Consider the following 52142-nt stretch of genomic DNA (forward strand, 5'->3'; position numbering starts at 1 on the left):
AAGAATGTGGGTTCGATCCCTACCTAGGGCCATGCTGCTGGGATTTTGCATGTTCTCCCAGTGCCTGCATGGGGTTCCTCCGGAAATATTTTATGACATTAATACTTTATTATAATGTAACTTTTTCAGACTTTATTATGCCTTACTATACTATGTCATTATTATGACAATTTATGCCTAACTATACTATGACGTTTTTATGCCTTAGTATAGTATGCTGTTTTTCTGTGTGAGTGTACTATGGCGTTTTAGATGTTTTAATGCCTTACAATGCTATGACATTATCATGACATTTTATGCATTATACTGTGATGTTTAGTGACATTTTTTGCTTTACTATTTTTTGCTTTACTCCTTTTTGCTTTACTTACTATGACGTTCTCATGTCTTACTGTACAATGACGTTTTTTGATATTTTTATGCGTTACTATACTATGACATGTCATGCATTACTATAGTATGATGATTTTATGCCTTACCAAACTTAATGTATTACTGTAACACCATGTTTTCCTGCATTACTAAAATATGACATTTTATGGCTTAGGATACAATTATAGATCTATGCTATACTATACTATGACGTTTTTTCGCATTTTTGTGTATTACAATACTATTTCATTTGATGCCTTACCATACTATGACGTTTTTATGACCTTCTATGCCTTAATATACTACGACGTTTTTTCACAGTTTTATGCCATACTATACTATGACGGTTTTTGGCATTTTATATGCCTTAAAATACAATTTCAATTGATACCTTACCATACTATGATGTTTTTATGTCCTTCTATGCCTTAATGTACTATGATGTTTTTTTGACTTTTTATGCCATACTATACTCTGACGATTTTTGGCATTTTTATGCCCTAATATACTGTGATGTTTTTTGGCATTTTTGTGCCTTACAGTACCATTTCATTCGATGCCTTACCATACTATGACGTTTTTAAAACCATTTATGCCTTAATATATTATGATGTTTTTTGGCATTTTTGTGCCATACAATACTATGACGCTTTTTGGCATTTTGTATGCCTTATAATACTATTTTACTTGATTCCTTAACATACTATGACGTTTTTATGACTTTTTATGCCATACTATACTATGATGTTTTTTGGCATTTTTGTGCCTTGCTATACTATGTTGTTTCATTCCTTGCCATACTATGATGTTTTTATGTCCTTTTATGCCTTAATATACTATGACGTTTTTATGACCTTTTATGCCTTAATATACTGTAATGATTTTTTGACTTTTTATACCATACCATACTATGACGTTTTTTGGCATTTTTATGCTATACTTTTCCATTACGTTTTTTTTGCATTTTTATGCCTTACAACACTATTTGAATTGATTCCTTACCATACTATGACGCTTTTTCACATTTTTATGCTATACTATACTATAACGTTTTTTGGCATTTTTGTGCCTTACAATACTATTTCATTCAATGCCTTACCATACTATGACGTTTTTATGAACTTTTATGCCTTAATATATTATGATGTTTTTTTGACTTTTTATGCCATGCTATACTATGACAATTTTTGGCAATTTTATGCTATACTATACTATGATGTTTTTTAGTATTTTTGTGCCTTACAATACTGTGACGCTTTTTGGCATTTTATGCCTTGCTATACTACGTTGTTTCATTCCTTACCATACTATGATGTTTTTATGTCCTTTTATGCCTTAATATACTATGACCTTTTTTTGACTTTTTATGCCATACAATACTATGACGTTTTTTGGCATTTTATATGCCTTACAATACAATTTCAATTGATGCCTTACCATACTATGATGTTTTTATGACGTTTTATTCCTTAATATACTATGATGTTTTTTTGACGTTTTATGTCATACTATACTATGATGTTTTTTGGCATTTTTGTGCCTTACATTACTATTTCATTCGATGCCTTACCATAATATGACGTTTTTATGTCCTTCTATGCCTTAATATACTATGATGTTTTTTTGACTTTTTATGCCATACTATACTATGACGATTTTTGGCATTTTTATGCCCTAATATACTGTGATGTTTTTTGGCATTTTTGTGCCTTACAATACTATTTCATTCGATGCCTCACCATACTACGACGTTTTTATGACCTTTTATGCCTTAATATATTATGATGTTTTTTTGACTTTTTATGCCATACTATACCATGACGATTTTTGGCATTTTTATGCTATACTATACTATGACGCTTTTTGGCATTTTGTATGCCTTATAATACTATTTTACTTGATGCCTTACAATACTATGACGATTTTATGACCTTTTATGCCTTGCTATACTACGTTGTTTCACCATACTATCATGTTTTTATGTCCTTTTATGCCTTAATATATTATGACGTTTTTTTTACTTTTTATGCCATACTATACTATGACGTTTGTTGGCATTTTTATGCCTTACAACAGTATTTCAATTGATGCCTTACCATACTATGACGTTTTTATGTCCTTCTAGGCCTTAATATACCATGATGTTTTTTGGCATTTTTGTGTCTTACAATACTATTTCATTCGATGCTTTACCATACTATGACGTTTTTATGACCTTTTTGCATTAATATACTATGATGGTTTTTTTTACTTTTTATGCCATACTATAATATGACGTTTTTTGGCATTTTATGCCTTAATATACTGTAATGATTTTTTGACTTTTTATACCATACCTTACTATGACGTTTTTTGGCATTTTTATGCTATACTTTTCCATGACGTTTTTTGGAATTTTTATGCCTTACAACACTATTTGAATTGATCTCTTACCATACTATGATGTTTTTTCACATTTTTATGCTATACCATACTATGACGCTTTTTGGCATTTTTGTGACTTACAATACTATTTCCTTTGATGCCTTACCATACTATGACGTTTTTATGATATTTTATGTCTTAATATGCTATGACGTTTTTTGACATTTTTATACCATACTATACTATGACGTTTTTTGGCATTTTATATGCCTTACGATACAATTTTAATTGATGCTTTACCATACTATGACGTTTTTATGACCTTTTATGCCTTAATATATTGTAATGACTTTTTGACATTTTATGTCACACTATACTGTGACATTTCATTGGCATTTTTATGCCTTGATATACTATGTTGTTTCATTCCTTACCATACTTTGATGTTTTTATGTCCTTTTATGCCTTAATATACTGTGATGTTTTTTGGCATTTTATATACCTTAAAATACAATTTCAATTGATGCCTCACCATACTATGATGTTTTTTGGCATTTTATATGCCTTACAATGCAATTTCAATTGATGCCATACCACACTATGACGTTTTTATGTCCTTTTATGCCTTAATATACTATGATGTTTTTTTGACTTTTTATGCCATACTATACTGTGACCTTTTTTCGGCATTTTTATGCCTTGCTATATTATGTTGTTTCATTCCTTACCATAGCCTACTATTTTTTTAATTATTTTTGAGCCTTACAATACTATTTCATTCGATGCCTTACCATACTATGATGATTTTTGCCATTTTTATGCTATACTATATGTCTATTCTTATGCCTTAATATACTATGAGGTGTTCTGATGTTTTCATTATTTACTATACTATGACGTTTTTGATGTTTTTTTGCCTTACCATATTATGACGTTTTTAGACGTTTTCATGTCTTATTATACTATGATGATTTTTATGCCTTAATATACTTTATGTGTTATGTCTCTAAACCGTGACGTTTTATACTATGACATTTTTAAGCCTTAGTATAATAAGCATGAATTTATAGGGTTGCTTGGTAGTGCAGTGGTTAGAGCTGTTGCTTCACACTGAGAGGGATATGGGTTTGTCTCTAACTCCAGTTTTCTGTTAAAAATGTAAATCAGAGCAGATGCGATGAAAATTGGAAAAAGTCTCAAGAGGTCAAAACTCCAGCAACACTTAAATGCACATATAAAGACCAACTTTGTTGTGAGACCAGTGCATTTCAGCTTGTTGCCTCCGTCAGAATCATCATACCAAACAATACAGTTGTTCTTTACAAGTTATCAGTCTTGCAAATGTTTCCTTCAGCACCACAGAGGACATCATGCAACTGTTTCCACAAGCCTAGTTGTTCGCTGCAATACCAGTAAACTAAGCTTTACAATGTACACACAATCAGTTCATCTTTCACAGACCTAACAGGAGTCTACCAGACCCATAATTCATGTTTAGTGCAGCCTTGTCCAGTGAGATCGTAAGATCTGTCAGAAACATCATTCTGTCATTTTTGTCAGATGGCCATCACATCTCTCAGCTACTTTTAGATGCAGCCCTGAAAAACATAAGAATTTTTCAAGTCCAGCTGAACCATTAACATACTCTAACTGCTTTTCTTCTGCACTGATGCATCTCTTCACAGTTCTCTAGTTCCCTAAAACAAAAATACTAAAAATATTGTCATTATTCAAATACTCAGCTCATCTTCAGGACTGTGTGGTTGGTGTTTGATCAGATTTCGTTGGCAGTGGTTGGTAACTAACAATCCCACAACTTTCATCTGATTTTATTTTAATGATAAACTTGATTGGTACATGGAAACATGTGATATCACTTCTCTTGAACTGAGGCCTGCCTGCTTCAAACCAGTGCAATGGAAAAAATCAGATAGACATCTTTGATGTAAAATAACCACAGAACTTACAGAAAATTGTGTGTTCACACATGACCTCATCACTCATAATAAGACATTTTCTGGGCTCTTTTATTCTTTCATATGTAAGCTGCTTTATTTATATTAAGCACCAGGAAATGTATATTAAGATGTGTTCTTTAGATCATTTAGACCTGTGTTGCTACTGGAAAACATTTTATGTACTAGGCGTTAATAAAATACACAGCTGTTCTGTTAAATAAGGAATTGTGTAACAGTGTTGTTCATTAAAAAGCTGTTTGCTGGAAATTATGATCAGCAGCTCCTCCAAAGAGACTAATAAAGCCACAACGATTATAAACTTTAAGGTGTCAGCTCGCTATTGCTGCTGCTGCTGCTGGGAAACCAAATGCAGAGTGTTTATCTCAGATGCAGATTATGAAGATCAAACATCACTTTGCATTTATTTCAGTGTTCAGATGCTGCAGTTGTTGAGGGTGTGAAGATTTGCTTAATCATCCATGTCACCATCCTCTCGTTGGCCACGTGTGCTGAACTTGAAGACATCTCAGAGGCTTTCGTTTGTCACTTCTGACCCGAACTCCTCTTTCTGTCACACCTGTCACCTCCTGAGGCAGGTGTCCGGTCTATAGTGTGGTGCTTGCTTACTTCACTGCATCTCACATCTTCTCTGTCTTAGTTAAAGGCAAATATTGACAAGACAAACATAGAGATAATCACATGCGTATGATGCCGTCTTTTTTTAACCATGCAGTCAGTTGTACTCTCTTATCTTTATGGTGGATTTCCGGCACATTTGTCAGCCACATCCTGTGCCTTGACAGCCCACGCAAGCTTGTATCCCTCTATCAGACACAACAGACACACGACTCCAAGACCGGCCACCCACGCTTTATGACGCCACAACCTTTCCTTTTTTTAACAATTTTTCTGCTTCAAACATCATCAAACACATCATTTCTTGCACGAGAATAAAATTAGTGGCTTTTGTATGGTGTCTTTTTTTCCTTTATGAAAAGGAAGTGTAAAAAAAAAAAAAAAGTGCTCAAACATCCAACCACTTCCTTATTTTTAAACCAACAAGAACATCTGCACCGATCCATTCATTTGACCAGCGGCAGTAACGGCCCATCAGAGTGACGCACGCGACACTTGAGAAATAGCGCTCTGGTCTGAACTGTTTCACCACAGAGGCTAGACTGAGTCCTCCAGGCCCCTCTGTTTCCCCTTTTCAAAGCTCATATCTCAAAACTGACAGGCGGGAAACAGGACTGGACCAACGGGCACTTCTCTTCCCCTAGTTGTGTCCTACTACTGCAAATTGAGTGATTAAAACAAAAATCCACTCATTCCATTATCTTTTAATGATTTTTAATTTGACGCTATAATCAGTATGAAGTCACATGTAAAGAAGCACGACAGGTTGGTTTGCTGTGAATAAAAAACAATGGCAGCACTATATGAATGCAGTTTTGTTTTTCAATTAGCTGTCTTGAGTGAGGAGTTTATCATTTTCTTCTTTCAGTGCCCTGTGTGATGTGGTTCATTATGTCCTTTTGGAGCATGCAAACTCCTTCAAACCCACTGCTGCACAGATAAAACAAATTCACCACTGAGTCCTTGAATCAACAGTGGTGTTTTTAGCACCAGGATGAGATCCAAACATTAGCAACAGCATTATTGACTATAGCCACCCCCCTCTTTCCTAACCTCCCACTGGGTTAATTGCTGAGCAACCAACTGCACCCTCCTTGTTTGGGCCGTCTGTCTGTTAAATGGCCCTTTCTTGTATTGTTTTTAGTGCACCGTCATCTTGACTAATTATCACCTCGTTATGCGTTCAGCCCATTCGATCTACACCCATGTTTCAAGCATCAGCAAGCTTGCATAACAATCCCTCATGTTAGCGTCCCTTTTCAGTCCACCCCCTTCTCACAACAGTCAGAAGAGAGCATGAAGAAGAGGACCCCGGCTCGAACACATGGCCGCATACCATCCCTCACCATCAACACTCTTGACGCATCTGTGAATGAGCGGCAGGGGACAAAAGGGATCAGCGCTGCAGAGCCAACAGAGAGAGTGACCACCATGACCTCATGGGTCAGCTGGGAGCCAGGAATGAAAAGACTCCAAGCAACCCCCGCCCAACACACATGCATGCACGCACACACACACACACACACCCAGTGAGCTCTTGGACAACTGAAGCCGCCATGGGAATATGGGAGCGTGGAAGAGGAGGAATCAGCAGTGGTGTGCAGGAGCTGAAAGAAAGCGGTTGTGTTTGGAATTTTGGGTCATGCCTTTCTCCGCACATTCCTCACTATTCTCCCAACAATAAAGTGTGTCAGAGCCGATACAACAGCCTCCATTCTGGAGACTTCACACTTCAAAAACCCTCAAAGCATCTGAAACCGCACGGTAACCTCCAAAACTTGGGTGATAACGTTCTTAAATAGGAGGAAAAGTTGAAGGCTTACTAAATTTAACAGCACCACGTGGAAAAGGTCATATAGCCACTGGAGGGAAATTACAAACAGATTTGTGTGTACAATCAAGGTCTGAGTGCTAATTTAAGTTTGGGAGCAATAATTCCCACTGACGGTTGTGGCTTGTTGAACAAAACAGCTTTTCTTGCAAGTTCTGCACAAAATAATTGCTCCGTGTTTTATTTTTAGAGACCGTGACTTAGGCAGAAAAATAAGAACTGGATCAATTTGAATGATCTAAAGCAGATATCAAACTTACAAAATGTTGCTTTGCACAAACACAGTCATGATCATGGTCATTTATTCAGCTGTCAAAATAAAAGTCTTGCATGCAGTAAAAACTGAAAAATGCTTCATTCTGTACATAAACCAAACACGTTAAAATAAATAAATAACTTAAAGAGGAAAACAAATGAAAACAAAGTTATGTACAGCTGTGAAACACTGAAGGCTACTGAATGTAGCCAAATGTTCATTGGTCTACCTATTCAAAGAAGGAGAGGTGCAACTGTAGAGCTTTTACACTTTGGTCTCGATTTCTTCACTCTTCCGGACTGCTTGCTCTGTTTTCTTTGGCAGTTTAGTTTGACAGTCACTGATGCTTTAAGTCTTTGGATCTGTTTAGGTGAACAGCTCACAGTTTGCTCTCCTCCTCCTCCAACGGACGATTCAGACCCGGGATGAATTTGAGGAGGCGCCTGCGGAAGCTCTTCGGTTTGGGCTTCCTCTGCAGCGAGTTGAATCCTCCCTGCTTCTCGCCAGAGGCAGAAGACGACGACGACGACCCCCTCATGTAGCTGCGCGTGCTGGCGCTGCGGGTCAGATGCGTCTTGGCCGTTGTGAAGAGCTCGCTGGCCGGTCGGAGACGTTGTTGCCTGTGCGGCGGCTGCTGCTGCTGCTGCTGCTGCTGCTGGTCTTTCTTTTTGTCTGCACTGCCGCAGTCTGAGTCCACGCTGCCGTCTGCTTGGTACAGGCAGGTCTGGTAGAGAGGGTCGTCCTCGGTGGCTGTGCTGAGAAAGCTGGCGCTGCTGCTGGTGCTACCGGTGCCACGCAAGGCTCTCTGAGCGGCGGGGCTGGGGGCGCCAAGGCTGCCGTACACACCTGCCGACTCCAGGGACTCGTACACTGCAGCATCACTCATTACTATACCTGCAGAGAAGAAGGGCAGAGTCAGGACAGTGGGTTATCACTGAACACACAGACAGGAAACTGTTATAACTGTTGCTGAGAAAGGGGCATTTATTGGTTTCAGAATATGTATTTTATGACTGTATAATGTTGTGAATGCTAACTGCCTCCTGCAAAAGTAAAAAAACAAACGTATGTTTTAAACCTTGGTTTTTTTTGTGTTTCATACATCTACGGACAAAAGAAGGGTTGACATGGAGTGGATTGTTCTGGGGAAAGTAAAACTGAATTGAACTGATATACAAGATAACCTACCATGAACAAGCCTCTGTTCTTGCACCATCAACGACCGATATTCATCCCACTTCTCATGAAGAGTTTGCTAAAAAAGAAGGAATGACATTTGTTAAGTGATTATGACAAGAAAACCACAACTGTACAGCGTAGAGTAGACAAAACAACTTAGTCAAAATGAAAAACAATGCTATAAAGATAAGCCATATTCATTAAAAAAATTCCAAATTACTTTATTGCACCAAAGGGGAATATCCTCAAAGATCATGACGGTATGTGTGAAACATTGACAAATAACAGGAGTTATAGGTTCCGACTAAGAGGAAGATAACAAATGAGAGGGTACTCCCAGATACCACAAGCTGACACTCAGACTAACATGAATATGAATGAATCAGTGGTGACGGAGGTAGTCCTTTTTCAGTCAGTGTTCATAGTCCACAACTATAACGTATTTAGTGAGGAATCAACATCTAGCAACATTTTCATCCCATGCGTGTCCAATGCAGCAGCAGGTTAATCTTTAAAATGTTGGATTAGTATCTCAGAGAGCGGCTGTGTTGCAGTGGATTACAGTAGGGACAGCTGCTGTAATCTTGGGGGAAAAGCTCGCTCACTTGAGCCACTTCACTGGCAGCTTTTTTAACAGCCATGAGGGAAGAATGTCTGCAGCGATCATTGAGCCTGCCCGGGAAACTGCTGATGCAACAGGTGGTGGTGGCTGCTGGGCAGACAGGTGTGGAGGGAGGAGGGGAGGTGGCGTCTATATCTAGCATGTTAACATAATGTGTGCCTGTGTGTGTGTGTGTGTGTGTGTGTGTGTTTGTGTGTGTGGCTGCCGGACACAAAACCAGTCCTACCCACTGCTCACAAACAGTTAAAAAATGGCTGCAGCAACACTCAAACACTCAAAGAGAGAAACCCACCTTCAGATACTGCAGTCGGGCCTCCAGCTCCGCTTTCCGGATCGAGTCACTGTAAACCGTCTCCAGCCTGTAAGTGAAAAACCAGAAGGCAACAGAGTTAATAAGTGTAACAGGAAGCACTTATAAAAACTACACACACAAAAAAAAAAGAAGACAACTCCACCATATAAAAGGCTCTTTTCATAAGACAGTGGTGGGAATGGGTGTGGTGAAACAGTTTAATAGTGGGAGGGGGGCATATACAATTTCCACTCAGACACTTCAGTGCTGCAAATCTTTTGAATCACATGAGTAGGGGGCTGCCGGCTTGTAGAGCTCGTTTTCACTCTAACACTTTATATGGACTCGAGTTGTAACTATAATTTGAATATGTCAGTCTATAAAGTCATTGCCGACACTGCAGCTCTTGATGCGGTCCATCTCACTTCTTTTGCAGCAGCTCTCAAAGTTCAGAGACCGGGGACCGCGCTAACTGTCCTTTTAATCTTTTACAGGCAGGGAAGGGGGGTGAGGAAGAGAGTGTGGTTCACATTAAACATCCACTCAGCAAACTGACAGATATCCGATCGTAAAAAAAAAAGACAATTGATGATGATGATAATTTTTTCTCTTTTAATGAAATGTTACAAAGTTGTGAGAAAAGCTGAAGGTGCTTTGTCCGACCAGTTAACGATAGTTGTCATTATTGATTAATCTGCTGATTATTTTTTAGACTAATAAATTAATCGCTTGGTCTATAAAAATAGTTAAAAATACTTGTCACAATTTCATCAAGCCTGAGGTGATTCCTGCAAATTTGTCTTCTGTCCAAACTATAATCTAAAACCCAAAGATTTGGTTGATATGATATACTCAGAAACTGCAGATTCTCATCACTTAAATGCTGAAGCCAAGAAAATGTTTGTAATTTTGGTTCAAAAAAGACATAACCCAAAATAGTCAACAATTGTTTTTATGTTCACTGACTAATCGTTGCAGCTCTGCAAATGACAGTGATGTCAATTTAAAGAAAAGCAGCGAATCCTTTTCCATTTCAGAAGATGGAACCACCAAAAGCTTTTAAGCTTTTACACTAAACCAGTGAAAAACCTTTCCTGTCATGCTCTCCTCACCATGTCTACTAATTTAACTTTTATTGACCATTAACAATATTGGGGAAACTTGTAAATCTTTGCCTCGTGTTACTCAGGAGTTACGACTTTGCCCAAACTTCCAGAGATTTAAGGAACAAAAGACTTTTGTGAACACTGACAATGAACTGGAGAAGAAAACACATTTTAATATGTCTCCACTGTAATTTACATGTCATGTCTCCCTCTGAATACAGTTTTCTAACATGGGTACTTGTAGCTTTATAAGCACCAGAACACTCTGAGTTGCTCTGTGTTCCCACATTAATCTGAATCTTGCTATGACCCCCCCGAAGTCTGAGAACCACTGAGCTGAACAATTAATCAACTATTAAAACTGCCATCAATTTTCTGCCAAATCAACTAATTTTTTCAGCACTAGCAGAAAACATAAAAATGTTACATTTCAAAACATGTTGCTGTTGTTTTCTGGGAGAGTGTGTACCTGATTGTGTTACCGCAGGCCCTGATGAGCTGAACGATCTCTTTGTGACGAAATCCCTCCACGGGTGCCTCGTTCACACTTGCGATGGTGTCCCCTGCACACACACACACACACACACACACACACACACACACAGAAACACAACATGTGTGTTAACCAGCAGCCGTCTGGTCAGGATCCACTTCAATCCTCTTGTGGCTTCAATTACGACAAACTGCAGCAAACTGAAGCTTGTTTGATTCTAAATGAAACCTTGACACATGTGCAACACAAATGTGGAAGGCCATGCGTGTGCAGTCGTGGCATACGGCTCATCACTGAACTGCAGTCACCTCATGTGAATAGTTTTTTTTCAACACGTTAAAGCCATACAGCAGGGGTGAAACTAACGATTATCTTTATTACCAATTATTTCATCAATTAATTGCTTATAGGTCCCATATTGTATAAAATGAGATTTCCGTTTCTTGATTATAAAGCCGGTCTAGGTTCTATATTAATACTGTGAAAGTATCAAAGAGCTCAGTCCACAGAGAGATGCACACGTTCATTTTCTTTCGATCGACTAATCGTTGCTGTTACCATGCAGTAGTTGTTTGTTTACCACTTCCACAGATGCAGAACGGTGTGACAGTGTGAAGTGTTAGTTATTAGTTGTGGTGTGGGCTCTCATGCGTGTGACAGTGGCCTTTGTGAGGTTTCGGCACAAAGCCCATTGTCCTCTTTCAAAAACGACGCCTGATCTGCCTCAAACGATGAGGTCATTGTGTTCACAGCAAGACACGGGGAACAATAGAGCCAGAGCAAGCACGCGAGGAATGTAGGAAGTGAAACTGAAGTGACATACGCAGGCTGGATGAAGGAAGGAGGGAGGCAAAGACATCTTTTCTGACACACTGACTGAGACATGAAGTTCAAAGCGGCCGGCTTGTGACTGAGCGGTCACGAGTTTGAAAACCAGAGACAATTTATAGGACCCAAGCTGTAGACCGCTGCAGTGCAGAGAGAGCTGCTTCTCGTTATCTCACTGTCAAAAATATTTTCCTCATCTTCTATTCTCTGGTAAAGACATAAGTGTACATGCTGCTTCTATCTCTCAGGACTGTTTAAACAGAGACAAAAAAAAGGAAGCGAGACATGTTTGCCAAATAAAAATAACACACCCTTTCAAACGGGTTTTTGAGAGGTTGTCTTTGCTTCACTCTATCTTGCACACTGGTGAGAGGAGCTGGCAAGCATGCGTTGGCTGAAATAGCCGTTCACTAAGTTGTTTGTTGACTGAGAAATGAGTAGGCACACACTTCCCTAAACAGGCGGCTGAAACTCATGGGTGATTTTTGCTGACGTACGGTACACAAGTGTCAGCTGGGAAACACAAAAAAAGGACAAGCTGAACCAAAAGCTCCTGTCACGCTCACTTCCCCTCAGGTCTATTTCAAGTATTTTCCAGGTTATTTCAGGCTTGGATACAAATTTAAAAAAAAAAGGAGAAATACAAACAGAAACTCACCAACTTTAAGTCCTGCCTCCTGAGCCGGGCTGTCGCCGTGCACCTTGCAAACAAATGTACACATCTCCACCGAGTTTTGGTCCTGATGGTGGAGGCCGTAAGTCTGAAAGAAACAGCAGATGAAACACTGAGCTAAAGAAAATGAAAATGCTTAACAAATACTTCCTTTCCTTTTGTATTCTTGACGTGTAGGAATTTGTCTTACAAAATTGCGATTGTCAGCAGTTGTGAAATAATGCAACACTGATAAACCACTGATTGACACGCTGAGGAAGCCATGACAGACGGTGCAGGAAACCAGATCATATCACCGAACATGCCGTGACGTGGCACAAGCATGCAAAGTACCTTTCTCTTGTCTGATCAAACACAAAACGCTGGTAGACACAAAACACAAAACTGAAATCAGCCACAATTACAAAGCTGCTGCTCTCACACACCTCATGGAGAACCAGCAGTTCACCTTAATAAATGCTGAAAACTGTTGTAGCTATTTGTAGTCTTTCAGAAATGCATCTGTGCCTTTGAACGCTCCAGTGGTGGAAAGTAATGTAGTGAGAGAGTAGTGTTTTGTACTTAAACACAATATTCAAGTGTTTGTACTTTACCTGAGTATGTTTGTTTTATGCTTCATTATACTTGTACTGCTCTGCATTTCAGAGGGAAGTACTCTTGACTCCATTAAAGTTGATCAATTTCTTAATCAATCGATTAATAATTTGGTTTATTAAACTTTTATGTAGTGAATATTCTTAAAATGTTTTGTTTTGTGTGACCAACCATCCAAAACACAAGGATATTCTGTTTAAAATGATATAAAACAGACAAAAGCAGCAAATGCTCAGCTGAAACTAGAGAACAGTTGGCATTTCAGCCAAAAATTATAACTAATCAATTATCAAACTAGTTCATGATTCACTTTCTATTGAGCAACCAGCTCTATTATAAAGGGACATTAAGTATCCTTAGGTGCTTTAACACTGACTAACACTTTGAATGAAGGACCTTTGTTATTTTCATACTGTTAATACTTGCTACTTTCTACTGATGTCAGTGATCTGTGTACTTCCTCCACCACTGGAAGGCTTCAATATTTTGTTGTCTTAGAAACAGTGTTTGTTACTTCCACATGTATTTGCATGATCTTCCCTGTTTCAGTCACCGCAGCCTCTGTGCAAAAGGTACAGACAGACTTCCCCTTGTCACACCATTATCAGTCAGGCAACATGCTGCTGCTGAAGGAGTCTGACACTCAGCAAACAGGTCGAGAGACAGACAAAACGACAAGTGTCTTGTAAAATTTATCAGGCTTTCCATCTGTAACAGTCAAGCGCTTCTATTAAAACGTGAATCCAACTTGGATGAATTTGTCTTATGGAAATTTGCAATGATTCAGATCTGCCTGTGTCTGAAGCTGCTGCTGGTTCAAAGTGAGCTTCCTGCTCAGCAGCCTGAAAGATAAACATAAAAACCATGCAAATATCATTGAAAGGCAAATATCACATTTACATGCCGGCTCCCCAGCTCAACGTCAGTTTTAACCTAACAGACTCAAAACTCTTCTTCTCAAAAGTCTTTTTTCTGTTGACCATCAAACCGGCCCTCATGATCTCACTTCCTTCTGGCCACAGGCAGACAGGAAGGGCGGAAACCTCCAATGAAACCATAAATAGAACAATATTTCTTCTCCAGTATTTCACTTCCATAAACTTTAACTGACCACCGAAGCATTAAATATCCTCATTATTGCAAACATTTAATCACTGCCTTGAAAACTATTTGAAGAATGAGGCCCGTATGACAGAGACGACTTTGTGAGGCAACGCTTCAGGGAGACATGAGCAGGACGAAAGAGATCAGAGAGATACTGAGGTCAAATGTGTGAATCCTCTGCCTGCTGAGCGGGACGAGTGTAAAGCAGGTATTACATGGGAAGCGTGTGAGTAAACCACACAGCTTAAAATACAGACGCTGGGAGAAAAAACAAAAATCTCCTCCTCTCTCGAGTCATGGGACTAACATCACCGAGTTATTTGACTGATGCGTGACCTTTCACCCCGCCGGCGTAGGCAAATGCTTGGATTAAGAGATTTACAGGACAATATGTTCATCCTTCAGTCACTCAAGTTTGATCTGTTGACAGAGGTGTGGCCGATCAGGGAAATCCTGTTAAATGGCAGCCCAGAACCCCCCCCCCCAACATCCCGCTGTTAGTCTTTTACCTGGATCTCGAAGCCGAACGCCTCTTCTTCTTTTTTCTCCAGAACCACCACTTTCCTGAGAAAAAAAGGATATATATTTTTTTTAATTTCAGTTGATTCAACCTGTTTCTGTAAATCCTGCAATCCTGCAGATACAACGTGTTTTATATCCACATATTTCCTCTTAGTGTCAGAGTCTTCCAGTAAAATTAATGTGAGCCATGTGATTAAACTCTGTGGAGGTTTTCCATAAGAAAAACTTTCAGATGCTACAACAATTAGTTGATTAATCAAATGGTCAATCAACAGAAAAGTATTTTGATAATTTATCAAGGGCTGCAACATTTTTTTTCTTTATCTATCAATCTGCCGATTATTTATGTTCCTGATTCATTTAGTCTATAAAATGTCAGCAAATAGCGGCAAATGTCAACCGCAAGGTTCAAAGTGTCTTCAAATGCCTTGTTTTGTCCGACCAACAGACTGAAAACTTTAAATATTTAGTTTAACAACGTAGAAGAAAAGCAAGTATTTAAATCTGAGAGGCTGGACTCACTTTCTGAGTAATTATTGCAGGTCTAAATCGATTCATCGTTTAATTCATTTTTCAAGCAAAATTGGTAAAAATGTGATGCTTGTAGCTTGTCAAATGTGAGAATTTGCTGCTTTTCTCTGTCTCACATTATAATAACTTGAATTTTGAGGGCGCTGGTTGGACACAACAACACATCTAAAGAGCTCTACCACATCATGACGGGCCTTTTTCACAGTTTTCTGATGTTTTATAGACATTTTACTTCTGTCATAACAGAAATAAAGCTAAAAAATATGTAATTTTACAGTCTATCCATCAGAACTTCTGTTAATGTCATTTAAAGACTCCAAGGATCATTTATAAAGGCAGCATTGTTGTCCATAAAATCCAAAATGCAAGACCAATATTTGAGATAGTAAACAAGATGTTTGTATCCAACTCTGGATTCCTCTCTTCCGTGCAGGTCCTTATCTAAATTGCATAACAAGATATTTCTGCGAGCAGCACAGGACCTCTTCTGTGTCCAGCAGCATCTGGACGTCACAGACATTGTACAGTACAAGGGTCTGTCCGACTGAGACCTCGGCACAAGATCTCTCATGTAGAGGCAGCAACATACATCAATATTCATGACAAACCTCAAGAATATCGTACATAACAATGTCTGGCATCATTAAAGGACACTGTTTGAATGGGGGCCTTTCACTCTGAGAGGAAGCTGCTCACTTGTAATCACTTTAGTGTAAATAAAAAAAAAAAAAAAAAGGAGGATGAAGTTCAAGGACAAATGTCAGTGACTGATGGGGAAGATTGTACCTTTGTGGTTCTGGTGACTGTGTTAGGGGTTTCCACTTCTGCAGCCCACCACCCTGCAAGGAGAAAACGAAACAAGACGTGGAGCGTGTCAGGCACCTGTGTGAGGTTGATACACGATTACTCAGAAGGGTAAACCCCAGCATTTCCTGGACACACCTACTGTACACAACAGTGAGGCCAGTCCATCGAGTCTTGAAGCTGCACACGTGTGCCGTGCCATGTGTTTATATTTTTTAGCTACTGGGGTGCTGGTATAGAAACATTGGCACTGAAACCAGAAATACATGTCTGGCTGCTCTTTGTTTACATGTAGAGATCACTACATCACTTAATTTTAACTTCAATTCCAAACGAAATCAGTTCCCTTCAGGCACTCAAACTGTTGACCTATTTCTTATTTAAAATCATTTAGAACGGTTTCTAGCGCATTGAAGAAACAAATAAGACATATTTTATTCATTCCCCCTGCGAGGTCTCAATATTTTCAACAACTGCGGTTTGACCTGACAGTGGCAAAGACTTCAGCCACAATAAGTGCATTGAGTGAAAACCCCAGTCAACAGCAGGTCAGGACCCTGCCCTACCTAACTGTATAAATAAGGAAGGTATCTGTCCAGAAGGCTCCACTAAATCACTTACAATCAATCCACCTCTGTTCCAACTCAATCATTTTCAAATGCTGCTCCTATGAAAGGCTGCTTTGTGCTGCAGCCTCTCTGGGTAGTAAAATGTTGCTTTCTTTATGTCCCTACACTTACAGAATTGTCCCGTGCCTGTCTCAATGAGTGCATTTATTCCCAAATAACCGTGGAGACCGACGGGGGTGGCTCGAGCAGGATCTCCATCCCTGCGTGTGCACAATGCACTGTTGTAGCGCCTCACTTTCAGCTACTGAACACTTGTAGTACGTGGGTTTGTGGATAACTGTGCCTCTCTTTACAGTACTACACATGTGTGTTTTAAACTATAGTTTCCAACTGGGACGTCCACTTCTGCCAGAAACACTAAAGGAAATAAAGCCACATATTTCAAATAAGCTTGTTTTTGAGAAACACACTAACAAGGACAATGTGTTGATATATCCACTAGACATTCAAACATTTAGGAAAGTATTACACAACATCGACTGGTGTCTGGTGTCACTCTTGACCATCAGGAAGGAGGCTGTCAGTCCCGGAAACTGTTCTTCACTTATTGCTTAACTAATCCAGGCTAACATGTTCTTACTGTTTTAGAATCATCATTTAGACAAAAAGATTGATTTGATTATCTTAATGTATATAGTGCGCTCTTATTTTGAAATAAAAACATTTGAACAATTGTTCTATTTGGCCATTTGTCAGCAAAGTGAGCTCAGTAGTTAATTGATTTAAATAACTTACCTATGATTTATTAACAAACTCCAAATCTCCACTTATGACAGAAGTACATTTCATAAATTTTAAAATTCATATGAGAAATTTCCTCTCATAAAGTTTAAGTGACGACCGTATGAATGTTGGTCTTTGGACATTGATCTTTTAAAGTCATAGAAATTTGATTGAGTCTCTCTCTTGTTGCTTATACCTCATGTCGTGTATTTAATTTCACAATAAACTGTGACATTAAAATGTGATCAGTTTTACACCAAAAGCTTGTCACATTTCCTCTGTTACATACACGTTCTCGTCTGAAATCAATTCTAACAACATATTTCATCATCCTTCTGAGGAAAGGAGCCATGTGTGTCTGGAAATGGGTTCATGTTTGGCCTTAAGGATCTGTTGCCCAAGTCAAATCATCATCACATTAATCTGAATAACTCCACATATGAAGGACTGGACCCTGGTGTATCTGACACAGCGTAAATCAGAATCAGCGTCTGGGTGGTCCACACTTGCCCCATTATGGGCTACCACTGTTGGGCTCTCAGTGAGATGCCCTCTGTTGATAAACTTCGAACAGTTTTCAACAGCTTCCCAAACATTTTCAGATTAATTCACTGAAAAGACCACACATCTGATCGGACTACATCCCAAAAAGAAACCACAAAGAACTTAATCTAGGAAGATCCTTGCTCGATGAACAGTTCATGGGCTCTCTGGACATTCTTACTAACTCTCTCCTCCTTTTAAAGCGTGTAATAACCATAAAAGTGCTTTATTTGTTTACTCTTGCTGAGCTGGTCCCTGGATAGCATTTAGGGCAAGTATGCACAGTCCAGAACCAGAAGTGCTTGAGATGGGACTGGACATGATTTGATTGGCAAACAAGTCAATGAAATTATTCTGCCTCTGAAGTTGATAAACGACATTAAAACAGGTCAAAGTGCCCAGTATGAACCTGTAGGACCTAGAAAGTGAAACATAATATAACTACTAAAGTGATTTAACACGAAATATTGTTAGCTTCAGTCTGCAGAACCCGATGAATGAGGACACAGGTAAGAACTACATCGAACTGTTGCCTCCTACAGATAAATTCAATTCATGAACTGATGTGTTAAAAAGTGTTAAAATTGACTTTTTACCTTTTTGAAGTTCCGGGGCAGCGTCCCACCAGAGTAAGCCAGAGTCTTGTAGTTGTAAACCTCCGAGGAGTTGGTCGGTAAGTCCATGGTCCTGCAGCTGTCTGACTTTGACGAAGGGAAATAAACGTCGTTGTCTTGAGATGCGGGTCCAGTCTCTGGCCCGCTGGAGTTCACTTTCTTAAGCCTCCTGAAAGTCATGTTGACTTCACATGCGCGACTAAAGAGTTGTTGAAAATAAAATTAAAAGAAAAAAAAAAACAATAACAAACTGTCTGGTTGTCCTCCGGAGAGTGAAACCAGCGGGGCAGGATGCTGACCGAGCTGTGAGCCTCAACGTGGAGCCACCTCCAATTTCACTTTAGTGTTTCTTGTGAATAAACCGGAGGCGGGGACTTCGTTGTGAAGGACACAGATGAGTGCCAATAGTGACGCTGACGTGCATCCTCCCTGCTGCCTTCAGGTGCACCTCGGGCATTTTGGTTGTCGTAGATGCAGCAATACAGTAGTGGTTTTATTTCAGAAATTACCAGTTGAATCAAAGGGAGTCCCCCTCCACTCAAAAACTAGTCTTTGCTTTTTGTAGCTCCACTTGGAAGTTTCACTTTCAATGCGCAGAATGATGTGTGTGCCGAGTTTGACACTAGACTAGTTCATCTGCTCAACTTTTACTAGTGTGATGTAGAAATTTGAAACATCCTGGACATGCACACTGAAATGGACCTTTAGTGAAGTAAGAGACAGCTTGTGTCGAGCATTTAAACTTTGGAAATGAAAAACATTAGCACTTTCATAGATTCTGTTTTTTTCAATGAGTGAGAAGAAGTTAGATGAGTTATTATTGAACTTTTTTTGTTCAACAGTCTTATTAGATAAATTATCATAAAAAGCTGAGTATTTTTTAAGTCTTCAAACATGTCCTGATGTAACCTCACTGAAACTGAGCTGTCCTGTGGCACACATGGGACATAGCACTTTAAAATTGATGGCTTACTTCATATGGAAACAGTTGTGTAGATAACTCTGAGCAGCAGCTGTTGGCAAAGTTTCCAAACATATGTGATCAAGGCAGTTGTCATGATTTGTCGAAACAGCTTTTGATTGCAGTATCTGTGGCTGGCAGACCAACCATTAACTTAAAAGTTTAAAGTATTATTATAACTCAGAAATACTTGACAGGACAAGATTTGAGACGTATCTTAGAAAAAATGGACACAGATCTACTCTTTGACAACAAAGAGATGAAGTTTTAAAATGACAAATAAGGTCTAAAAGAGTGGCATAGAAGACAATTATTTTCAGTGAGACCTGATCATATCGCAGCCATCTGTGGCCACACACTAAAAAGTGGATGACTCCCCCTTGTGGTAAAAAAACAAACATCTACCACGAGTGAAGCATTAGATGTGTCGGCAAATACTGTGGATCTAAGTGTATAAAAAAAAAGACCATAACAACTTCTGAAGCCCAGACGATTTATTAAATCTTTACACAGTGTGTTATTTCAGGCATATTACATTAACATCCTTCAGATATACTGACATGATATGACTGATATAGCATTTAAATAAGGACTGTATATGTTAAAACAGGTTTGAACCAGTAATTTCAAATCTAAGTCATTATAATTTATAAGTTAGAAGTGAACAAATCTAAGCTTTCTGCACTAAACTAGTACAGCAGAGAGGCTTTCTGTCCTCACACACACACACACACACACACACACGCACACACACACACACACACACACACACACACACACCCCACACCCCACCCAGCGGATCAACATGCAGCCCTTTTGGCAATGATTGTCCTGTTACTGTTCCCCAAAACACTTTCAAGTATCTTCTGAAATGTGTGAAAAAAAAAAAAAAGTAAATCACTGAAATGTAATCTCATCTATCCTTCTCTCTCAGTGCCAAATTGATAATAAAACATATATCTGGCTTTCACAGCATCTTTACAGCCACAAGAAAACAGCAATACTACATGGTCTATGGCCAAAGTGCACGTCTACACAGTGGTCTGTACATCTTCTACCTAAGCCTTAACCATAAAGAACAGATTGTAAAGGCACATGAAGCTGAATATTTTTTTTAAAACATGATATTCACTTTACCTTAACCTTACTTTAAGTTCCTACAGAGCAGCATTTCCACTGACTGTGAAGCATTGAGACAGCGGCAGCGAGACAGTCTTGTATTGATAAAAACACTGAGTAAATTTGGTTAAATTCATTTTGCCATGATGCAAACATATCTTACCATAGTTTGTATTCATACAGCCATGCTTTGGTTATAGGTTACACAGATGCAGAACCTTTGAAGCAGTTACCCTTACTGTTATGATGCAATTATTCTACAACATACACATTCAAACTAATTTTATGTAAAAAAAAAGTGTCAGACCTTTATTTACAATGAACAGGGTGATGTAGTCAGTTGGTTTTATTTGTAGTTGAAAAAACCAGTTGATTTGGCCTGAGGAGCCATCAACATACTGGCTTGATTCTTGTGTGTGATGTGAATCTGTAAAGGAAATATAAAATTCGAATGTCCAGTAAATTACATAATAATCAAATCAAAACATTGCCACTAACTATATTGCTAATGGGAAAATTAGCTTTAATATTTAATGTGTGGTCTGCAGTAAAGCAGCCACAGTGTTTGATTCTGTGTGTGTGTGTGTGTGTGTGTGTGTGTGTGTGTGTGTGTGTGTGTGTTTGCAATATTTACCGTGCAGGGAGGCTGCATCCACGGCTCTCCATCTATCTGCATCGGTAATGCTTTCTTCGTCCTGAGGGTAAAGTAGAGAGGGTTCAACAAAATGCATCAGGTAACAAAATCAATGACTGTCCTGTGTCATTAAAATACCAAAAGGAAACCCAGCATACATAATTATTGTTATGTTAAGATCCAGCTAAGGATCGATCACCCTCAGCTGGTGATCAAAGTCAACTACAAGCCATTGTCATGACCGAGAGCCCGAAGCTTGACAAGTCTGAACATGTCCGTGTGGCTGTTTCTCACCTGATGGTGATCTGTGACGTCTTGGCGAGCCTCACGGCACTCTTGAGGCCCGTGTATATCTGTCCCATCTCCATGGCTCCTTCAAGGCCGACCACCTCTAATCGACGGTCACTGAGATCTGACAAGAACACATGGACACACTGAACATCCAGTGCTCAGAGGAAGAACATTGTTCAGTCTGAGAGAGAACCATATATCAGTCAACATACTGTCAGAATCAAATAAAGTGACACTTATAAATACATTACGTACAAACATCACTAAATACATTTATGCTTATACTGAAAATACAGGTGTAACAAGTCAAAGAGGCGATGATCAACATTTTTTATATTAACAATGGATCACTTGTATGTGAATGTTGTTTCCAGAAGCAGCAGGCAGCTGTTCTCAGTAAAAAGGCCCTGATAAACCCGCTGCCCACTACCTGCTCAGCACCAAACACCAGGCAGACGCAGAGACAGGCCGGTGAACATGGCGGAGCATTTAGCAGCTAAAGAACCAGATATTTCCCTCAGTTGGAAGAGGGCAAAATCAGACTGAAAAGCAGAGTGAATACTGGACTTACATTCACCAGGTGGACACAAACACGACTCCAGGTGAATGATAATGTTGCTCTGTGTCTGCCAGATGTGTAATTAGGAAAATGTTTGCTAATAAGTTGCCATGTAAACTTAAAAGATCCTTCCCTCAAGTGTCCAGAAAAATCAACGACTGCAGATATAAATACCACAACAACATGAAAACACAATCAAATCAGAGCAATGGAAGCCAGTTTCATTTAATGCCTTTAAAGTTTTGTGTCAGTTGCCTTCTTACTGTAAAGCTACATTCATTTTTTAGCCACAGAATACACAACATGGACATATTGTCACCTTATAAAGTTGTTTAGGCAAACAGTTGCCTGTGTACCGATCCAGCAGACACAGAACAGCAATGGCCTTTACATGTGCTCCTGTTTGTGTCCACTTGACTAATGTTACCCCAGTGTTACCCTCCTTTTAGCTCTGCCTGGGTGGTGGACAGGTCACACGGGCAGTGGGTTTATCACGGCTTCTCTACTAAAAATACTTGCCGTCTGCAGCTGGAAATGGGGTTGATGAGCCTGGAGTCTGCAGGCTGTAAAGCCAAAACAATGAGCTGAGAGAAGTTAAAAGGCTTCATGTAGATGAGGGAAGTGATGGAGTTTGGGTTCATTACTATGTGCAGCCTCTTGCACACATCACATAGTCAACTGATTAATTGTTGACATAAAAACTGGAATTACTGCATCACCTTTGTTTGCTTCCGCCAACCAGTCAAGTTTAAAACTGCAGTTCAGATCCACGTCTGTCCAGACTCATATAATATATGTATTGACAAGTGTGGTGAAGGAATTTAATGAAATGTATTAAGTGTATTTGCAGAACAGTGAAGTTGACCTTTGACCTTTTCAATATTAAATGTCATCAATTCAACATTTTATCCTTTTGGATATTTGAGTGACATTATGTCATAATTACTTATGAATTATGGCCTAAAATGTGTTTTGTGACCTTTGACCACTAAAATCTCATTTGTTCCAAACTTAAAGAAATTCCTTCAAGGCTGAGATATTGCATTCACAAGAATGGGACGGACGACCGGATGGACAAACAGACGACCCGATGTCTCCATCATAGTGGCACAAAAATACTGACTGCTGCAGTTTAAAGCCAGACTTCTGATAATCTCCTTAACTCTCTGGTTTAAAATCATTATTCTGTGGAGTGGACATCAAAGACAAAATACCTTGGGAAGTCACTTTCAGGATTTCTGGGTCGACAATCACTTCTGGCTCTTCCTGACTCGTCACTCCCTTTGTGTCCCCTTTTTTGGTCTCCCCCCAAAGGTTGGAGCCACCGTGCATGCTGGGAATGTTAAGTACAGCAACTCCCTCTAGAGACAGGATGCTGAGATCCAGTGGAGTACCACAGCACTGAAGGGGGTGCAGCAAAGTGAAGCATCAGTGCACGGTCTGTTTGTGGGAGAAGTTCTTTCAATGCACACTTGCAATGCTGCTAACACTGGTGCTGTGCTCTCACCTCGATTGTTAGGCTTTCGTTCAGTTTCTTGCAGGAAGCAGAGATGGTTTCTGAAGTTGCAAATTCAAAATACCACAGCTTGTTCTTCATTCTGCAGACATATAGAAGAGTGCCTTTCAGGTTTAAGTGAAATTTTACTTTCACACAACGTTTTCTCCTTTCAGCGCACACAGCTCTTTAGAAGAAGGAGGAGGAGGAGGAGGAGGAGGAGACACTTGCCACCACAGACCACCACCTGCTGTTGCCACCTGCATTCAGTTTTTTTTCAGCTTTTAAAAAAAAAAAGTTGTTGTAAGAAGGAAAAAAAAAATACAGCTTTTTTTCCTAAAGCCGAAGACATAAGATGAAATAGTACGCCCCAGCTCTGCAACTGTTATACTGTGTAATACTATATGCAGGACATATTTAATTGTTTGTTTGCTGTTCATGCCCTAGAAACTGAAAATGGTTAATGGCAGTTAATGGCATACCTGCTGTTGAATTTCTGGGGATGTTTCTCCCTCATTGTGTGAAACCGGTGTGCAATGGAGGCATCCTGTCAACATGACACAACAAAGCAATTATCTAAACACAAAACTGAAACATAAATATTTCCCCTTTGTGTGATATATTTATAATGAGAGACTCACAACTCCAATAGAGAAGTAGTTGTTGATGATTTCATATGGCACTGGGTCTCCCTTCTCCTGATTCTCATCAGTGATGACCTGCACACTCCAGCGGTCCATCAGCACCTGAGAGCTCCCCTCAATGTCCTTAAGAATACGACTCAAATCCTCGCCATCATATCCTGTTGAGTGGAAACAAACAAAGAGGACCAACATGACTGCGAACCTTTGTGTGCACAAACAAAAAAAAACAAAAAGCAAATTGGAGAACTTCTGCTTTGATGAAGCACAATTAAGCAAACAAACCCACACAGCAACAGAACATATGCAGCAGACCATTTCATTATTTTCATAATCAAGTAACATTTTCTCACCTCCTCCCCATCGAAGACATCGCGCAAGGTCATTTCCTGTTCCCAGAGGAAGCACAGCAACAGGTGGCCGTTCCAGCAGATTGGCTTTGTCTGATTGCAAGAAGAGGGAAAAGGGAAGGAGAAGTGCATCACAATGATTTTCACCAGAAGCTCGCATACGCCTTTCATAGAGTTTGACGCAAACAGTCTCACCTATTGCGTCCAGAATCCAACCAACTGTGCCATCTCCCCCGCACACCAAGATCCTGTAGTCCTGCAGATTTCTGAAGAAACTCAGTCTGAAAGAAAGAAAGGTGATGACAAATATAACAGCAGAGCATGACACAGAGACATATTTAGGACAAAGTGGTTTGAAACAATCTGATACTTTTAAAATAAAATTCATAGAAATTAATTTCACTTCCATTTCACTTTGACAATAAACTGTTGCACTGATGACTCACCCTGGTCCCGGTCCACCATTTGAAAGGTTGTATACCTGCCGTGGATTCAGTAAATACTGAAATTTACGCAGGACTCTGAAATACATAAAACCAGGCTAAACACTGGGCATGTATCAGACATGTATTTCTCCATGAATGTATTTTTTTGGACTCACCTTTCTCCCTGCTTGCCCCCACTTTTAGGGTTTACGAACACTAGAAGAGGATGAGTCTTTGACACGGGGCTGATCTGTTGTATGGAAATGAGGTATTACATAGGATAAAATGTTTACATACTGAGTTTATTGTATAATATTGTATATTGAGTATATTTTTCCTTAACCAAGGAATCTGGCCAACTAAGATGTCAGTTTATAAATATTAAGTATTGATAAAAACCCTCACAAGGCAGAATAATACCTGAAGCACTTGTCCATCAGGAGTAGTATTAAGCTCGCTGTCATCTGTTGAACCCGAGCAGCCATTCTTTACATTGTTTGTTCTCTCCTTTAGGGAGGAAGACAAAAGTATAGATTGAATAAACAAGAGGATATGTAATGTCTTTCTCGCCTTTTGAGAACAAAGAAAATCTCTACACACTGTACCTGTCAAAATGCCACACAGGTGAGAAGGGTTTACCAACAACAAGAGACAGCCCTGGGCTGATGTTATGTTATTGCGTAGGTGTCACAGGCACTGTTTGTACTGTACATGTTCTTGAGAGGAGCCCGAGGATAATTCTGTACCTTTATAACAGGATATATTGCCCATGGAGGCAGGATATGGTCTCGGAGCGGCCCACAGGTACACTCTGTCGGCTCTTGGTCTGCACAGTCATCGTGACACTGTAAAACACAAACAGTCACACATTACATAAACTGCCAGCACAACAGTGATGATGGACAGAATCTGAATTTATCCTTTAACAAGATTCTTGCATTTCTGTTGCATTGAATGAGATGAGAGACAGGAGGAATAAAGGCCCACAAGACTGGATTTGAACCCAAAGCATCATGGGTACACGGCCTACAATCAGGCAATTGAACCAGATTGGGTCATGACCAAAAAGCACAGTCTCACATTAAGAAGTTCCTCACCATCGTGTGACACCACACACAGTGTTTGCCCGTTAAGCCTTGGAAGCTCTTGATCTTCTTCTGGCATTTATCACATTTCCTCGAGTCACAGTTCCCACTCACCCAGTCGTGCGCTGGAACCTGAAATGTGGGATGAATATTTTAACATCCACAGAAGAGCACATTCACACACAGGATAAAGTCCAATGTAGTCAGTGTCACTGTAAATTTAGCGAGTATCACTGTAAATGTTGTCATGGAGACAAAAGCATACCCCTGTTTCTTTCTTTGACTTCACATACGTTCTGGTGCAGGGGGCGGGGTTCTTGTTAGCGCAGCGCCCGTGGACTGTGTATTTGCAGCCTGCAAAAGAAGATACATAACCCAGCTGTCATATGATGTTTATATAAACACGGCGCCCTGTCAAATGTAAAGCTGAGGGGTATTCATCTGAAAAAAGATCCTGTAATTCTCAGTATTGACCATACTGACACTACACTTCCAGTGATAAATGTCACTGCAGTGTCGCCCTCTGCTGGAGAGTTCTCAGGGTACTCACAGGTGCAGCACAGCCCTTGCTTCCTCAGGCCCAGCAGCATGCTCTGACACACGTTGCAGTAAACAGGCTTGTTGAAATGTTTCATCCTCCAAAGGTGCTGCCCATCCTTCTGGGTCATCTGGTTGTTGAAGGAGCAATTTGAAGATGGCAATGCAAGAAAGAGCAGACGACATGCTTGAAGATCTGTGTTATTGTGCAAACTCATTTGCATTTTGAGAAAACTAAACAAAAAAAGAGAACAAAAGAAACTTACGTCTGTTTCCTTTGTTGAAATTTGGATCAAACTATGCAAACCCTTTCATAAACGTACTGTGGTAAAAGCTTGCACATTACAGTTGTTTTTCACACCAACTCGTGACTAACCTTGCCTTAATGAGACTACTGATTATTCAGTATGTAGTGGTTCTCTATACCATGACATACTGTGCAGCACTGTGGATATTCAAATCAACCCTGACTATAATCTCAAGTTCTCAACACAAGATTATGAGGTTGCTTTCAATCTGTTTACAGAGCAACCATCGCTCTTATCCAGATTACACACTGAAATGCTTTTTGTGTGACATGATGAATCGGCCTATCACTTACTGCATGAGGCATAGCGGGCAGCCCGTGAAGCAGCACACAGCAACTGTGAGGGGGCTGAATTCATGCACCCCAGGCTTCAAATGTCCATTGGTGGCTAGAAATAGCCTGAGGGGAAGTCCCTCGCATTGTTGTAGAGGCCAAACCCAGTAACAGAGTCCAGTTCATGGTTTTATCCTGCCACTGTGAACTGCAGTCCAACAGTAAGTGGCATTTATATTCTTGGCAACACATTCAGCAACACCCATAACACAAAACTGATCTATCCTCGATTTAATTAAACCATTTTTATGTGCACGCCCAATATTGAAATGATACATTTATTTTGTTCAAATATGGTGCATCAGCCAAAGATTGCCATTTTATGCAAGCACTGTGAAATGTGGGCACCGATTGTGCCGAGTAAATGGAAAACACTAAAGCACTCTGATGGCGCAGAGCTTGCATGAGAAGAGATGACATTACCACACCCTGTAACACTGAGTCGGCAAAAAGGCCCTTATAGACAGGGAGGAGGTAGAGGACAGAGGAGAGGCACGCAAGGCCAGGGTTTCATAAGAGCAGTGAATATAGGTTTTACCACTTTGTGAGACACCTGCTGTCAAAATGAAATACATCTGAGCTCGGCTTTTGGAGCCAACGCTTAATGAAAAGAGAAACATGCTGCTATAAAAGCACCTTGAGACCCAACAAGACCAGCAAGGGAACGTTGTTCATGCCTCCCTCCACCCACTCCTCCAGAGACACTGTGCCGCTGCTGTCAGCATCAATTGCTGTCATCATGTCCTTCAGAACCTGATGAAATGATATTTGGTTGTTATTATCCAGTCAGCACACATATTTTCTATTACTTGAAAAGGCCATATGTTTTCTGAAACTGCTCTTGCATGGGAATTTATGAATTTTACAGGTGCGATGACGCAACCCTGGCAAATGAGTAACAAGTGGTGCCCTATAGATAACATCATAAAGGATATCTTGTGCAAGCAAATGTGCATTTACTATATTCTCAAAGCTGAAAGTACAGTTCCGGGACGTTTATATTTCAGAGTCGAGACTGTGGGACTTACCGGCCTCAACTCTGACACATCCCAGCCAAGGTATTCTGCAGCATGCATCATCTGAGCAATGATCCTATCCACTTCCTGTTTAAAATGTAAAAAAAACACTTGTTCTAGAAATGCGGTTGGTATGATAGGTTCATTTACAATCACACCTTAAGAAGATTTTCTCAGTAACTTACAGAGCTGTCGAGGACTCCATTGCCATCTCTGTCATAGAGTTTGAAAGCAACTAAAGAGAGAGGGGAAATGAAAGTGGAAGTGCTGGACCGAGTCATCACTCAAATTATTTTGGGCAGAAAAGAAATAACCAACTCACACTCCAGCTTGTCCCTGGGCTGGCCATCCTCTAGCAGAGAGAAGTAACATGAAACGTCCTTCAGAAAGACCTCCTCTACAGGAGAGAGCGAGAAGAGGGGGGCTCTAGTCACCATATCTGCACATCCAGTACCACACAGGCATGCAGTGATAAATGAATGTATGCCAAACCATGGTGTAAATCGATATGGACCTGCTACAAATGACGGTGGAGACAGTGAGTTGTGTTAACACATGGTGTATAATCTTACTGGCACTGTCTTCCTGGGTGGGTTCAGAGTTTTGGAAGGAACGGAAGAGTCGCTGGCAGAGGGCCAAAGGGAAGTCCTCCACTTCTAAATAAGTCTTCAGGAACAGACGAAAGCCTTCTTCATTGATGCACTGGGAAAAAAAATGAATGGGAGAGGCATTTTTGTTTACGGCGGTACTGTGACTTCTACAATGAAATTGAGTGTCTTGGTGTATCTGTTGTGCATGTTAACTTCTGCATTTTTAAAAAATCACCTCTTCTCACATGGTATCTTCCGTGTGAAAAATCTTGTATCTGATATGTGTCTTTTTCTTAGAAAAACACACTTCTTGTTATGAGCTTGATCATCTAAGTGTATCACGCTGGTGTTGAACGGCTTTCAAAAGCCCTAGATATATCTCAGAACCATTTATCCGTCATTTAGAGGTAAAAATATGTCACCAAAAATGGAGAGTTTTCACAGTTTTCATGTGACAATAACATTTAACAAAAAACAAACTAGTGATTCAAGATTTCTCACGTGATAATATGCTACAGGGCTAACAAGCAGTAGTCCCTTGGTAATGCTGAACCACAAACCCATTTCTTGTTGACATAATTCCATTTCCCTGGTTGATACGCTGCAAAGCTGCCCCAGTAATAAATAATGTCACTGCAAGGCAGCCAGACCACAAATAGAAATGAACGAAAAAGGACCAAGAAAACGGAAAGAAACCAGCATCATTATTGCACACACAGCAATATTTACAACAGATAATAAGGCATTGTGTTGTGTCACTCATAAGCTATTTTATGACAGTATTTGTGTTTTCTTCCATTATAAAAATCAACATTTCCTTCCAATTATCTAACTAAACTGTATGTAGCCAATCCATCAGAAATGACTGCATGTACTTCCAAACGAGTCTGCAGTGTCAGCCACTGATGTACAGTATTGTAAAGACCTTTTTTTTCAATCACATCTGAGCTCACAATGCAGCCAGCACTCAGTTCGGCAGGGCCTTGCTGCGTGGGCAAAACTAAGGAGGTAATTTACATTTGCAACCCAGCTTGAATGTGCTGAAGATATTTTTCATGGACAGCTTAATCATCATGATCAATGGGTTTGAATCTAATTAATCAGCGTAGGACAATTAATAACTGCCCAATATACATAAATCACATGCTCATTTCTCACTGAACTGCTCCACTGAGAGCGATAATTAAGTTCAGTTATGTGCCTCATAGCTGGCATCACTATGAGCGAGTTTTGGAGGAGCGGACCTGATGTTGGACACCAGGACACATCGTCCCCTTACCTCTCCATGTCTGTGCCGGGCCAGACTGCCATCTGCATCGAATTCCCTCAGCACGTCTTTCACCTTCAAGCTGCAGTCTGGAAGCAAAAGGCACACAGGTCACACAGGGATACACATGTACTCCTAGTATATGTGGGTAGTTCTCAAACATTGATTTTTCATACATTATATATTGTATTCGACAGTTTTCAGTCCACATTTGTGAAATATCATGTACACATATGATTGAATAATGAATATAGATTCATCTGAAGAACAACAAAACATGTGCATGCCTTCTTTACAAAAATGCAGAAGGTGACAGACTGTTACCTCTTCTAGATGCGAAAAACCATGAGCGAGTATAAATGAGTGTGTGTGTGGGTGGAAGTTGGGGGGGTGGGGGTGGGGGGGGGTGCTGCTGCTGAGAAAGCTGCCTGCCCGCCCGCTTGCTTGTCTGTACTCACATTCAATGTACTGCTGTAGCTGGATAAAGTCGACAGGGTTCAGTTCCTTCACCTCTGGGTTTGTGGGGGTGGACATGGTGCCTGCTTCTGCACTAACTGCCTGCCTGTGCACAGGCGAGAGGAACAGTGAGACACAGAGGCAGAGAAAACAGAAGGTGGGTGCACAGTAGCCTGCTTCTTTGTAAAACATAAAAGCATGGCTGCAAGCAAAAGATAGCATCTTCCATTTCACACTGTACTAATCCATGATCGCAGACAGGGAGATTCACACTCAACATCCCAACACTGAGTGTGAAGCAAGGATGTGTACACTGTACTGTTTTCTTTTTGATGAACACAATGAAATATTAAAGTATGTTTATATGACCAACCATTTTTATATGTCATTGTGGTCCATGTTCATAAACCCACAGACTTTTCTAAACAAGCATGCAGATGTCACTTTTTCCTTCTACGATGCACTGAAATGCAGCGTCATTGCCAAACATGAACAACTTTGTCAAGTCTACTTTATCACTACTGTGTTTATTTTAAATCTCACACCGTCATTATAATGTGACTACCCGCTTAAAACTGGGCCAAAAGTCTGGTAGCAATTATATCAGGCTACAGGTACCCATGATACTTCAACTCTAGGGATTCTCTGCACCCAAAATCTCTTTCCATACGCTCAGTGGCCCATATAAGATTGATAAAATACCAGATGTGAGGAGTGTTTGGTTCAGTTTAGCAGGAGAGTACAATGAAGCGTTAAAATGCAGCGATAAACAATAATATCTTGTGGAGAGGTCGAAAAACCAAATTGGCTTCTCAGGGGACATCCCCTTCAAACAAAAGGAAGAGACATAAATGTCGTTCAAGGCTGAAAGTGAGCCTGAAGCTTGGAGCTTATCGCAGTAAAAATTTGTTATGCATGTTGCTCTGAAGTCAGAAGCATGGCATTTGGATGAACATTTGGTTGGTTTGTTGTGAATGGTTTCATCAGAAGCAAAGATGCAGTTATGACATAATGGAAGGAGATTCCCTAATGACAGGAAAACAAACAGATAAATGTAGAGTTCATTAATCAATGAAGGAAAGAGGACAAACTAGTTAATAGAGGGGAGAAAATTGCCTCACATCCTGTTTGATGTTGCTTTCGCAGATGCATGCCAATCAAATGGTGCAATAAGAGATATAGACATAGATCAATACAGAATTTGTAGAGAGTCTAATGCAGCTGATAATCAATATGTCTTGCAATTACGTTATAAATGTGATCTTTCCGGGTAAGTCTTTCATAATAAGCATCAAGAAATGGCACACATGCTTTAATGTTCCAGTAATGCATTCCTTTCACGGTAAGAGGCACATTTAAGAGCTACTAATTGTGTTAAACCAAGATCCTAAGATCTTAAAGATAAATTAACAAATTTTTCAATTTACAAATACAATTAATTACGAGTTAATAAGTGAAAATATGCTCTACTTAATACTCGCAAGGGTATAGATAGAATTCTAATAGAATAGAATAGAATAGAAAGTCTTTGTTGTCGTTGTACATAATAAACAACTAAATTAAGAGTGCTACTCCTGATCAGTGCAAACAGAAAACAAGTTAAGACAGACAAAGGGCATATTGCACTTAAAACATATTGTTGCTACAGTAGCTTATGGTGGCTAATGAGAGCTAACACTAGGCAGATATTACTGAGAAACTGACATGACTCTTCTCTACTTGTTACACTTCTACCTTTTACACTGTGTTTCACCATTTACCATTATCTTATAATCAGTTCAACCAAAATCTCACTTTGCATGATTTATACTTTGGGCTTCACTGCAACATGTTTTGCAATCCAAGCTGTAGAGTTTCAGATTTTATTCAATGTATTAATCTTAAAACTTGTCTGAGCTGTGTAATCCATCACAGTCCATCACAGTGCATTAGGTTTTGTCTAAACTATATCACCATTATCAGGTATTGCAGAGGAGACTTTCTAAATCAATCTGCACTTTACTTGCATTACCATGAAATGTTGATGGACCTGTGAAAACAATAAATACACTCTTTACACTACTCTGTTGGAGTGCATGAGTCGAGAAAGTGTAAATAGTCTGCTAAGTGATTTTAATACCATATTCATATGAATGACAACAGAAGGCTGTAATGGAAAGGAAGAAAGTAAGATTCAGAAGCTCTACAGCATGCTTTGGAAAATGGTGAGTAGTCATGATGTGCACTTCAGGAACTAAAACTTGGAAAAACATGGTCCTTAAAGGCCAGTCTGCTGGCTTAGAACCAAGTACCCAGGAGTAATTCCGGTAATTCCCCTCTAAACAATGTGATTGTTACTGAAGGAATTAAAAGGGGAAAGAGTTTAAAATAGAAAAAGAAAAACATAGTGAACATGGTGTAACAGCCTTTAAGAGTTAAATGCACATTCTGATATTTATATTTTATATCAATACCATTCTATCATCAAATACACAAATACAAAAGTAAAGCAGATTAAAAACAGTGTGGTGGTTTTCAGTCCAGGCTGATGAATGTTGATGTGTTGTTCACACTGTTGTCCCCAGGTGTTATCACACATTAAAGTGCAGCCAGCGAAGGTATCAGTGACGGCTGCCCGCACTGAACAGAAAATCTGAGCACTTAAAGGACAAAGAACGTACTGAGAAAAATAAATGAAATAATCTGAAAAAAACCACCCACTCTTAACATGTGATTTGGATCCATTTGCTCTCTTTAGACTGTGAAAGGTTCACACTGTCCTCACTTAATTCCCTCAAAAGGTCAGCAGCGTTGCCTAGCAGTTGTGTTTATGCTGCCGATCAGGTGGGCTAGGTCTGTATCGACAGCGAAGTGACACATGAAGGAATCGTGAAAAGCCATCTGTCACTGATGTCACCTGATTACAGGCCTAAAACTGTTTATTCTAAAAATATGCTCCTGACTCCATCCTCAAACACTGTCTTCTAAATAAACTAAAAATAGGCCTCTGAGGTTTATTTGCACATAAAACACACCTCTTATTTTACATAACTCATGGGCGTTATTTTTCCTTTCCCATTTTTATCCTTTCCAGAGGAACGCGATGTCACAAGCAGCGTCTTTTGTCTCCTTACCAACCAAGTACCATCATCATTATTGTCTGGTTCAACAAGATCTGGAGCCTATCTGAGTAATCTGATTCCTCACTTCCTGATTAGATAATGATTTGCATACACAATGCAGAGTTGGAATCAGGACCAGTCAGAACATGAAGGAAGAGGCATTCCCTGCACTTAGAGGAAAAGAGATGAATAGTGTAATATATGGTGAGCCAGTTGTCTCCACTCTCTAACATGGGATGGAGTTTTGAAAAGCAATCTAAATGAGCCTACTGAAGCAAGTATAAATTTTTCAGCAGGTTTCAGGAATGTTTGTGGCTTGTTAAAACTTAATACAAACCATGTGACTAACTGTTTCTGGCCTACCTCTCAATAAGGTTACACAGCTGGGCTTAAGTTAAATGGTAGATGCTTTATTAGGGAACTGTTGATGTTTCTCTCTAGAAACATTTATGTGGTACAGTCTCTGTTGTGTAGACATGAGAGAGATTTAAATGTGCACCAGCAAGAGTCACATAACCATAATTCATTTCCATTTACTTTGGTTCGCACTACTGACAGGCAGTCTGAAGTATTATTCTGTTTGAAGAAAATGTCGCTCCATATAATCAGTACAGAATAAATGATGCAGCACATGTTTGGGGCAGAAATGCAGAAAATCTGCAGCCTTCTGACTCATCGCCACTACTGGTTCTTCGAAAAGAAGTAAAGGACAATTTACATGTTAAAGTGGTTTTTCAAGTAGAAACAGCTTGTGAAAGCAACATCTACTCCCCCATAAACCTCTGAAAAACCATCTGTCTAGAGCCTGACACTTGCTTTTACTTCTGACCACTCATCTGAAAAACGCCAAATCAACTGCTTTATAAAAATTCACACAGTGAAATAATTGGAGGATTAGAGTGGGCAGTTCAGTTGGCATTCACACATGCCATGCATTTAATTATGAACCCATAATGTCTCGATATAAAACTGTCAACAACCATAAAACACTCTTTTCACAAGAATCATTTCAAGGTATACTTGGGGATGACCTTTTTCCATGGAGGCTAGTGTTTGTGCAAGCTGTCATAACACCCACGCCTTGTGTCAAGGAAATCTGCTGTTTTGCAACACTTGCAGGGTGCAAGCCATTGACTCCGTCATTATGTGGTTGGAAAACACTGCGTAGGTTCTTTCAATAGAGGCTGAAGTCTACATCTAATGTTGGGCATTTGTTTTCCTCCTGAAACTACAACAATTCTCTTCACTGACGAGTGTGCAGATTGCATCAGGTTAACAGAAGGGGGAGGACGGACATGCTTGGTTGCTGTGGAAAGTGTTTCCCTCCATCAGCTGCTCTCCGTCAGAGCGCTGCCACGGGTGACTAACAGGTAGGAGGAGGCAGAGAGGGAGGCAGCCAGCTCAGGGACGGGGGAGCCCAGTCAGTAGCTGTGAGTCTTCCCCCTGCAGCTCCACCTCCTCCCACGCCATGAGCCTCGTTTGGCCTTCAAAACCAAAGGCCACACTCTAAATCGCATTCTACATGCAGATGCTACTGTGACTCATTGCATGAACAGGGGAATACTCCCTTACTATAAATGGACTGTTTGCTCAAGGGGTCACTTTACGGTCCGAGCAAAAAGTTACTTACTTAGTGAAACTACTAGAGCAAAAAAAGCCACTTTTTCACATTTATGTATCCTAGAGCTACAGCCTGTAACCACTACTTCCCCTGGTTGTTTTATCTTCACTTTAGTAGTTCAGTATAGTATCAGGGTAGTATTGGCAGATATACTGAAGTTGCAACTCTATTGTTGAAAGCACCCAGGCAGGAATATGTTTTTTATTTTTAAATGATGTTACACATAGCATGGTCCAGAATCAGGGGATTTTTCTTTGGGTAGATCAAATGCATCTGGTGAGTATAAGATTCATCCACTGAATAAAGCTGTTGTGTAATGATGCAAATGCAGGGTCAAAAGTAATGACATGGTCACATTTGAGCATGCTGTTAAAATGGGGCTTCCCCTTGACTACTAATGTAAGGTAATATTTGAAGAATTGAATGGTATGCACAGTAAACCAGGCTCCGGTCAGTAGTAACACTCCGGAGAAACTGAACACAATAAACAGAGATTGTAAATCAGGCAAAAAAAACTGAAAAAAACAAAAGACATTCACCACAGTATGAATCATAGATTTCTTGGAAAATGTAGGCGAGGCTTTGCTCACTCCCCAGCATCAAAGTGTGGACTGCCCATCACTCTGAGTTCAGACTTGAATGTGACTTATATAATAGCTTTTTGGTGTGGAGGCAGCCTTGTAGAACACCATGCTGTGTTAAAAAAAAAAAAAAAAACCTCAAACCTGCCTGGACTTGTAAGGGTGCATGCTGTCATAAAACAGCCACACTGCTTTTATGGTGTAAGTGTTTGCATGTATCAGGGAGTCTCGCCTGGTTCACCCACATCTATCCACAACTGAAAATGAAACATTAAATGTCACATTTTTCAATGATTCGCTCTGAAACACAATCATATAGTATTGTCCACTGTCAGGTCAGTAATTCAGGGACCCAGAGTCTTCAGAATGAACTAAAATACATACTATCATTTTTGCTTTGTGAATTGTTATGTTAAATATGAATGAATGAGGCAAATTCTAATCACTTCTATGATGTGATAAGAAAGTACTGACTTCTGACAGTTCACCTAAAAAAGCCAAATGGGTTAAAATCATAGTCTTTAATACAGGATTTAGACAGACCAGTGATGATGTAATGAAGGAAGTGATGGCTAAATGAGAAGTGAAATAGCCTGTAAACAAAAGGCATTAATACCATTTCTCAAATTCTAGTTCATTTACAGCCTCTAGCCTGATGTAAACATTAACAATGGGACAATTGACCTGGCTGCAGTATTGATTGTCCGTGCCTGAAAACTCCCTTGCAGCTAGAAACAAATGTTATACCACTGAGACTCCAACTTGAAATGACCTGGTAGAAATGAACACATAGCTCGGCCAGGAAGTGGATCAAAAGCTGAGAGTTCAGGCAAAAAAAAAGAGACCTATGTTAAGTGTCAAGACTTTCCTGTATGGTTTGTTTTTCCAGTTAGCATGACGGCTGAAAGTCGTACTCACCACCACTTCCAGTTAAATTGACAGCAAAACTGGAGCTTCGAGTAAACAATGATCACACATCTGTGACAGTGCCCAGCAATTCCCACCATCATCTACCTCACACCATAGAGGATATTGCTGTCCCAGACAACAACAACAACAAAAACACGCAGAAAACCCTCTGTGGTGTCTTGAGGTTTCACTGAGCCCACCGGTATAGCACCATATCCCGCAACACACACAATCTCAGGTGGGAGTTACTCAGATAAGATCCTATCAAACGGAGGCCAATAACATTACAAAACAGTTTGCTCATGGTACTAGTGATGTATTAAGTTGTACCATGTGTTGGGAAGTTTAAGTAACACATATAGTGGAGACCACTACACTTAAGTATCTTGAGACACTACACCCCAAATAGTTAAAATACCCCTGAATGCTCACTAGTCTGTACTGTTGACAGATGAAAAGCTCATTTCTCTAAATAGCCCAGACTGAGAGAAGGTGTCCCCCTGAAGCTGGCAACTTAAGCAGTCTGACATTAACAACCGTCAGACACTGCAAAGGCAACTGATTGATGCATGTTTGTGAGGGTTCAAAAGAAGGCAGAGGACCGCATTGAAATGCAATAGATCTACCCAGTCAGTTGGTTGTTGTTCGGCTGTTGTGAATAGCTCTGTTATTAACACACGACTATCTGCAGCACTTTCGCTTTTCTAAAAAAAAAAATACAAAACTGGCTGAAAGCCGCCAGTTACCAGATGCATTTCCTTGGATTATAATGCAATTTCTTGACAGCAGCGCAAACACAACGTGCTACAATCACCCCCCCTCCCTGTATTTGACTGCCGTATGTGTGCAGCTGAAAGCCGTTCAGAGCTGCACTGAAACTTCAATCAATACGCCGAGCCACGGACCTATTACTGTTTGTTTTTGAGAGTCGTTTACCTTTCTGTCGCCGCTCGCGTTGTTGGTCTTTGTTGATATCGTCGTGGTGCAGCACAACAACCGGTCAAAAATCCTGCTTTCAGATGCGAAGCAAAGTGGCCGTTAACTTTAAATGGAGGCAGGAGGTCGGCGGAGTGGAAGCGGTGAACTAGTGCAGAGCAGAGACTGAGTGAGCGGATCCCTCCTGTCAAGCACCGCCTCAGCTGCTCTGCGCCCTCTGCAAACCAATACACACCCCGTCACGCCGGTGTACATCCATCTGCAAGTTGTAAAGCATTGCTCATTAAAATTATGCAACTGTAGCCTCTTGTTGTGCAATTATCATTCTGCTCTCTTAGAGGAAATCAATGCAATATACATCACGGACTTCATTTTTTCATAACAATGCTTTTAACAATTGTAGCATTGTCATTGTTTATATGGATCTCTGGTGCAAGTAGCAACCACATTTTTTTAGTGAAGCAAAAGCATTAACACAAATAGTCTGTTACCAGTAAAACCCACAAAATTAAATTCTTAAATTAAAATTTTATTTGAATAAAAAAAGAAGTATTAGCTTTAAAAATATATATACTTACCATTAAACATACCAACCTTATGCAGAATGGTTCATTTCAGAATAATATGTATTATATTATTGGGTTTACTGATGCATTCATATGTACATCATTTTAATGTTGCAGCTCGTAAAGGTGGGGCTCATTTTAACTACTTTATACAATGATGGTTAATTTCCCCCAGGGAATAGTTTTATCTTGTCATAAGCTATAATACCACACCATGTTTTATTTGTTGATTAGATTTTGTATTATTAATAATAATATACAAAGTAATTAGCAATTAAACTATCAAATAAATGTCTTGGAGTAAAAAGTACAATATTTACCTATGAACTGTAGTGTAGTAGAATAAAATGGAAGTACTCAAGTTAAGTACAAGTACTTCAAAACAGTTCTAGGTTCTAGTTCTTTTAAGTACATCTTGTGAATTATACTTAGATATTTTACATAATTAACAGTTTTAATGCAGGACTTTCACTTGTAACTGTATTTTTACTGTGTTATTGTAACTTTTACTTCTACTTCAGGATGTGAGTGACACAGCATACAGGCATCAAGTATTTGTATTGTACATTTTAAATCAGTAGAAATGTTTTTGGGTAAATTTACATTTCAAATATATTCCTAAACATGTAAACATGTTTGACAGCATGGGGACAGGGACTGCTGTATGACTTGTACCAACCAACCACATCACATAATGAGTGAAGACAATAACAGAGCCACAGCATTTGGTAGAGCACATGATTTCACATTCCACTGACCACAATGGTGAGGGATTAGTCTCCACAATGAGGACGAGGCTGGCAAAAGAGGATAACAGACATGGAAAACATGTGGGTGTCTGGGTTACACAGTGAAAAGGAGTGAGTCAGGTCAGAGCAGTCAGACCTTCCTCCCTGTGCACTTTGTGGTTAAACTCTCATCTTATTTTTTTCTTTTTTCTCATCCCACATCTCATTGCACTAATCATTTTATTTTGACTTAAGTCTTTGCATAAAGTATTCCACTGATGTGCCCTTTAGAGATGAAGCTCCTTATAGATCTCTGATGACATGGTGTGGTAGAATAAGGAACTGCATTTTTTTGTAATAAATTTAAAATCAAGTTATCCCAATGAGAAAATGCATTCTTTTGGGATTAAGTTTGATATTTTATTACTTTCTTGTCTGTACAATACAGTACATAACAGACACAAAACAAATAAAAACATTAATAGGGAAAATAATAAAGGGCACAATCCAAACTTTTCTGTTTACTGCACTTGTGTGGGCTTTTTTACCAGAAGTTTGGAGTCTTGTTTGTCTTACTACAGCAAAAAGTGACTAATGGTGAAACATTTTACCTCTCAAAAGCCATAAGAGTGACTTCACAAATATTCTTACAATCTCCAAGCTGTGGTTCTTAGTGAAATCTTAGTGAAATGTCAGTGAATAGATGTTTGCTAACTGTGAAGAATGAGAAGACCAATGTTTATACTTCAGAATCACCTAATACGTAAAGTGAACCATTATGATTATGATTTGTCAAATAAAACTCATTGTACATAGGTATATCCTAAATGTTAAACTTTCAATTTAACAGTTCAACTGGACCCAACATACAGACTATATTTACAACTGAGGCAACAAAGAAATCACAAAATCAATTTTTCTTCCTGCAATGAACTTCAAATGCACCGAAAAAGGCAGATTTCCATACATCAAATGGTAACATCTTCAAGCATGTTTGTGTAAAAGGCAACACAATAAATAAAACAAATGGCACAGAAGGTTTGGACAATCTAAACTGAGAAGCACAATGTCTTGTGAAATATTCACACGAACCTAAATACTAAAAAGCAAGCACGCAAAAAAAAATCTTCCAAGTCAACGTCCCTGCAGACAGTAACACAGGCTGACTAAACAGAACTGAGATAAACAAAAATCACAATCTAATTACAGTAATTGGAATAAGAGAATGACATTTATAATTCAATATAGTATTTGTATTTACAAGCATTTTTACAACTGAGGACATTAAATGGGGGTTCAAGCTTATTACTATATTAGGACATGGAGCAGAACAATCAGATCATATAATGCACTAAATATAAACCTTGTAAACATCACATCTCACCTTTTATCTTAGATATCAGTCAGATTAAGTTTCTATTTGCCAGGTTCATAATGTTTTGTCCTTACTTTAAGGCATAGGTATGAAGCTTAGGAGTCAGCCTCTTATAAGATTTTATTTTAAATAAGCCAGATTTATTCAGAAGGTTTCGCTCTACCGAGGAAAAACCTACTCGTCACAGCAAACCCCCAAGCAAAACGTCCCCACTTGTCTCTGGATCAGCTCAGCTAGCTGTACAGTTATAAGATCTCCTCCACACCGTGAGCAAAGATCATAACCAGGCCGGGCTCCAGGATCATATCCTCCCCCATATGCTGATTCTCACAGGCCATCACCACCACTGCCTGCTTGCCAGGGATACGCTTGGCAACGTAGTTCTCATAGTAGCGCCTGTTCATCTGCCGTACCTCGAGAGTGGCCAGTCCCTGCGGCCAGTTACGCTCGTGGGCGTTCTCGATCAGGTCGTTCACAATTGAGAGAGGACAGCCGCTGTCAATGAGGGAGCGTTTGATGACTGCCTGGAGCACAGCATCGGGAGTGGAGATCATGCCACCCCAGCGTGTCACCCTGGCAGGCTGCATGGAGTTCACCCACCTGACAATAGCATAAGGAATGAAAACCACATGAAAATTAGGGACTGAGCTGCAGTTCCCTGACAAAGTTGATTATAGAATACCAACTGGGGGTGAAGAAGAAATTTCACTTACTCCAAGATTTCATTGTATTCAATGCTCTCTTCGAGGTTTTGCAGGTTAGGGTTAGCACTGCGGATTGCTCTCATGTAGGCTTTCAGCAGCTGAATGTCTCGTTTCTGGGAATTAAAAGCACCATCTTCAGTGACTGATCTCACAAGATCTCCTAAAGCTAAACAGGAGTTTATGACTCATCAATCTGGCAGCTACCTTGAAAAGCTACACAAAACACAGTAACATATTTCTATCACTTTCTTTGAGTCCGGTATTCTCCTGACTCACTTTTATTGGATTTCTAACAAATGCTTATCCCTTTTTTTTTCAGCTGGGCAGATTCCAATTTGGCTAATATGAATATATATTGTAATAGCAGTACTTAATAGGGCTAAGAAATAATTATGCACAATTCTTCTTCTTCTCCTTTGTAAAATGATCATGGCTAAACTTTCATATCAAGGTATTGAGGTTTGGTCTCATGTCTGAATGACAACACACACAGCATTAGACCTTAAAAGTAGTAGTCTTAGAAATATGTTCATCACAGAAACAATGAAGTACACAGTACCAAAAACAACCAAATACACAAATGCAATAGAACATATCCAGAGACATGAATCCATATCATCTTGTACCATAGACGTACCACATTCAAATTTAACTGTTCAGGCAAACATTCTAAAAATCAGTACCCAAATGTTTTGAACACTTTATAACCCTGGATCACAAACAGCATTTTAGTGACTGAGTTATAATGCATTACAGCAATAGTCAGTAGAAAACTCAGTCATTATAAAGTGGTTGTTATGGAAACCTGAAACCTGAAACCTGAAAACCTGTTTCACAGACATTTGTAAACAATAGTTTTCAGGACTAGGTCCATAAAGTACTTTGCGGTTAATACGTCAATGAGCATGAAAATGTTCTTACTTGTTCCCCCAACTGGTGTTTATGCTCTGCCACAGTTTTCTCCAGCTCTGAAATCTTCGTCTGTTGCTGCTGGACGACACTCCGCAAATGTTTGATGCAGTTATGGTTGGGGAGCTCATCTTTGGGCATCTCAAGCCTGCAAGAGTGGGAAAGATAGAAGAATAGGAAAGGAAATAGAGGATTCAATCCCACATGATACAGAGAACAGGTCACACATTTTTGCAGCTAATTATAATATTTTACAGCACAAACTTTTGATTTCATTATTCATATCATTCATTTTCTTAGTTCCCAAGTTCTGTTACTGAGGACAGAACTTAGGAATTGTTCAAATGGGTGGGGTTCATAATCAGTGGATCCAAAAGTAACAATGCGGTGTAAATTTTATGCCAAAGGGAAGCCACTCACCCACATCCCTCCTCACAGTTGACAGGCCTTTTGGGGTTGTGCTCACAGTCTTTGAGGTGTGACTGCAGCTGGTCCAGCCGCAGTGTGGCTGTGCAGCCAAAGCTTGCATTGTCACAGCTGATCTGGAGTTTGGACAGCATGTTGCGCATGATGCGGGGCACAGGCCGGAGGTGAGCTAGCGTCACTACTGTGCGGTCAACGGGACAAATCTGCTGCTGCGCAAACCACTGTGTTATACAGGCATTGCAGAAAGCATGCTCACAGTGAGGAGCCTGAAATTAAAATGTGAAAACAGAAAATTAAATAAAATAAAAAAGATTCTGATCTAATCATGGGAGGGTGATCTTTCAGAAAGGGACTTGCCTGCACTGGTTCTTCTAACACTCCACTACATATAGGGCACAGCAGGTCTTCATCCACCTCCCCTTGGAACCTCGTAACGTCGTACCCCATGGTACATCACTGGGACCCACAACCTCCTGAAAAACACACAACACACCAAGCAAGTTAGGTCTTCATAAAATGTAACTGCAAAAGATAGGACTATAAATCTTTCACACACACACACACAAATATACAAACATTTTAAATGAATCTCACTCACAAAAGGCCTCAAATGCTTCCATTCAGTTCTCGATATATTGCTGATGCGTCACATCTGGCAGAAATAATCTGTCTGGCGAAAGAGACAGACACCCCTGCAAAAAATTATTCACACATTATTTTGTTTACAAGAGAATACTATATGGATGATGGGTTGATGGATCTTATACTGAGTAATCTATTCCGATAAGTAGAACTTTGATGCATCTTATCTAAAGACATATCTGAAGGTCCGAGACATCAGTGATTTTGAGCTTCATTGTCATAATCATAGACAGGCACAAACTAGAATGCCTCTATAAAAAGATAAAAGCGAATAGAAGACTGCTATCCAATCAACACACATTTTGTTATATAATTTTATCAGTAATAGCTGTAAAGGCACAATGACTCAAGAAATCCGAGCACACAGCCACAATTATACACATCCTAGAGCCCAAGAGCGATGTCCTTGATCCCTAACGTTGTGTGGTTGTCAAACATTATCCCTCGACAAGTGAAGCTACAGTAGCTAGCTCCCACATCTGAATAGAGGATCCCGTTGTCCCAGCTGACTGGTGACTGACCTAATTTCAGTAGAAGCAGCACATACCGGTCTAGTGGCGATTTACAGATCCCTTTCCCCCCCGCGAATTGCACTCAACATGTCTTGCACACAAGCTAACCCTCCATGGTAACGCTATAGCTACGTGTATAATCTTACTTTGCGGTTAACACGATACTAAATCGCAATGCCTTTGGGGTTATAATGAATCACCTTGGTGTCATCTTGAATAAACAACCCAGTGCCTAGATTCAGGTATCACTAAAGCATGCTCATCATGAATTAAACGTGGCTAACGCTTGCTAACTAGCTAGCCCTGTTAGCGCCTACGGTGCCGTTGATTTCCTCTGGATGTTAGCCACCGAGCTAACCAGACACAGCTCAGTCTGGGCAAACTACACAGAGAAATGGCTGTTCACAGTCATCCACGTTAGAAGAAAATATCATAACTGAATGAAATACTTACTTGAACATGTAGTAAAACAGATCCTAATCACGATGTTTATGTATTTTTGGACGTCCTACTGAAACTGGTGGTCGCTAGCCACGTCCTGTGCTACATCCTACGCTTCTGCGTCGTCCCTACGCAGTCGGGTGGGGACGTCATGACGTAAAGAGAAGCTTTTAAATGGTCCGTACTATATATTTCAGGAGGAAATGTTGTTAGATTTTACCCAATAAACATGCAATTTTTACAGATTAAACTACCCAAAATATATGAAGTAGTTCTCAGTAGTTTTCCCTCGGGCAAATACAACATGAAATTGCTATATAAACATTAATTTAATAATATATAGTAACAGGTACTTTTACTTTTTATAATTTCAGAACATTTTTTGTTCTGTATTTTTTGTAGTATTTCTACTTTTCATGAAGTAAAAGATTTGCCTGTAGCTAACCATGTTGTGTTCAAACTAAAATCCAGCCTCAGGTAGTGTTAGCAGTTTATATACAACGGGTGTAATATTTGTATATGTAATGTAATATTTACTTTTCTTTATGTTTAAGCAAGTGTTTTTTTCTTTTGCTTCTGTATGTAATATGAGTAGTGTTTTGTAAGCCTATGTCAGCGTCAATGTTACCCAGTTTAATACTTGAAAAAAAGGATGAATTAATTCAGTGTACTGTATGCATGTATTTAATTTCACATAAAACAGGGGTGTTTGACAAATATTACAAGGTACACTTAAATGAAAGCACTCATTGACTTTCAAACTGTCAGTGGATAAATGATCTTGAAAAAAAACAAAAAAACAATCCAATCAAGTTTTCTTTGTGTCATCAGCTCTATCAGTTCATCATTAGTGGGATGATCAACAACTCAAAACATGAAACAATAATTTTTCAGTTCATTCAAATGAAGACTCATTGAAAAACATTGCTTAGATAAAGGTGCAAAGTCTCTCTTATTCAATGTGTTAACCTTTATTTATCTCCCAGCTATTCAGCTGTTCCAGTGAATTCAACATAAAGTCAAGATGAAAATGTGACCTTATGTGACCTGAAACTTTAATTGTCAAAAAAAAAAAAAAGAAAACAAACAAAACAACTTGACTCTGGAAATATTTAGCAATAGCACTTTATTGAACACAAACAACCCTAAGCCACAATACTGAATGACAAGACCAATTGGCTGCAGCAAACATTTTATAAAATAGATTCAGGTTTAATGTCACTAAATTGTTTTTTTTTTTTCTTTTAACGTCAGAAAGACAGATGCAGGTTTTTCCAAAACAGTGAATGATCTTTTACATATTTAACATTTTTGTAACAAATCATCATTCACATGTTCACACGAAGGAATAACAAGGCAAAGTGCTTTCAGGATTGCATTGTCAAAAAAACAAAACAGAAGAATGAATGGCTTGAGGTTTAGGTGAGAGAGAGTGGGCTGGGTGATGGGGGAGTAGGGCTGGTCCTGTCCTGGAGAGGGTATGGGGTGGTTGAGGAGGGTGGGTTGGTAGGCAGGTGGAAGGGGGAGCGGGCCTGGTCAGAAAACCTCAAACCTTTCACCTTGTCCTGTACCCCTTGTAGTCAAACTGAATGTAAAATGTCAGGGCAGTGTGGAGACAGAAGACTGTAGCAGAATTTGGTTCGGAGTGGACAGATGGATTCGAAGGCATACGGCTCGAGGGGCTCAAACTTACCCTCGTACAGAATTACAAACCCACCATACTATCTTTCTTGTGACAGCCTGTGGTACCTGTGGTATCATTACAACTGCAGAGCAATCGATGGCTGACCCAGAACGAAGCTGTAAACGCTGAAATAGTGTACACTATAGGGCTAGACAGGGAAGTATATGCACAAAAGGAAACCAAAGAAATACATGGTGTTAAAAAAAAAGCTAATGCATGGTTATTCATTTTCTAAAAGATGATTCCTCTGACCATTCGCCACTGAATGTTAAAGGGGATAGACTATCATCATAATCTGCATCATAACATTGTCTGGCTTCACATTCCAGTGGTATTTTGTCGTATAAATGCTTCTCATAAATATTTTTTTTCAACGTCAAATAGACATATACACATACAGCACAACCAAGCACACTTTTTTTTTTTGTATAACCTACCATTGCTTATGATAAATCTATATTCCCGTACTGTGATACACTTCTTTTTTTTCTTTTTTTTTTTGAAGTCAGAACAGGTGGAGAGACAAACAATACTCAAGGCTGCAAAACAAGGAGGTAGGAGAAATGCTACTGAAAAAACAGCAAGTGATGCTAACATGATCGTTCACGTAAATAATCTTGAGATACACCAGGCGTCGGCTCCACTTCTTGAACCATGCTAGTGCCAACAGCTGCTATTCCAGTCAGCGTTAATAGGAGTGGCACGTAACAACTGCAACGTTAGATTTTCACCTTTATTTTGTGAAGTAATGTGGATTATTGACTTGACCACCGTGTAATGATGTCCCACAAAAAAATCTCAAAATTGTACCTGCAGGTTTCCAAATAGCTCTATGATGCTGACTGGGGTAGCAGCTGTTTACTAACTGAAGAAATCTTGGTGGCCCACTTGGCCTTACAAAATTTTTTTAATCGTGTCTTAACCCTATACTCCCAGACTGGTCATGTTTTAAATTGGCTAATTTCAACAGAGTAATTTCATTGGTCCTGTTGTCATCACAGGTCTAGAGACCACGCTGCTGGTGATGGCATTGACTCCTTTACACACAGTAGAGTAGTATATTTGCAGATTTGTAAATGAGGTAATCAGCGTTAGGCTAAATAGGGAACCCTGTCATTGACACACATGCCCACTTCATTCACCAGCAAAGCAAAAAAGATTTCCTCAATCAGCGGGACAGGACTGTGGAAAATGAAATCAACTTTGGAATGTTGGGTGGACAAGCCAACTTTTTTTTATTTTTTTTTTATTTATTTATCTATTTTTTTGTGAAGGTGCACTGTGAAACTATTTGATTGTAACTCATCACATGCCCTGATTCAGAGTCCTTCCACTCATGATAAGGGCTCCTTTGTATTTCCCCAGATAAGCCACTCAAAATAAAACAGGCAACCCACTCTCTATCATCTTTTTTTTTTTTTTTTTTTTTGAATTTGCAATGAATTAAGGCTGCCTCAGCGGCAGATCAATGCCTGCTTTAAGTCCAGTTGTGAGAGGATTGTTAATAGCTTGTGAGTTGCAATGAGGTGGCAACATCTACAGTGAAGCGGACTAAACATAAAAACATGAAAAAGGGACTACCACTACTAAAAATGCCACAGAACATGCAGTATACATCCTTTCCTACAGTAGGCTATTCCTAATAGCACATTCAAGGGGGCTCCTAATGGGCATATTCTCTGATATGGCTCTGCTTTAGAGTAATCAAGCTTGGTGTGAGTCTACTTCCATCGAGGGGCTCACAGAAGGAGCAAGTCGATAAGGTGCTCCGTCAGATGATTGCTGCCTTATTTCACCTGCACAAATACTTTGTGTCATTCAGTTCAACAGGTTCAACAGTAAACACTGGAAAGTGTTTTGAACATTTGTTTTCCTCTGTGTAAATACATTTCCCTCCCCCCCCAAGACGCATCTTCTGCTGGTGAAAACAAACGGCACTTTCAAGGGGAATGTTTCTCTAAAACCACAATCACAGGACCTCCAAGTAACAAATTCTGAAAACACATAGGCTATACAGTAGATAGAAATCTCATGAGTATCTTAACTGTACAAGCGTTAGGCTACACGCTGAAAAGGGAGGGACACGGAAGAACCCTTAATGCTCAACATTGAAAACAAATATAAGGCATTTCATATTTCCTTTTATCCGCATACATCACTGACAGCAGGTCTAAATATTTTTGAGAAAACATTTCATTCAAGGAGGAAGAGGATGCATATACACATCTACACATGCAAATGAACATGTCTACCGGCTATAAACCAGAAGTCCAAACTACAATACCATCAAAGTCCATCCATAAGAAGAGAAAAACAAAACAAAAAAATAATAATAATGCACCTACTCAAATCTATCGGTCAACTTGTGCACGGTCCTTTCTCTGAGCAGGCAGCTTTTAAAGTTGGATATTGATCACAGTTTTAAGAATGGAATATCACACACTTCACTATCAAATGCCACCTCTCTGAACACAAACAAGAGGACCACTTGAAATCCTTCATTTGCTACAGACGAGTGACTTTTGGTGTTAACAAAAAGGGCATATTAAATAATATTTCTTTTTCCAACTGAGGAAGCAATGATAAACAAAAGGTTATTGCACTTTTATCTTTTGTCTATTTCATACGAGGTCAGCTTGAGAGAAGATGATTCATGCCTCAATTCTGTAGTAAGACAACAAATGTTACGTCACTTCTATAGTATGATCACACCGTTATTAACACTGCACACAGCTACTACTGCAACCCTACTTGTAGTCAGTCTACCCTAAAGAACACAAAACAACCTCCACAATCAATTTCGCAACACAGCCACAACAGTTTGCCTAAAACTTGATCTTGAATGCAGGTACAGCATCATTTCACAACTTGGTTAGTATTGTGAAGTCATAATCATTGATGAATACCAAGGAGAAGAACTATCAGAAGAAGCTCTGAAAAATCTAGACAACGGTCTTTCTACAGTTAATGTGTTACTGACAATCAAACCTCATGTTTTCTACACTCAAGAGGAGTCGGGATGTTTTTTCCTCACGTCTTTGCCTAAATTTGGTCAATCAGCTCCTTCTTTCCTTGGTGTTGGGAGAGCCAACTGAGCCCCGAGGTGCCTTCTTTGGATTTGTGCTTTCATACAATTGATCTCCGTCCCCTCAATGTTTCATGTGCCCTAAATTGCATCGGTAATGTGCAATTTATTCTGCCAACCAAAGTGAGCACTCACAAGTCTCTGGAAATGCATCACAAAATCCAGACTAATACAGAAGGAGTTATTTTGATGTTTTGTTTTTTTTTTAATAACTCAGATCACATAGGGTTGAGATAATCATGCTCAGTGGGTGTATGAGCCTACATACTGTAGTCGTGTATGTTCAGTGTAATTTCTTTTTCCCATTATAAGGCTTCTGGGAAATACAAATGGAAGACCGTACCTTTCGGTAGTAACAAATAAAAGGCACCATGCCACCGCTGTGCTCGATATTACACAGGTCCTATTGGTGGGGGGGAAATTAATAACCAAGGGTTCAGTCAGGGAAAGTGGTCGAACTAGCGTTAGTCATACAGTAAAATTGTATTGTTTTTGACTTAAAGAGGTAAAGATTTATAGCTACCTTCATTTCCTTCCTTAAATTACACTGTACCCTTCTCACCCTATATGACTTGCACCAGATAACAGACTCATCTGTTGGTTGTAATGAAGAGAAACATGTTCCAACAGGGTTATTATGCTTTTTCTGTTCTTAAAAAAAAGGGTCTTGTGCATGTTTAGGTTTGACATGCATATATTGAAAAGTTACTCACACACACTATAAGAGAAATCTACACGACTGGCATCAGGAAAAAGCGATAAGAAATCACAGAGGGTTAATGTCAGCGTCGTCACACAAAAGATCACTGATGAGGTAAAACTGCAGGTCCAATAAAAAGTACAAGGTGCAGTTGACTGCCCCTTTGTAAGGTAGGAAACATGAGACATCTGCCGACACTAATCTAACACTTTCGCTTAGATACACCTCTGATTTAGGCTGGTTTAAGCAGAATTACACTACCCAAGACAAGATGGATCACAAAATTTTAACTCTTTGTTAGCATAGCTGTACAAGCATTTTTCCTTGTTCCATCTGAATTTATTTTTGAGGTACACCACTTTTATCCCCAGTGTCATTTGGCTGTGGATAACAGAGAAGCCAAAGTTGATTGTTTACGAGTGAATTCTGAATTCATTCATTCACAGTGGCAAATATGGCGATATCCTAACCTCTCAGAACAATCTCTGCACCATGGCAACCTTGAGCTATGTGCTACCTCAATTGATTTGTGTGCTTCTCGACACCCGCAGATGTCTGTAAGACCAAAATTAGCCAAAAATTCTCTCTCTCTTTTTTTTTTTTAAGCAATCCAACCAAGTAGCATAACTCTACAGGTGATGCAACTTATCAGGTACTGCCAGGTATCGTTTCCATTTTCAGCTTTTAAGGCAAAAGGCTCAACAGTGGATCAGAGAGTTGAATTGAAATTTGCCATTTACTTCAAGTAAGAACCGAGACATCCATTGAGGCAAATCAATTCTATACTGTATATACCATGCTTTTTTTGGACATCAAAAACTTTTTTTTTTTTTTTCCTGGTAACACACACATTATAAACCATCTTGTTAAACAAACACACAACCTAGGGATTGCTTTGCCAATACCAAAAGGGACTAACCATATTCTCCAAAATAATGTCCAATTATAAAATAGACTTCTACCGACACCAAATTTTAACAGAATACTTGCATTTAAGTACTAATATCCCATGCAAATATTTATATAGTTTTTCTTTGACTAATATAATTGGCGAAAAGACATGCAGCTCCAAACACAAAAACTGTAATAATCCTGCCTACTTCTGAATAAGTTACTGACCAAGTAAATATGATTTATGTCTAAAGGCAAATAAAGGTTTCTATGGCACTAAATGGGTGTAGCTTAGGTGCATTTTTGTCAAATATAGGCTATTTACGAGTATGTGTGATCATATCTACTGTAGACCTTGTCCCTCTTGTTTTACTGTACTGTAAGGCAATCTCAATGGAATGGATGAACATGAATGTTAAATTCATCTGAACTCTTGTCCTCTGTTTGCCTTGTAGGCTACACTCCACACAAATATATGTATAGAGAAAGAAGAGTGATATTACTCAACAGCAGGCCTATACTCCCACAATAATGCCAAAAGAAAAAACCCTATCCAGACCCTCAATGCAGGAAGACTACTACACATACTGTATAATATGTAGAGAATTAGGTTATTACATGCTACCTGTATAATCATATTTACGCAAGACAAATGAAGAGCAACAGTTTAAAGTCGGGAGAAAGGAAATTGTCCTGCTCTAAACTGACCCTACATTCATTTCAGTCAGAAAATTCATGGCTCAGATTTGATGGTCAGACTGTAAACTGCTTGAACATATGCATAAATCCATTGCTGCTTTACTAAGAGGTTTTACCCTCTCGACATGTTTTGGCAAACAGGCCTCATTTGTGACCAAAGATTATAACATCGAACCCGCATTTAAATCTTCCATTGGCATTTATGCTATGATTTACTGAATTGGCCTAAATTGATGGCAGTGCAATATTTGTGCTGCACACTATTACACACACGCTCTATTGCTACAATTGGACCTTTCATTGCTTTCTGACTCCAAATATATTGTATATGCTCCATTTGTTTAATTGTTAACTATATCAAAGAAGTGATCTAGCTCCATGCACAGTCACTCAGTTATCACTGATACACACAAATAAAAATTAAAAAATAAAAAAAGCATGTATAAGAATACTGTGATACAACAAAAGGATTCAGTTACAACTTGTGTAGTTGCAAGGGGCAATGGCTCCATTTACTGGTCAGATAAGGACATCACAAGAGAGAAAAGATCCCTGCCTGAACAGACCACAGCACCTACAGATGGCAGAGAGAGTATGTAGAGTATTTTGAGGAGCCTGCCTGAGGTGTCTGTTGAATCACTGGACTGACTTTATGTGACTTAGGCCAGAGTCTGCATTATTAACAGTAGGCTGGGTAATGTAACCTTGTCACTCTGCTGGGCCAGTTGCCCAGAAATAGATAACACGCAAAAAGTCAGTGGGCAGTGTACACTGTCCCGAAGTGCTTAGACACTTTTTTTTTTTTTTTTTTTTTTAAATAATGCATTGTTAGAGTACAATTTTGTTGCAGCCTTTGCTTGTCTTTTGCAACCCTACCTTCCTGTATTCAGCA

General features: G+C 39.5%; 3 protein-coding genes across 4 annotated transcripts; all 3 read right to left on the reverse strand.

Moving 5' to 3' along the window:
- Positions 1 to 7446: 7446 nt before the first annotated feature.
- tamalin (trafficking regulator and scaffold protein tamalin) lies at positions 7447 to 19024 on the reverse strand. The gene is made up of 8 exons (XM_023415546.2): positions 18657 to 19024; positions 16148 to 16200; positions 14818 to 14872; positions 12596 to 12698; positions 11086 to 11179; positions 9511 to 9577; positions 8606 to 8672; positions 7447 to 8311 (listed from the first exon to the last, which is right to left on the reverse strand). Exons 1-8 carry the CDS (start codon positions 18852 to 18854, stop codon positions 7797 to 7799), a joined length of 1152 nt encoding a protein of 383 aa, XP_023271314.1. The 5' UTR covers positions 18855 to 19024; the 3' UTR covers positions 7447 to 7796.
- Positions 19025 to 20111: 1087 nt separating this feature from the next.
- dgkaa (diacylglycerol kinase, alpha a) lies at positions 20112 to 38071 on the reverse strand. Its single transcript, XM_023415677.2, has 24 exons — positions 37889 to 38071; positions 30743 to 30846; positions 30297 to 30373; positions 29000 to 29129; positions 28750 to 28824; positions 28613 to 28662; positions 28440 to 28514; positions 28048 to 28164; positions 26785 to 26902; positions 26500 to 26588; positions 26247 to 26366; positions 25896 to 25994; positions 25570 to 25656; positions 25326 to 25399; positions 25171 to 25245; positions 24920 to 25005; positions 24728 to 24817; positions 24375 to 24535; positions 24216 to 24280; positions 23746 to 23836; positions 23453 to 23639; positions 21683 to 21800; positions 21389 to 21449; positions 20112 to 21181 (listed from the first exon to the last, which is right to left on the reverse strand). The coding sequence occupies exons 2-24, from the start codon at positions 30816 to 30818 to the stop codon at positions 21101 to 21103; spliced, it is 2202 nt and encodes a 733-aa protein (XP_023271445.1). The 5' UTR covers positions 30819 to 30846; positions 37889 to 38071; the 3' UTR covers positions 20112 to 21100.
- A 1517-nt stretch (positions 38072 to 39588) lies between these two features.
- Positions 39589 to 44317, reverse strand: rnf41 (ring finger protein 41). Of its 2 annotated transcripts, none has more exons than XM_023415694.2 (7): positions 44204 to 44317; positions 43195 to 43266; positions 42954 to 43069; positions 42591 to 42862; positions 42183 to 42318; positions 41271 to 41374; positions 39589 to 41157 (listed from the first exon to the last, which is right to left on the reverse strand). In XM_023415694.2, the coding sequence occupies exons 3-7, from the start codon at positions 43041 to 43043 to the stop codon at positions 40803 to 40805; spliced, it is 957 nt and encodes a 318-aa protein (XP_023271462.1). In that variant the 5' UTR covers positions 43044 to 43069; positions 43195 to 43266; positions 44204 to 44317; the 3' UTR covers positions 39589 to 40802. The 2 variants fall into 2 exon arrangements, with proteins under 2 accessions (XP_023271462.1, XP_023271461.1); XM_023415693.2 differs by having other exon boundaries at positions 43195 to 43288.
- Positions 44318 to 52142: the final 7825 nt, after the last annotated feature.

The sequence above is a fragment of the Seriola lalandi genome, unplaced genomic scaffold, assembly GCF_002814215.2.
Source record: "Seriola lalandi dorsalis isolate HSWRI2012SDOR001 ecotype SW California unplaced genomic scaffold, Sedor1 jcf7180002054554, whole genome shotgun sequence".
Lineage (NCBI taxonomy): Eukaryota > Metazoa > Chordata > Actinopteri > Carangiformes > Carangidae > Seriola > Seriola lalandi.

Coding starts and splice junctions, on each gene's coding strand:
- tamalin (XM_023415546.2), bottom strand. CDS start 18,854: ATGACTTTCAGGAGGCTTAAGAAAGTGAACTCCAGCGGGCCAGAGACT. Junction 14,873..16,147: donor CAGTCACCAGAACCACAAAG/GTACAATCTTCC, acceptor TTTTTTTCTCAG/GAAAGTGGTGGTTCTGGAGA. Junction 9,578..11,085: donor GCCTGCGGTAACACAATCAG/GTACACACTCTC, acceptor TTTCACTTACAG/GCTGGAGACGGTTTACAGTG.
- rnf41 (XM_023415694.2), bottom strand. CDS start 43,043: ATGGGGTACGACGTTACGAGGTTCCAAGGGGAGGTGGATGAAGACCTG. Junction 42,863..42,953: donor TGTTAGAAGAACCAGTGCAG/GCAAGTCCCTTT, acceptor TTTTAATTTCAG/GCTCCTCACTGTGAGCATGC. Junction 41,375..42,182: donor AACACCAGTTGGGGGAACAA/GTAAGAACATTT, acceptor TTTAATTCCCAG/AAACGAGACATTCAGCTGCT.
- dgkaa (XM_023415677.2), bottom strand. CDS start 30,818: ATGTCCACCCCCACAAACCCAGAGGTGAAGGAACTGAACCCTGTCGAC. Junction 28,663..28,749: donor GCCCAGGGACAAGCTGGAGT/GTGAGTTGGTTA, acceptor CTCTCTCTTTAG/TTGCTTTCAAACTCTATGAC. Junction 24,818..24,919: donor TTGGATTCTGGACGCAATAG/GTGAGACTGTTT, acceptor TCTTGCAATCAG/ACAAAGCCAATCTGCTGGAA.